Source organism: Phyllobates terribilis, unplaced genomic scaffold (genome assembly GCF_046119375.1).
Source record: "Phyllobates terribilis strain yellow unplaced genomic scaffold, ASM4611937v1 Scaffold_37__1_contigs__length_12642776, whole genome shotgun sequence".
In the NCBI taxonomy this organism is placed as follows: Eukaryota; Metazoa; Chordata; class Amphibia; order Anura; family Dendrobatidae; genus Phyllobates; species Phyllobates terribilis.
The window spans coordinates 9751834-9823922 of record NW_027362797.1 but is presented as its reverse complement, the minus strand read 5'-3'; positions in this window follow the sequence as shown (position 1 = coordinate 9823922).

Below are 72089 nucleotides of genomic sequence, written 5' to 3'. Positions count from 1 at the left end.
GAAGTTGACGCGCCCCCTGGGCTGTGGGGTACCTGGAGCCGGGCCGGTAGACGCTGGGGGTTGTAGTCACTGTGGCGGTGACCCGGTCCGTGACCCAGGGCGGTCAATCCAAGGGTAATTTGCATATATGGGTTTTATAATGTCCGACTACGCCACCTGTGGAGTGCGGCCAAAGGGGCCGCCGCTGCGGAACAGTCCTCTGAAGCTGGTGGTTTTGCAGCAATGGTATTATTACTCCCCACAGGAAGAGTGTAGCTTCAGGGCAGTGTGGGTGGATTATGGTGGTTGTAGTGCAGGGAGTCAGTAATGAACACAGAGTCCGTGTGATGCAGTCCCAAGATCTTTACTCACAGTTGTTGCAGTCCAGATTACAGGTACCAGAGCAATCTCCCCCGTCGTGCTGTGCGTACTCAGTGAGGGGCTCTGTCCACCCCCAGATAGCTCCGGAGTATTTTGCAGGACCCCCTTCTGTGTGTCCTTTCTCTGGCCTTCTCCCTGCACCTCACACCCAGTGACACTTCTATCCGGTATCCTCGGGCCTTGGCGGGCGACGTGTGTTCCGTCCCTTGGGTCCTATGTGGCTACCTTCTTAGTGAGACTGGTGTGGACTTTGGCCTGCAGTACATGAAATGCTGCAGCCTTCGGTTCTAGTTGAGCCTTGCTGTTTCTCCGTTAGTTGAGGGACCTGTTCCCCTTATCTGGCCTGACCCCTCCACCTCCTAGTAGAAGCGGGCGTATGGGTGGCCTTCTGCACGGCCCGTACCCCTAGGGTCCCTTCGGTTCCTGGAGCCTTCCTGCTCCCACTCCTCTCTTCTCTCCTTCAGTCCTGGGCCTCCCAGGCTAGGCCCTTCTCCGGAGCAGAGCTCATGCAGAACCTCTGCTCCTGTCACTTCTCCTCCTCTGACTGGTCCTCCTGGATGCGCAAGACACATGCCTTCTTGCTGCACTACCTACAACATGACCCTTGGATTGTCAGAATTCGAAGCAATCCCGGCTACTGGGTTGCCCCGGTACAAAAGTAAATTTGCCGAAATAATTCCTGCCATAGAAAGGGATTCACGCTTGCAGGAGTATCAGCAGAGGCTGTTGCAGAATCTTACATGTGCTTTTCCACAAAACACCAGTGGTGCACGTAGTGAATCTCACAGTTCTAACTTGCAAACTGTCGAGTTTTCATCACTCAAACCGTAACAGTAACACAGTATCTGCTGGTAACAGCAATTTTGTGGAATCGTTTCACCACTTTTTTAGACCATCCTTTGCAAGGCCACAGGAGACAAGAAGTCGGACACATAGTCAACGCCTAGAGAGGATGGTACAGGAGTATCTCCAAGTGAACATCGAAGCCATGACTGTGTCACTGGACCCTTGCTCATTTTGGGATTCCAATCTGGAAAAATGTCCGGAGCTCGCCACTCACGCCTTGGAGATCTTGTCATGCCCTGCAGCCAGCGTTCTCTCTGAACGTGTGTTCAGCGCTGCTGGTGGTGTGCTGACAGATAAGCGCACGCGGCTCTCCACTGAGAATGTAGACAGTCTCACGTTCATAAAGATGAACAAATCATGGATCCGTAAGGACTTTTCTACCCCTGTGTCATCCTGGGGAGACTAAAAGCTTGAGGATTTGGTAAAATCACCTCACCAACCGTTTTAAGCAACTTTGGGGCAATTGATGCCACTTAAGTGGTGTCTGTGCCACAATTTTTGGAAAAAATGGAGACTCTTTTTGGAGTCCACTTGCTGTGTTTTACGTGACGTTTCATCATCAATTCCAGGTGGGTTGGGTCGCCCCCCCCCTTTTAACTGTAAGAAACTACATACACTATGGCTTGGGGTAACACAGATGGTTGAGTCTGAAGAGCTGTTTACTCAGAGGTCTGCTCCAAAGCTTCAGTGTCTGCTAGTCAGCGTAGAATTTTTAACTGCATCTAGCCTAGGCAATACTTTTGGCGTAGTAGCCCAGCTGCGAAGCAAGCTGCACCCCCTGTGTATCTAATAAGAATTTTTAAATGCATCTAGCCTAGGCAGACTGTGGGGAACCCCAACCAAACCCAGACGCTCAGCTGCCCTACCGCCCCCCTTTCCTTGACAATACAATAATGTAACTCTTACAACTGGATGGGTGAGGATCGGTCACAGCTTTATTAACTCTTTATAGTCATTCCATTAGAAAGGCATTTTATTTCTAAAATAATTCAGCTTGTTGCAGCATGCCCTGGGTCGCCACACCGGCAAGTTGGCCAACAAGTGTAACTCTCCAACATGTCCTTTCTATTTCCAGGCCACGGAGGATCCTGCGTACTCGTATGCAGGACTCTGACCCCCATCCATCACTCTTAACGCTTGTTCCACTCCGTCCTGGAGTCCTGACAGGAATATGTCCAGTCCAATATCCATTAAGTGAACACCGTCGGACCGTATGAGGCCTGCTTTATCTCCTTCCAGTTGTCGGTGTTGTATCACTACACCGCCTCTGTCTCTTCTAAATTTTGCCATTCGAATATTTACTACCCGCCTTGTCCGTTCGATGGCCGTGATGTCTCGCGCACCTTGCCATACCGCTATCGGCACAATCTCTGACCATATTATAGTTAGTTTTGTGAAAAATTCTCTGAAGCGCTCAGTGTCTAGTTTCATTATTGCCATTAGTTATGCGCTCTTGTGATGACCTTGGTCCTTTCCCCCGGCCTGTATAACTAAGATGACCGGACCTCTTGCCTCTCTCCCTACCTTGATTACCTCCATTAGTACCTATGGCCATAGCAGGCCTCTAATACCTCTCCAGTTGAAATATGTGTTATGAAACTCTAATTTCCTCCCGCCTGGGCGGACTTTCGCCCTTTTTTCTGCCCAATATATATACGAGTGGCCTATCACCCACACTGTTGGTTTAATGTCACCTGTAAAAGAAACAAACCACGTTAGGATAACAAGTCCGGTCTTATGTATCTCGCCAAACACGTGGATCGCCATCTCCCTATCCTCTGAACTTCCGTTTCTGACAGTCCTGCTCTTGCTGCTTCCGTGGCCACACCTATGCGGAATGAGTGTGTCCCATAATCTTTGGGGTGGTTCCCTGACGATGTTATGCATTTATTAAATATAGCTTGGAACTGGTATCTTGTTAATGGCATTCCATCAATGTGCGATAGGAAGAAATTACTTTGTGATCTGATGGTTATATATGTTTATACTATTGTTACCCGACTCAGTGTACCGTTTGTGGGTTGTAGAAGTACCCAAGTGCCCCTGCCCGCTGAAACCGTTTTCAATTGGCGTATGCGTAGACGTATTGCATTATTGGCTATGACTACGTCCTGGTGTAATAAGACTCCACTGGTGGTAAGTTTGGATTGAGGGACTAATTCGCTTATGCATAGCGCCCCGAAGAAGGCGATTGCAAATGCAGTAGACAGTAGTGTTGCTTCAAATTGTGAGTGTCATGTTAATGGTGTTAGGGATATGATGTGAGAAATCAGTTTTAGTGACACGGGGCGGGACGTTTACACTCCTGACTTGGCTGACCCCTTTTCCACCCTTTTATGGATTGTCTGATGATGAATCTCTTTGTCACATCTCCCCAATTCAGTAGTTGGAAGTGAAATGCTACTCCTGTCAGACACCGCTGCGCTGACGCCCCTGATATGCCCCTCATCATTAGCTGGTGGAGAAATTCTATGGTGACTTGCAATCTGGCTTGTTCACATTGGTCAACCCGCCTGCCTGCTACTAGTCGTGTCAACTCTTCCCATGCCTTACTGTATGCTTGCCACATAGACGAGGCAACTGACGCTCTGATTAATGGCATCAACTATTCGCCACTAGATCCCATAGGGAGGGTGGGAAACTGTTGCCCAATGGGTGGGTGTTGGGGAGGAGCTCTGTGAAAATCTGCCATTTGAATTGTGATAAAGCGTTAGCAGCAGCTTTAGACCCCTCAGCATCGTGGCTAGCTCGGACCCATACATTGTGTTTTAGGCACAGGATTGCTGGCTGGCGTAGTAGGCCTAGCACTGGGGGAGACGATGATGCCATCTTATTAATGCAGTGCGTTAGGCTGGTGTTTTTTGTTATGAAGCGTATATTTTTGTTAACCAGGCACGCGTCCCATATTTCTATTGCTACCACTATTGGGAAGAAAAATTATTTTCCGGGCTAGATGCAGCTAAAAATTATTAATTTCAAAGCTGGTGGAGCTTGGTATAGATGGCCTAATACAATAAGTACCACGCACTGCTACTATGCCCAAAATTATTTTCCAGGCAAGATGCAGCTAAAAATTATTAGTAATTTGAAAGCTGGTGGAGCTTAGTATAGATGGCCTAATAGAATGAGTACCACACACTGCTAATATGCCGAAAAAATTATTTTACAGGCAAGACGCAGCTAAAAATTATTATTAATTTTAAAGCTGGTGGAGCTTGGTATAGATGGCCTAATACAATGAGTGCCACACACTACTACTATGCCCAAAATTATTTTCCAGGCAAGATGCAGCTAAAAATTATTAATTTCAAAACTGGTGAAGCTTGGTATAGATGGCCTAATACAATGAGTACCACACACTGCTACTATGCCCAAAATTATTTTCCAGGCAAGATGCAGCTAAAAATTATTAGTAATTTGAAAGCTGGTGGAGCTTAGTATAGATTGCCTAATAGAATGAGTACCACACACTGCTAATATGCCCAAAATTATTTTCCAGGCAAGATGCAGCTAAAAATTATTATTACTTTCAAAGCTGGTGGAGCTTAGTATAGATGGCCTAATACAATGAGTACCACACACTGCTAATATGCCCAAAATTATTTTCCAGGCAAGATGCAGCTAAAAATTATTATTAATTTCAAAGCTGGTGGAGCTTGGTATAGATGGCCTAATACAATGAGTACCACACACTGCTACTATGCCCAAAATTATTTTACAGGCAAGACACAGCTAAAAATTATTATTAATTTTAAAGCTGGTGGAGCTTAGTATAGATGGCGCAATAGAATGAGTACCACACACTGCTAATATGCCCAAAATTATTTTACAGGCAAGATGCAGCTAAAAATTATTATTCATTTCAAAGCTGGTGGAGCTTGGTATAGATGGCCTAATACAATAAGTACCACGCACTGCTACTATGCCCAAAATTATTTTCCAGGCAAGATGCAGCTAAAAATTATTACTCATTTGAAAGCTGGTGGAGCTTAGTATAGATGGCCTAATAGAATGAGTACCACACACTGCTAATATGCCCAAAATTATTTTACAGGCAAGATGCAGCTAAAAATTATTATTAATTTCAAAGCTGGTGGAGCTTGGTAAAGATGGCTTAATACAATGAGTACCACACACTACTACTATGCCCAAAATTATTTTCCAGGCAAGATGCAGCTAAAAATTATTATTAATTTCAAAACTGGTGGAGCTTGGTATAGATGGCCTAATACAATGAGTACCACACACTGCTACTATGCCCAAAATTATTTTCTGAGCTAGATGCAGATAAAAAATATTTGTAATTTGCAAGCTGGTGGAGCTTAGTATAGATGGACTAATAGAATAAGTCCCACTCACTGCTACAAGCCCAAAATTATTTTCCGAGCTAGATGCAGATAAAAATTATTTGTAATTTGCAAGCTGGTGGAGCTTAGTATAGATGGACTAATAGAATAAGTCCCACACACTGCTACAAGCCCAAAATTATTTTCCGAGCTAGATGCAGCTAAAAATTATTTGTAATTTGCAAGCTGGTGGAGCTTAGTATAGATGGACTAATAGAATAAGTCCCACACACTGCTGCAAGCCCAAAACTATTTTCCGAGCTAGATGCAGATAAAAATTATTAGTAATTTGCAAGCTGGTGGAACTTAGTATAGATGGCCTAATAGAATGATGCTATGCCCAAAAGGTATTACTTGGCTAGGTGCAGTAAAAAAAATTGTATTCTATACACAGGTGGTGTAGCTTGCAACACAGATACGCTACTCCACTGACTAACACACACTGCAAGAGGCCAAAAAGGATTTGCTTAGCTAGATTTAGCCAAATGCTGTGAAAAACACTTGCACAGCACTGGCACAGACCTGCCTGGCAAAAAGTCCTAGGAAATGCTGTAACCTAGTCCTCAAAAGGACTGCAATTACAACTAGTCATTACTCCCAAGCTGTCTATTTAAGAGCACAGACCTGCCTGCTAAAAGTCGTAGGAAATGCTGTAACCTAGTCCTCAAAAGGACTGCAATCACAACTATTCCCTACTCCCAAGCTATCTGTATATTTCTGAGAAAATTGGCTTGAAATTAACACTGAAAGTATAGTGCACACAGCAACAGCGGTGCCGTCTAACACGCAGCTGCAGCAGTGAGAAAATGGTGGCGACGGGGAAAATGGCTGGGTCTTATAGGGCAAGGACATGTGACATACACAGCCAATGACACATGCCCTTGCTTGTGTGAAAAAAAGCACTTCGCTGCGTGTGTGCGCTGCTGATAGACTGACAGATTGCACCTCCCCACTGTAAATACGGGAAAGAGAAAAAAAAATGGAGATCTTCATTATTTATGCAGAAATCCATCCCCTGTCCCTCCCCCCGCCCTGCTGTACACTCAAACTGCGTATTAACATTGATTATCAGCATTACTGTGAAAAAATCCAGTTATGATTTTGGTGCACGAACAGTTATCGAACATAACCTCGAACAGCCGGATTTTTTTCAAATCGTTCGTGTTCGCCGAACGGCTCGAACACCGCTCAAAACAGCTCGGATTTGAGATTCGCGAACAGTTAGAGTCGAACACCGCTCATCTCTAATTTTAACCACACATAAAACACCAAAAAGTCGTTAAAACTAAAGAATATAACTTTGGATGCTGTACCACCCACAAAAAATGCACCAAAAATAAATTGAAATGTCGAATGAGCACTAAAATGGTCTCCATAAAAATGGAAGCTCAGGTCTACAGTTACAAGGCTCAGAAAATGGTGTCACAAACCAATTATTTTTGTTTACAAAGTTTTAAATGATTTTTTACCACTAAATTCTAAAAAAAATCTTTATAAGTTTGGTATCACCATACTCTGACCTAAAGAATAATACTGCTGGCCATTTTTACCAAATAATACATGTCATAATGAATTGTCTTTTTTTCACCATTTTACCACTTTTGGACTTTTTTTTCCGTTTTTCAGTACATTATATGGTAAAGTGATTGTTGTCCATCAAAACTAGAATTCGATCTGCTAATTCAAGTCCTGAAATGACTGTAAGCTAAAAAATAAAAGGATATGGATCTTGGAAGAAGGGGAGTAAAAACTGAAGGTTCCAAAATGGAAAATTTCCCAGTCATTAAAGCATTAAATAAGTCTGAGATAGACGTATATCAGAAGTATATAATAACCATGAGGTCTATTTATGCCTCCTGCCTTCTAGGTTTCTTCTGTCCATATACAGTGAGCGCCCTCTAGTGGTAGCTCCACATAGACAAAATTGTATAATTTGTGTGATGTGGATGGAAAATGTTGGCAAAGTATTTTGGATGGAGGTCAAGGGGCAGAATTTGTTCACTAATGCTCTTCAAATTGCTGATATTTCTATACTTACATATGAGATGATAATTATGTTCCATGTACAACAGGAAAGAAATCAAACAAGTGTTACTCGAGAGATTAGAAAAGGAAAAGAAAGAGCTGGATGAGATAGAGAAATCTCTGTAAGTGCTTTTATTCAGGAAGAAATTATATAACCCTGTCTGTACATACTATATAGTCATTTCTCAGTTTAGGAGATGTATAGGACACAAATTAGATACATTTTATTTATTTGACTGTTTAAAATGGTACCAGGAGAAATAGACCATGGCTCAGCATTTGTATATGGCTCCATTAGAAAGACATGAGTTACATTTATAAGTATGTATGCTTTCTATAGCATACCTCCTGTCTAGGATGCCGGATTTGGGAAGATGTCCCAGGAAGTCGGCACATTTCTTATCTGTATCCTCATAGATATGGTTGAATAGAATAGTGGAGCAGAAAGCTGTCAGCTCCCTGCACCACCACACGGCCTATGTTCTCCACGCCTTCTAAGGTCTGGTGCAGAAGACATAGTGATGTCACTAGATCATGTGTGGCACCCCAGGGGTCTGGTTTCCCACAGTAATGTAATGTTATGTCTGAGAGCAGGTGGGAGGTCCCTTGGTCAGGAATCCTATGCATGCCACACCTCCTGCCCAGTCCTGGGAGGGGAAGAACTTCCCCTGTATAAACCCGGGGCTGAGGCAGGGTTAGAGGTAGAGAAGAGAAGCAGCATAGGAAGAAACAGCAGAAGCTCAGTGGGAGCAATACTACTACGAGTCAGGGGCTGGCAGCTGCAGAGCTCGCCCTGACTGAGAAGCTTTCTTACCAGACCCGGCGTCCGAGGCTGTGGGGACTAACTCTTACCCAGCAGCAGAAGCCGACCGGCAGGGGATTTCAGGTCCTCAGGCCCAGAAACCCGAAGGCACGGTCACACGCGTGGGACCAGCACCGCTATCGTGGAGCGGAAGCCATAGAAGGCCCCGAGTCACCGGCCATACGGGTGAGCACCACACGGTACACTCAGGGACGTGGGCTACTTATATCCGCTTCTAGCAAGGTAGCCAGAAGAGTACAGTCAGTTTGGGAGGCCTACAACTCCGCCTGGCCAGGGGAGATCCCATCTGCTCAAGGACTGACCAGGCCCCGTTCGCTAGCAAGTACTCCGGGAGGGTCTATCGTTGTTACCAGTAAAGACCCTGAATTACACCGCACCGTCTCTGAGTGGTTCCTGCTACCCCCATCTTCCACGTCGGCTGCCCTGAGGCCATACCCCTCCCGTTGGGGGTTATACTATCACGCTGCACAATTCTACACCGGCCTCAGCGGTCTGCCCTGCAGCGGCAGCTCCATAGCTGTGACGCGCCCCTGGGCCTGTGTCGCGCTGCGTTGCGCACGCGGGAGCTTACCCGGAGCCGGATCTGTTTAGGGTTGTAGTCTCGTGGCGGTGACCCGGTCCGTGCCCAGGGAGTCAAACTGGACGGCAGTCTGTTAGCGGTAGAAAATGGTTGATGACTACGCCACCCGTTGAATGCAGCCAGGGGGCTGCTGCTGCAGGGCAGACCGCTGAGGCCGGTGGAAGGATGGTGCAGCGTGATAGTATAACCCCCAACGGGAGGGGTATGGCCTCAGGGCAGCCGACGTGGATGATGGGGGTAGCAGGAACCACTCAGAGACGGTATGGTAGCGTTCAGGGTCTTTACTGGTAACAACGATAGACCCTCCCGGAGTACTTGCTAGCGAACGGGGCCTGGTCAGTCCTTGAGCAGATGGGATCTCCCCTGGCCAGGCGTAGTTGTAGGCCTCCCAAGCTGACTGTACTCTTCTGGCTACCTTGCTAGAAGCTGATGTAAGTAGCCCACGTCCCTGAGTGTACCGTGTGGTGCTCACCCGTATGGCCGGTGACTCGGGGCCTTCTAATGGCTTCCACTCCACGATGGCGGTGCTGGTCCCACGCGTGTGACCGGGCCTTCGGGCTTCTGGGCCAGGGGACCTGAAATCCCCTGCCTGACGGATTCTGCTGCTGGGTAGGAGTTAGTCCCCACAGCCTCGGACTCCGGGTCCGGTAAAGAATCTTCTTAGTCAGGGCGAACTCTTTAGCTGCCAGCCCCTGACTCCTTGTGACTCTGCTGCTTCCTATGCTGCTCTTGTCTCTACTCTTCCTGGACTCACTAACCCTGCCTCAGCCCCGGGTTTATACAGGGGAAGTTCTTCCCCTCCCAAGGCTGGGCAGGAGGTGTGGCATGCACAGGATCCCTGACCAAAGGACCTCCCACCTGCTCTCAGACGTAATATCTCTATCACTGTGACAACCAGACCCCTGGGGTGTCACACTCCCCCCTAGTGAAATTTAGTACTCCGGGACTAAACACTTTTTAGAAAAATATAACAAGGTATATCAAAGAACAATAAAATACAATAAGGAAACACAATAAGATGGTCACGGATGTCCTCCGGTCCGGATGCCAGCTGGATCTTCCCTGGAGTGGAAACCTGTAAAGACTGCACAGTTCGGGTTAGCGCAGCAACGCTTTTAGCTAGCTCTTGGACCTGATGGTGTAGGTCTGGAGCCGGGTCATTGTCCAAAGCCTGCGCATCAGCTCCCACAGGCCCTGCTGACAAGGGCGCCGCCTCCTGGTAGTAAGTGGTAGTGGGGCGTCTGTGGGTCACAACGCCACCTGGTGCCGGTTCTCGGAGCACCCGGATGGCTCTGTCCTTGAACTGTGCAAATTCTAGATGAGGGTCCTGTAAGGCCATTGCCCGCAACTGGGTGCGGTGGGCATTGCAATATAAACCCTCTATAAATTGTTCGGTCAACAGCCTGTCCTCGTTTCCCACTCCATTAGGGTCGGTCTGCTTAATGGCCCTCAGGGCCTCTTGTAGGTTGAGTGCATAGTCCCTTATACTCTCATGCGCTCGCTGCTTGCACCCGTAGAATCTAAGTTTAATCTCGGCTGAGGTGCGGGTATCAAAGGTGTCCTTCAGCCGGGTTAGTATCCCTGCGACAGTCTTCCTCCCAGGTGGCCAGGATTTTACTTCCCTTTTGGCTGCCCCAGTTAGTTGGGCCACCAGGATGCTCACTTTTTGCTCTTCTGTGAGGGGGTACACCTGGAAGAGGCTATCCAGCTTTTCTCTAAAGTCATGCAGGGTATGTGACTCCCCTGAGTACTGGGGTAGCCAAGCTGCTCCCGGGATATAGGGCATGGTGAAGGGCATAACTGCAACAGCGGTAGCGCTGGCGGGGGTTGAGGCAGTGGAGCTCTCCTCCGTATCCGACATCTTCCTCCCCCCTAGTGGACCGTGGCCTACCTTGCGATGATCCTGTTCCGTAGGCCGCGGCTCCGCAGTGGATCGTCAGGGTTGAGGACCTTCCGTCGCGCTCCTGTGACGTCGGCGTCTGCTGGGCTCCTTCCAGGACCTTACGCAACGTCCGGACGTGAGGCGGGGCTTCAGTTCTCGCGCGCTTTCGGAGTCCACGCCCCTCTTCTTCCCGCGCGGCGTCCTCAAGATGGCGTCCAATGGCGGGAAAACTCCACGGATGGCGGGAAGAAGGCTGAAGATGGCGCCGGATGGCGGGAAACTTCACCGATGGCGGGAAGAAGGCTGAAGATGGCGCCGGATGGCGGGAATCTTCACCGATGGCGGGAATCTTCACCACTGGTAAGTTTGAACAGTCTTTGCTTTTCAGGCACGCAGTACCCGGTGGTTGCGGGCACGTGATCCTGCCGACTACGCCAAAATTTGACGCGCCCCTGGGCCTGTGTCGCGCTGCGTTGCGCACGCGGGAGCTTACCCAGAGCCGGATCTGTTTAGGGTTGTAGTCTCGTGGCGGTGACCCGGTCCGTGCCCAGGGAGTCAAACTGGACGGCAGTCTGTTAGCGGTAGAAAATGGTTGATGACTACGCCACCCGTTGAATGCAGCCAGGGGGCTGCTGCTGCAGGGCAGACCGCTGAGGCCGGTGGAAGGATGGTGCAGCGTGATAGTATAACCCCCAACGGGAGGGGTATGGCCTCAGGGCAGCCGACGTGGATGATGGGGGTAGCAGGAACCACTCAGAGACGGTATGGTAGCGTTCAGGGTCTTTACTGGTAACAACGATAGACCCTCCCGGAGTACTTGCTAGCGAACGGGGCCTGGTCAGTCCTTGAGCAGATGGGATCTCCCCTGGCCAGGCGTAGTTGTAGGCCTCCCAAGCTGACTGTACTCTTCTGGCTACCTTGCTAGAAGCTGATGTAAGTAGCCCACGTCCCTGAGTGTACCGTGTGGTGCTCACCCGTATGGCCGGTGACTCGGGGCCTTCTAATGGCTTCCGCTCCACGATGGCGGTGCTGGTCCCACGCGTGTGACCGGGCCTTCGGGCTTCTGGGCCAGGGGACCTGAAATCCCCTGCCTGACGGATTCTGCTGCTGGGTAGGAGTTAGTCCCCACAGCCTCGGACTCCGGGTCCGGTAAAGAATCTTCTTAGTCAGGGCGAACTCTTTAGCTGCCAGCCCCTGACTCCTTGTGACTCTGCTGCTTCCTATGCTGCTCTTGTCTCTACTCTTCCTGGACTCACTAACCCTGCCTCAGCCCCGGGTTTATACAGGGGAAGTTCTTCCCCTCCCAAGGCTGGGCAGGAGGTGTGGCATGCACAGGATCCCTGACCAAAGGACCTCCCACCTGCTCTCAGACGTAATATCTCTATCACTGTGACAACCAGACCCCTGGGGTGTCACAGCTGCAAATCAACGGGTGGCGTAGTCGACACTCAAATAACATCTATCAAGACTGCCACACACTGAGTTTGACTCCCTGGGCATGGACCGGGTCCCCGCCACTCGGAGACTACAACCCTCATCTGATCCGGTTCCGGGTAAGCCCCGTGCGCGAGACGCTGCGCGACACAGCAGGCCCAGGGGCGCGTCAACTTTGGCGTAGTCGGCAGGATTTCGTGCCCGCAACCACCGGGTACTGCGTGCCTGAAAAAGAGACTTTTAAAACTTACCATCCGTGAAGTTTTCCCGCCATCGGTGAGGATTCCCGCCATCCGGCGCCATTTTCAGCCTTCTTCCCGCCATCTGTGAAGATTCCCGCCATCCGGCGCCATCTTCAGCCTTCTTCCCGCCATCCGTGGAGTTTTCCCGCCGTTGGACGCCATCTTGAGGACGCCGCGCGGGAAGAAGAGGGGCGTGGACTCCGAAAAGCCCGCGAGAACTGAAGCCCCGCCTCACGTCCGGACGTTGCGTAAGGTCCTGGAAGGAGCCCAGCAGATGCCGACGTCACCGGAACGCGACGGAAGGTCCTCAACCCTGACGATCCACTGCGGAGCCGCGGCCTACGGAAGAGGATCATCGCAAGGTAGGCCACGGTCCACTAGGGGGGAGAAGGATGTCGGATACGGAGGAGAGCTTCACCGCTTCAACCCCCGCCAGCGCCACCGCTGTCGCGGTCATGCCTTTCACCATGCCCTATATCCCGGGGCAGCCTGGCTACCCCAGTACTCAGGGGAGTCACATACCCTGCAGGACTTTAGAGAAAGGCTGGATAGCCTATTCCAGGTGTACCCCCTCACAGAGGAGCAAAAAGTGAGCATCCTGGTGGCCCAATTAACCGGAGCAGCCCGAAGGGAGGTAAAGTCCTGGCCACCTGGGGGGAGGACTGTCGCAGGGATACTAACCCGGCTGAGGGACACCTTTGATACCCGCACCTCAGCAGAGATCAAGCTTAGATTCTACGGGTGCAAACAGCGGGCCCATGAGAGTATAAGGGACTATGCCCTGAACCTACAAGAGGCCCTGAGAGCCGTTAAGCAGACCGACCCTGACGGCGTGGGAGACGAGGACAGGCTGTTGACTGAACAATTTATAGAGGGTTTATATTGCAATGCCCACCGAACCCAGTTGCGGGCAATGGCCCTACAGGACCCTCATCTGGGATTTGCACAGTTCAAGGACAGAGCCATCCGGGTGCTCCGAGAACCGGCACCGGATGGCGTTGTGACCCACAGGCGCCCAGCTATCACTTACCACCAGGAGGCGGCGCCCTTGTCGGCAGGGCCTGTAGGGGCTGATGCGCAGGCTTTGAACAATGACCCGGCTCCAGACCTGCACCATCAGGTCCAAGAGCTAGCTAAAAGCGTTGCTGCGTTAACCCGAACTGTGCAGTCTTTACAGGCTTCCACTCCAGGGAAGATCCAGCTGGCATCCGGACCGGAGAACATCCCGTGGCGTCGACCAAGGAGGACCCCACCGGCCAGAGGAAGACCCAGTGACCGGTACAACGAGGACGGACGACCCATCTGCCGCCGCTGCAATCAACCCGGACATATGGCAAGGTACTGTCCTTTAAACTGGCACAACCTGGGGGTAGAGGGCCAACCCCCAGGAAAAAGATCACCAGGCCCATCGAACTGGCGCGACAAATATGTCGGAGGACGTTCAGTCTTGCCTGTGGTACTGGATGGCATCCCTATGAGTGCCCTACTGGACACCGGGTCACAGGTCACCACCATCCCGTACGTGCTCTTCAAGCAGTACTGGAATGACTCGGATATAACCCGCTACCCTGACGACGACTTGAGTATCATCGCCAGCAATGGTCAGCCCGTGCCACAGATCGGATTTAAAGAGGCGACCATTAAAATTGGTAGAGTCGAACTAGCAGCACAGGGACTGATTATTGTAGACATTGACAAACACGAGAGTCACCCAAAGATAACGCTAGGAACTAATGTAATTGAAAATTGTCTTGCAGAGGTGATTTTCCTTTTACAGCAGGTTGCCAAGAACGCCAGCTCCGGCGAGCAGCGGGTGCTCCAGAAAGAGATCCGGGCACTGATGCGACGGCAACAGGTGGAACTCTCCGGCGGTGAGATTGGTAGCGTAACAATGTGTGACCCTTTTCCTATTGCCATGCCCCCAAAAAGTGAAATGATGATTTGGTGCCGGGCAGCTATTGGTCTGAGAGGTAGAGATTACCAGGCAATGGTAGAACCAGTTTACTCAGACAGTAGGCCCACCATCTTGACAGCACAGGGGGTGGTTAATGTACGCCATGGGAGGGTGCCCGTTCGCATAATCAATATCGGGAAGAGGGAAGTGTACCTGCCCCGGTATGCCACGCTAGCCAAATTATATACCATTAACCAAAATGCTATACAATCTGTGGAACCCTTGCCTCCATCTCACCCGGAGGAAGGTAACGGCTCTAAGAAAACAATGGAGGACTGGTGTCAGCAACTACATTTGGGTACTGACTCCACTCCCTCACACCAGAAACAGGGAGTCTATCGGGTGGTTCAAGAGTACGAGAGAGTGTTTAGTAAACACCCGTTAGACTTCGGGCGAGTCAAGGGGGTAGAACACCACATCCCCACGGGAGACCATCCTCCCATAAAAGAGAGGTATCGACCCGTACCCCCTGCACACTACCAACACGCCAAGGGGATGCTTAGAGACATGAAGGAGGCTGGGGTGATCAGGGATAGCTGTAGCCCCTGGGCAGCTCCACTAGTCTTAGTCAGAAAAAAAGACAACACCATGAGGATGTGTGTAGATTACCGGAAAATCAACCGTATCACACACAAGGATGCGTACCCCTTACCAAGGATAGAGGAGTCATTGGCTGCTTTAAGATCTGCTAACTTCTTCTCTACCTTGGATCTCACTAGCGGGTACTGGCAGGTTCCTGTAGCAGAGGCGGACCGGGAGAAGACCGCATTCACCACCCCGATGGGACTTAGCGAGTTCACCTGCATGCCGTTCGGACTCTGCAACGCACCAGGAACCTTCCAATGACTAATGGAGTGTTGTCTGGGCCACAGAAACTTCGAGACGGTCCTGTTGTACCTGGACGATGTCATCGTATATTCCAAGACGTATGAGGACCACCTGAAACACCTGGCGGAAGTGTTCGAAGCTCTGGCGAGTTACGGCCTAAAGGTGAAACCCTCCAAGTGTCACCTCCTGAAACCAAAGGTGCAGTACCTGGGACACGTGGTGAGCGCTGACGGAGTGGCTCCCGACCCTGATAAGATCACCGCAATTAAGGAATGGCCAAGCCCCTCCAGCGTAAAAGAAGTGCGGCAGTTCCTCGGGTTGGTAGGCTACTACCGAAGGTTTATTCCCGGTTTCACCAAAAAGGCAGCACCTATGCAGGACCTCCTGATAGGCCAGTCCCGGAAGGCCAAGAACCAGAAGCCGCCCTTCAAATGGGAGGAGCTGGAAGAAGAGTCCTTCCGCCAGCTGAAGATGGCCCTCACGGGGGACGAAATCCTGGCGTACCCGGATTATAGCCAGCCCTTTATCCTCTACACCGACGCCAGTAACATCGGGCTAGGAGCCGTACTGTCCCAGATCCAGCAGGGGAAGGAACGAGTAATCGCCTACGCCAGCCGAAAGCTGCGACCCACCGAAAGGAACCCCGAGAATTACAGCTCATTTAAGCTAGAGTTCCTGGCCGTAGTATGGGCAGTCACCGAGCGCTTTAAGCATTACCTCGCTTCTTCCCGGTTCACCGTGTACACGGATAACAACCCGTTGACACACCTGGACACGGCAAGACTCGGTGCCCTGGAGCAGAGGTGGATGGCCCGTCTGTCCAACTACGAGTTCACAATCAAATACCGGGCCGGACGCTCCAATACCAACGCGGACGCCCTGTCCAGGATGCCCAACCTGCCGGACGAAGGAGAAGATCCGGAGGGACTGGAAGAAGTTGAACTCCCTGCGTTCCACCGTCATGGGACTATCCAGTATTCCCACCGGGTAAGGAGTAAGCAGGCTGCTACGTTGAACCCCTTACCTCACTACAACTGGGCGGAAACGCAAGACAGCGATCCTGCCGTCCGACTGGTGAAGGAGATGCTGACTCGCCCGGAGGCTTGCCTTGAACCAGACGCTCCGGAGGAAGCCAAACAACTATGGGCAGAGAGGAGTCGACTGTTCCTTTACAAGGGGAAGTTGTGCCGCAGAATGGTTAACTCCCGGACGCATGAACTACTCTGGCAAGTAGTGGTGCCACGAAGAGACGCAGCCATGGTGATGGAGGCATACCACGACGGAGCTGGACACTTCGGGTGGAAGAAGCTGGAGTTCCTGCTGCGCGAGCGATTCCACTGGGTAGGCATGAGGGGAACCATTGAGAAGTGGTGCAGAGACTGTGGCCCGTGCAACCTAAGAAGGAAGGACCGTGCCAGCCAGAAGACTCCCCTGCAGTCCATCGTCACCCGGCAGCCGTTGGAACTGGTAGCCTTGGATCATGTAAAACTGACCCCAAGCAGAAGTGGCTACGTCTACGCACTAACCATCGTGGATCACTACTCCCGGTTCTTGGTTGTCGTCCCCGTCATGGACTTAACAGCTCGAACAGCAGCGAGAGCCTTCCAGCAGCATTTCTGCCGTCCACACGGGTACCCGGACCAAGTGTTGTCAGACCAGGGACCTGCCTTTGAAGCGGAGGTCTTCCAAGAATTCTGCACTCTGTATGGCTGCCGGAAGATAAGGACGACACCCTATCATCCGCAAACTAATGGACTTTGTGAGAAAATGAACCAGGTGGTAATGGATCTTCTGAAAACGTTGCCCCTGGAAGAACGCAGTCTGTGGCCTGAGAAGCTGCCCGATCTGGTGGACCTATACAACCACATCCCGGTAGGTTCCACCAACTGTACCCCGGCTTACCTAATGAGGGCAAGACCTGGTAAGTTACCTGTTGACCTGGAAATGGGAGTCCTGACACCCGAGGACACTTCACCAGAAGCAGACTGGGACACAGAGAGGCAGCAGCAGTACCGGAGAGTACAGGAGAGCGTGGAGCGAAGTCTCTGTCAGGCTAGGGAAAGACAAGAGAAAACTTACAACCAGTATGCTCCCGCTGTTCCCCTGGTACCCGGAGAGCAGGTCTTGAAGAGGAAGAGACGGCTCCACAAGTTGGACGACCAGTGGGAGAAGGACCCGTACACCGTACTGCCCTCAAGCCACGAGAACCCGAAGGTTTGTACCATCAGTAAAGACGGAGGGGAAACCACAGCCATTGTATCCCGGGACCACCTGAAAAAGTGTCCCGAACAACTGAGGAACCCTGAAGAGGAACAAGAAGACCATCGACCCGTAGAGGAAAGGGAAGATATGGTTAGTACTGTGCTCGGGGACTTCCCTCGGTCTTGGAGTCAAGTCAATGGTGCAGTTGTGGTACCCGTACTCACCTTCCTCCAACCAGCATCCCAAGCACCTACGGAGCAACAGGTAGAGCTGGAAGAACAGCCGGTCCAGGAGGCAGAAGACCCCACACCAGCAGACCAGGAGGATCAACCCTCTGCTTGCAGTGAGCCTGCCATATCCCTAGTGAGCCAAAGAGCCGGTAGACAGCTGCCCAGTTTACCCTTGACAGATCCTACACCCTGTAGTTCAGGGCTAGACAGTCAGCTCCGTAGGTCCACTAGGGCCACTAGAGGCCAGTTACCCGCACGTTGGAGGATTTGAAGTGTATAAATTGTTTTATTTATGTTTACCTGTGTATTGTTGCTTGTGTATAATTTTGTGTTTCTAGTTATTTGTAGGAGTCCTTGGTGGATTTACCGGGAATCCCTTGTACATAGTTGGAGCGTAACCCAGGATGGACTAAAGACTGTTAAGGACTCGGGGCAGGACAAACCCCTACCTGGTTACGTCTCCCTGTTTTGGTGAAATGGACACCTTGCTTTTCTTCAAAGACTGCACCCGGTTACGGACATGCCGTGACCACCTTTATGTGTTTCTTCTTATTGTACTGTTATTGTTGTTATATCTTGTTATGTTTTTCTAAAATATGTTTAGTCCCGGAGTACTAAATTTCACTAGGGGGGAATGTGGCACCCCAGGGGTCTGGTTTCCCACAGTAATGTAATGTTATGTCTGAGAGCAGGTGGGAGGTCCCTTGGTCAGGAATCCTATGCATGCCACACCTCCTGCCCAGTCCTGGGAGGGGAAGAACTTCCCCTGTATAAACCCGGGGCTGAGGCAGGGTTAGAGGTAGAGAAGAGAAGCAGCATAGGAAGAAACAGCAGAAGCTCAGTGGGAGCAATACTACTACGAGTCAGGGGCTGGCAGCTGCAGAGCTCGCCCTGACTGAGACGCTTTCTTACCGGACCCGGCGTCCGAGGCTGTGGGGACTAACTCTTACCCAGCAGCAGAAGCCGACCGGCAGGGGATTTCAGGTCCTCAGGCCCAGAAACCCGAAGGCACGGTCACACGCGTGGGACCAGCACCGCCATCGTGGAGCGGAAGCCATAGAAGGCCCCGAGTCGCCGGCCATACGGGTGAGCACCACACGGTACACTCAGGGACGTGGGCTACTTATATCCGCTTCTAGCAAGGTAGCCAGGAGAGTACAGTCAGTTTGGGAGGCCTACAACTCCGCCTGGCCAGGGGAGATCCCATCTGCTCAAGGACTGACCAGGCCCCGTTCGCTAGCAAGTACTCCGGGAGGGTCTATCGTTGTTACCAGTAAAGACCCTGAATTACACCGCACCGTCTCTGAGTGGTTCCTGCTACCCCCATCTTCCACGTCGGCTGCCCTGAGGCCATACCCCTCCCGTTGGGGGTTATACTATCACGCTGCACAATTCTACACCGGCCTCAGCGGTCTGCCCTGCAGCGGCAGCTCCATAGCTGCAAATCAACGGGTGGCGTAGTCGACACTCAAATAACATCTATCAAGACTGCCACACACTGAGTTTGACTCCCTGGGCACGGACCGGGTCCCCGCCACTCGGAGACTACAACCCTCATCTGATCCGGTTCCGGGTAAGCCCCGTGCGCGAGACGCTGCGCGACACAGCAGGCCCAGGGGCGCGTCACATGCGTGCAGCGTCCAGCCTCATACATCATAGAATAGAGCAAGCGTGTGGATTCACACTTATCATGGGGACAAGGCATTGTGAGGTTTTTTAGCCATTGCACTATTCTGAGTGTCGTGGGGAGGACACTGGGGAGGGCATTTTGAGGCATTGTTCTGAGTGTGAAGGAGCCCCTTAGGGCATTATACTGTGCAGGCATCATAGTGCGAGGGGCAACATACTGTGTGGGGCTGCAACTTTTTGGAGCATCATGTGTAGGTGCATTGTAGTGTGTGTGTGTAGGGGGTATTATCCTATGGGTGGGAATGCATCACAGGGCTATCATACTGTATGGAGGGACATCGTGGGGGTGTCATACTGTAGAAGTTTTATACTGTGGGAGTGGGGCATATACAGGGGTATTCTACTATGATAGAAGACTAAGTACCCTCACTACACATGACCTTCTTTTCGGTCTTTCAAAGTTGGGAGGTATGATGTAGGAATGTGATCTTATAAGAGCAATGGACCTGCTAAATGATCTGGATAAGATGACTGAATGGGCAAACACTTGGCAGTTGAGGTTTAATGTAGATAAATGTAGAGTAATGCACCTAGGACGGAGTAATCCTATTGCTGCATATACATTAAATGGGAGTATTCTCGGGACTACAGAGCAGGAGAAGGACTTGGGTATTCTGGTTACAAGTAAGCTGAGCAGCAGAACTCAATGTCAAGCAGCAGCCGCAAAAGCAAGCAAGATTTTAGGGTGCATAAAAAGTATACAAAATCCTGTGATCATTACGTACTGTTACCCCTCTATAAATCACTTGTGAGGCCTGGAATAAAGGATCCAGTTTTGGGCTCCATGTTTTAAAAAGGATATTCAGAAGTAAGAGTCCGATCAAAGGCGGGCAACTAAATTATTACAAGGGATGGAAGGCCTCTCATATGAGGAGAGGTTGAAAAAGTTGGGTTTGTTTAGATTAGAAAAAAGACACATCAGAGGGGATCTCATTTATAAATATAAGTGTGCTCGATGCAAAGGACTGGAACATGACTTATTCCTTCCAAAGACCATACTAAGGACCAGGGGCACTCATTACAGGTGGAAGAAAGGCGATTCCGGCACTTAAACAGGAAAGGGTTCTTTACAGTCAGAGCAGTAAGACTGTGGAATGCCGACCACAAGAGGTAGTAATGGCTGACACTATAACAGCTTTCAAGAAAGCGGTATGATTTCCTCAGAACACATAACATTGTGGGTTGTAGATAATTTAGTGAAAAAACGTATAATTGGCGGAGAAAGGTTGAACTTGATGGACCTAGATCTCATTTCAACCTATAAATGGACCTGACATGTAAACACGAGTGCAGATGAAATAGAAAGTAATTCCCTAAAATCATTCTCATCCCTTCTTTACTTCGTAACATTAAAGTTGAAAAGAAAACCCAAAATGTCACTTTTTTAGATTTTGAACTTACGCACCAAGTACACCCAGTGGCCGCATTACTCAGCTCCGTGACTAATTCTAACTTTAAGAAACAGTTACTTTTATAAATAGAAGAAAAAACTGGATCGGAGTTATATTAAGAAAGAAAAACTGAGGCTCAGATACATAAAGACCGGTGATTTTCGTTGTGGTCTTGATGAGGGACGTGGTGGCGTCAGACGCTCCTGACCCATGATGAGGTGTCTGCCTCTTCATCAATCGGGCATCTGACGAGTGGCATGCAACATTTTGGGAGAAAATTATATCAAAACGCCAAAAGCTGCTAAATATTTGCGCAACTCCAAGTTGTACTAAAATTTTACAATTTATCCCAGAATTCTGGTTAAATTGCTTTGATAAATTCAGGTCTTAGACTGTATCAAAAACTAAAGGGTCCAGTAATAAAACACATTACTTAACCGTCCATCATCCTGAGCTGATGAAAGAAGCTGTAGGGAGAGCAAGCTGCCATTAGATAGGGTGTAGTGTGACTGCAGGGGGCGCCACTGAGTGGTGCGATCTCTCCGATATGTCACCTATGTCACATTATTGTGGCTCTGAGGTCGCTGTCATACATTCGCTGCTGGGAAATATTTATCACTACTTTTCTTTTACAACAGAAGGATCCACAAAATCACAGAAAGACTTTTCGGGCCATCTATTCCCGAAAATAGTATGGAGAGTTCATCCATTGAAACCATCCAGTATGTATGTTATTTTTGGAAATATAATACTATATGACCAGCGTGATATATAAGGTAGTGTTTCCGCTTGACCCAGTGGTGGAGTACAGTACTTGTAGTGACCCAGCTATTTATTGCTCATACTCGGGGGTCCAGGGCTTTCTATCACTCACTAGTAGTTGTTTTACACCACAGGCGATCCACCTGGCTGACTAGTGGCTCAGCTTAATAATAGCATACCTGGTTTCTCAGGAATTGCTAATAAAGGGCATGCTTTGTAAAAAACACTTCTAAAGTGAGTAATAATGACTAGAATATATCATTCACATGGAATATAAACTCTTCTATATCGATCATTTTGGTTCCATTCCCCGAGGGTCTACACGAGAGACCATTCACTGTTGTGGAGGGTTAAACCAATAGGCTGAAGTTAATTCTGCTTATTACTATTACTTAGGGTCAGCGTTATGGGGGTCAAACATCTGTAGCCACTCCATGGCGTGATTGCCAACATCGTTTATTCTCATCCCTTCTATAACCCATACCAGTCACATTTATGTGGTTTTCCAATATATAAAAAATTGGCTGAACAAGAGAAATCCCACAAGGACAGTGATTAGCTGCAGCGGTCACATGGGTAGTCGCTAACTTCAGTGCGGTAGTGCAGGATTTATCATGTGAGAAATGGCTCTATTATTATTTTATACCATTTTCTCCATTTTGGTCCAATTATACAAATTCTGAGCGGTCTTCTGTTTGCTTATGGGGCTGTCCAGTTGGGAAACGCGTTGAGTGATTTGGTTACAATATGTTTAGCGCTGATTGGGGCTTTGTCTTTTAGGCTACAATCACTATTAATGCCATATATGAGAACTTGCTCTCTACTGTTTGGATTTCTACCTGTGTCCTGATATGCCCCTTCTGTAATTTGACTTAACAACTGTGACCTGTTCCCCTATGCAAAAGATTGTTTGGGTCCATTGGGATAATTCGGGCCAGTCTTTGAGCAGTGACGCCATCTGGGTTTTCTAGGGTGCCAACCTCTACGGTTAGGTAGGATATGTATTAGGGTCAGTTTGGGACCCCACATCGTCAGATGTTATGACGCGCCCCTGGGCCTGTGTCGCACTGCGTTGCGCACGCGGGAGCTTACCCGGAGCCGGATCTCTTGAGGGTTGTAGTCTCGTGGCGGTGATCCGGTCCGTGCCCAGGGAGTCAGACTAAGTGGCGCTGTATTAGCGGTAGATGTTGGACGACTACGCCACCCGTTGAATGCAGCTATGGAGCTGCCGCTGCAGGGCAGACCGCTGAGGCCGGTGGTAGGATTGTGCAGCGTGATAGTATAACCCCCAACGGGAGGGGTATGGCCTCAGGGCAGCCGACGTGGACGATGGGGGTAGCAGGAACCACTCGGAGACGGTACGGTGTAGTTCAGGGTCTTTACTGGTGACAAAGATAGACCCTCCTGGAGTACTGGCTAGCGATTGGGGCCTGGTCAGTCCTTGAGCAGATGGGATCTCCCCTGGCCAGGCGGAGTTGTAGGCCTCCCAAACTAACTGTACTCTTCTGGCTACCTTGCTAGAGGCGGGTAAAAGTAGCCCACGTCCCTGAGTGTGCCGTGTGGTGCTCACCCGTATGGCCGGTGACTCGGGGCCTTCTAGTAGCTTCCGCTCCACGACGGCGGTGCTGGTACCATGCGTGTGACCGTGCCTTCGGGTTTCTTGGCCAGAGGACCTGGAATCCCCTGCCTGACGGATTCTGCTGCTGGGTAGGAGTTAGTCCCCACAGCCTCGGACTCCGGGTCCGGTAAGAAATCTTCTCAGTCAGGGCGAGCTCTGCAGCTGCCAGCCCCTGACTCCTTGTAACACTGCTCCCACAGAGCTCTTGATGTTCTGTTCCTATATTTGCTTCTTTTCTCTGTCTCTACTTCTTCTCTACTCACTAACCCTGCCTCAGCCCCAGGTTTATATAGGGGAAGTCCTTCCCCTCCCAGGACTGGGCAGGAGGTGTGGCATGCATAGGATTCCTGACCAAGAGACCTCCCACCTGCTCTCAGACATAACATTGCTGTTACTGTGGAAACCAGACCCCTGGGGTGCCACATTCCCCCCTAGTGAAATTTAGTACTCCGGGACTAAACATATTTTAGAAAAACATAACAAGATATAACAATAACAATACAATAAAGAAACACATAAAGGTGGTCACGGCATGTCCGTAACCGGGTGCAGTCTTTGAAGAAAGCAAGGTGTCCATTTCACCAAAACAGGGAGACGTAACCAGGTAGGGGTCTGTCCTGCCCCGAGTCCTTAACAGTCTTTAGTCCGTCCTGGGTTACGCTCCAACTATGTACACAGGATTCCCGGTAAATCCACCAAAGACTCCTATAAACAACTAGAAACACATAATTATGCACAAGCAACAAGAAAAACAGGTAACCACAAATAAAACAATTTATACACTTCAAATCCTCCAACGTGCGGGTAACTGGCCTCTAGTGGCCCTAGTGGACCTACGGAGCTGACTGTCTGGCCCTGAACTACAGGGTGTAGGAGCTGTCAAGGGTAAACTGGGCAGCTGTCTATGGGCCCTTTGGCTCACTAGGGATATGGCAGGCTCACTGCAAGCAGAGGGTTGATCCTCCTGATCTGCTGGTGTGGGGTCTTCTGCCTCCTGGACCGGCTGTTCTTCCAGCTCTACCTGTTGCTCCGTAGGTGCTTGGGATGCTGGTTGGAGGAAGGTGAGTACGGGTACCACAACTGCACCATTGACTTGAGTCCAAGACCGAGGGAAGTCTCCGAGCACAGTACTAACCATATCTTCCCTTTCCTCTACGGGTCGATGGTCTTCTTGTTCCTCTTCAGGGTTCCGTAGCTGTTCAGGACACTTCTTCAGGTGATCCCGGGATACAATGGCTGTGGTCTCCCCTCCGTCTTTACTGATGGTACAGACCTTCGGGTTCTCGTGGCTTGAGGGCAGTACGGTGTACGGGTCCTTCTCCCACTGGTCGTCCAACTTGTGGAGCCGTCTTTTCCTCTTCAAGACCTGCTCTCCGGGCACCAGGGGAACAGCGAGAGCATACTGGTTGTAAGTTTTCTCTTGTCTCTCCCTAGCCTGACAGAGACTTCGCTCCACGCTCTCCTGTACTTTCCGGTACTGCTGCTGCCTCTCTGTGTCCCAGTCTGCTTCTGGTGAAGTGTCCTCGGGTGTCAGGACTCCCATTTCCAGGTCAACAGGTAACTTACCAGGTCTCGCCCTCATTAGGTAAGCCGGGGTACAGTTGGTGGAACCTACCGGGATGTGGTTGTATAGGTCCACCAGATCGGGCAGCTTCTCAGGCCACAGACTGCGTTCTTCCAGGGGCAACGTTTTCAGAAGATCCATTACCACCTGGTTCATTTTCTCACAAAGTCCATTAGTTTGCGGATGATAGGGTGTCGTCCTTATCTTCCGGCAGCCATACAGATTGCAGAATTCCTGGAAGACCTCCGCTTCAAAGGCAGGTCCCTGGTCCGTCAGCACTTGGTCCGGGTACCCGTGTGGACGGCAGAAGTGCTGCTGGAAGGCTCTAGCTGCTGTTTGAGCCGTTAAGTCCTTGACGGGGACGACAACCAAGAACCGGGAGTAATGATCCACGATGGTTAACGCGTAGACGTAGCCACTTCTGCTTGGGGTCAGTTTTACATGATCCAAGGCTACCAGTTCCAACGGCTGCCGGGTGACGATGGACTGCAGGGGAGTCTTCTGGCTGGCACGGTCCTTCCTCCTCAGGTTGCACGGGCCACAGTCTCTGCACCACCTCTCGATGGTTCCCCTCATGCCTACCCAATGGAACCGCCCGCGCAGCAGGAACTCCAGCTTCTTCCATCCGAAATGCCCAGCTCCATCGTGGTATGCCTCCATCACCATGGCTGCGTCTCGTCGTGGCACCACTACTTGCCAGATTAGTTCATGCGTCCGGGAGTTAACCATCCTGCGGCACAACTTCCCCTTGTAAAGGAACAGTCTACTCTTTTCTGCCCACAGTTGCTTGGCTTCCTCCGGAGCGTCTGGGTCAAGGCGAGCCTCTGGCCGAGTCAGCATCTCCTTCACCAGCCGGACGGCAGGGTCACTGTCTTGCGTTTCCGCCCAGTTGTAGTGAGGTAAGGGGTTAAGCGTAGCGCCTTGCTTACTCCTTACCCGATGGGAATACTGGATAGTCCCATGACGGTGAAACGCGGGGAGTTCGACTTCTTCCAGTCCCTCTGGATCTTCTCCTACGTCCGGTAGGTTTGGCATCCTGGACAGGGCGTCCGCGTTGGTATTGGAGCGTCCTGCCCGGTATTTGATGGTGAACTCGTAGTTGGACAGGCGGGCCATCCATCTCTGCTCTAGGGCACCGAGTCTTGCCGTGTCCAGGTGTGTCAACGGGTTGTTATCAGTGTACACGACGAACCGGGAAGAAGCGAGGTAGTGCTTAAAGCGTTCGGTGATTGCCCACACCACTGCCAGGAACTCTAGCTTAAATGAGCTGTAATTCTCAGGGTTTCTTTCGGTGGGTCGCAGTTTTCGGCTGGCGTAAGCGATTACTCGCTCTTTCCCCTGCTGGATCTGGGACAGCACGGCTCCTAGCCCGATGTTACTTGCGTCGGTGTAGAGGATAAAGGGCTGGCTGTAATCCGGGTACGCCAGGATTTCATCCCCCGTGAGGGCCATCTTCAGGTGGCGGAAGGACTCTTCTTCCAACTTCTCCCATCTGAAGGGCGGCTTCTGGTTCTTGGCCTTCCGGGACTGGCCTATCAGGAGGTCCTGCATAGGAGCTGCCTTTTTGGTGAAACCGGGGATGAATCTGCGGTAATAGCCTACCAACCCGAGGAACTGCCGCACTTCCTTTACACTGGAGGGACTTGGCCATTCCTTAATTGCGGTGATCTTATCAGGGTCGGGAGCCACTCCGTCAGCGCTCACCACGTGTCCCAGGTACTGCACCTTTGGTTTCAGGAGGTGACACTTGGAGGGTTTCACCTTTAGGCCGTAGCTTGCCAGAGCTTCGAACACTTCCGCCAGGTGTTTCAGGTGGTCCTCATAAGTCTTAGAATATACGATGACATCGTCCAGGTACAACAGGACCGTCTCGAAGTTTCTGTGGCCCAGACAGCACTCCATTAATCGTTGGAAGGTTCTTGGTGCGTTGCAGAGTCCGAACGGCATACAGGTAAACTCGCTAAGTCCCATCGGGGTGGTGAATGCGGTCTTCTCCCGGTCCGCCTCTGCTACAGGAACCTGCCAGTACCCACTAGTGAGATCCAAGGTAGAGAAGAAGTTAGCAGATCTTAAAGCAGCCAAAGAGTCCTCTATCCTTGGTAAGGGGTACGCATCCTTGTGTGTGATACGGTTGATTTTCCGGTAATCTACACACATCCTCATGGTGTTGTCTTTCTTTTTGACTAAGACTAGTGGAGCTGCCCAGGGGCTACAGCTATCCCTGATCACCCCAGCCTCCTTCATGTCTCTAAGCATCCCCTTGGCGTGTTGGTAGTGTGCAGGGGGTACGGGTCGATACCTCTCTTTTATGGGAGGATGGTCTCCCGTGGGGATGTGGTGTTCTACCCCCTTGACTCGCCCGAAGTCTAACGGGTGTTTACTAAACACTCTCTCGTACTCTTGAACCACCCGATAGACTCCCTGTTTCTGGTGTGAGGGAGTGGAGTCAGTACCCAAATGTAGTTGCTGACACCAGTCCTCCATTGTTTTCTTAGAGCCGTTACCTTCCTCCGGGTGAGATGGAGGCAAGGGTTCCACAGATTGTATAGCATTTTGGTTAATGGTATATAATTTGGCTAGCGTGGCATACCGGGGCAGGTACACTTCCCTCTTCCCGATATTGATTATGCGAACGGACACCCTCCCATGGCGTACATTAACCACCCCCCGTGCTGTCAAGATGGTGGGCCTACTGTCTGAGTAAACTGGTTCTACCATTGCCTGGTAATCTCTACCTCTCAGACCAATAGCTGCCCGGCACCAAATCATCATTTCACTTTTTGGGGGCATGGCAATAGGGAAAGGGTCACACATTCTCACGCTACCAATCTCACCGCCGGAGAGTTCCACCTGTTGCCGTCGCATCAGTGCCTGGATCTCTTTTTGGAGCACTCGCTGCTCGCCGGAGCTGGCGTTCTTGGCAACCTGCTGTAAAAGGAAAATCACCTCTGCAAGACAATTTTCAATTACATTAGTTCCTAGAGTTATCTTTGGGTGACTCTCGTGTTTGTCAATGTCTACAATGATCAGTCCCTGTGCTGCCAGTTCAACTCTACCAATTTTAATGGTCACCTCTTTAAATCCGATCTGTGGCACGGGCTGACCATTGCTGGCGATGATACTCAAGTCGTCGTCAGGGTAGCGGGTAATATCCGAGTCATTCCAGTACTGCTTGAAGAGCACGTACGGGATGGTGGTGACCTGTGACCCGGTGTCCAGTAGGGCACTCATAGGAATGCCATCCAGTACCACAGGCAAGACTGGACGTCCTCCCACATATTTGTCGCGCCAGTTCGATGGGCCTGATGATCTTTTTCCTAGGGGTTGGCCCTCTACCCTAGGTTGTGCCAGTTTAAAGGACAGTACCTTGCCATATGTCCGGGTTGATTACAGCGGCGGCAGATGGGTCGTCCGTCCTCGTTGTATCGGTCGCTGGGTCTTCCTCTGGCCGGTGGGGTCCTCCTTGGTCGACGCCACGGGATGTCCTCCGGTCCGGATGCCAGCTGGATCTTCCCTGGAGTAGAAACCTGTAAAGACTGCACAGTTCGGGTTAGCGCAGCAACGCTTTTAGCTAGCTCTTGGACCTGATGGTGCAGGTCTGGAGCCGGGTCATTGCTCAAAGCCTGCGCATCAGCTCCCACAGGCCCTGCCGACAAGGGCGCCGCCTCCTGGTGGTAAGTAGTAGTAGGGCGTCTGTGGGTCACAACGCCACCTGGTGCCGGTTCTCGGAGCACCCGGATGGCTCTGTCCTTGAACTGTGCAAATCCCAGATGAGGGTCCTGTAAGGCCATTGCCCGCAACTGGGTTCGGTGGGCATTGCAATATAAACCCTCTATAAATTGTTCAGTCAACAGCCTGTCCTCGTCTCCCACGCCGTCAGGGTCGGTCTGCTTAATGGCTCTCAGGGCTTCTTGTAGGTTTAATGCATAGTCCCTTATACTCTCATGTGCCCGCTGTTTGCACCCGTAGAATCTGAGCTTGATCTCGGCTGAGGTGCGGGTATCAAAGGTGTCCCTCAGCCAGGCCAGTATCCCTGCGACAGTCCTCCCCCCAGGTGGCCAGGACTTTACCTCCCTTTTGGCTGCCCCGGTTAATTGGGCCACCAGGATGCTCACTTTTTGCTCTTCTGTAAGGGGGTACACCTGGAAGAGGCTATCCAGCTTTTCTCTAAAGTCATGCAGGGTATGCGATTCCCCTGAGTACTGGGGTAGCCAGGCTGCCCCCGGGATATAGGGCATGGTGAAAGGCATGACCGCAACAGCGGTGGCGCTGGCGGGGGTTGAAGCGGTGAAGCTCTCCTCCGTATCAGACATCCTTCTCCCCCCTAGTGGACCGTGGCCTACCTTGCGATGATCCTCTTCCGTAGGCCGCGGCTCCGCAGTGGATCGTCAGGGTTGAGGACCTTCCGTCGCGCTCCTGTGACGTCGGCGTCTGCTGGGCTCCTTCCAGGACCTTACGCAACGTCCGGACGTGAGGCGGGGCTTCAGTTCTCGCGCGCTTTCGGAGTCCACGCCCCTCTTCTTCCCGCGCGGCGTCCTCAAGATGGCGTCCAATGGCGGGAAAACTCCACGTATGGCGGGAAGAAGGCTGAAGATGGCGCCGGATGGCGGGAAAACTCCACCGATGGCGGGAAGGAAGCGGAAGATGGCGCCGGATGGCGGGAATCTTCACCACAGGTAAGTTTGAACAGTCTTTTTCAGGCACGCAGTACCCGGTGGTTGCGGGCACGAAATCCTGCCGACTACGCCAAAAGTTGACGCGCCCCTGGGCCTGTGTCGCACTGCGTTGCGCACGCGGGAGCTTACCCGGAGCCGGATCTCTTGAGGGTTGTAGTCTCGTGGCGGTGATCCGGTCCGTGCCCAGGGAGTCAGACTAAGTGGCGTTGTATTAGCGGCAGATGTTGGACGACTACGCCACCCGTTGAATGCAGCTATGGAGCTGCCGCTGCAGGGCAGTCCGCTGAGGCCGGTGGTAGGATTGTGCAGAGTGATAGTATAACCCCCAACGGGAGGGGTATGGCCTCAGGGCAGCCGACGTGGAAGATGGGGGTAGCAGGAACCACTCGGAGACGGTACGGTGTAGTTCAGGGTCTTTACTGGTGACAAAGATAGACCCTCCCGGAGTACTGGCTAGCGATTGGGGCCTGGTCAGTCCTTGAGCAGATGGGATCTAACCCTGGCCAGGCGGAGTTGTAGGCCTCCCAAACTAACTGTACTCTTCTGGCTACCTTGCTAGAGGCGGGTAAAAGTAGCCCACGTCCCTGAGTGTGCCGTGTGGTGCTCACCCGTATGGCCGGTGACTCGGGGCCTTCTAGTAGCTTCCGCTCCACGACGGCGGTGCTGGTCCCATGCGTGTGACCGTGCCTTCTGGTTTCTTGGCCAGAGGACCTGGAATCCCCTGCCTGACGGATTCTGCTGCTGGGTAGGAGTTAGTCCCCACAGCCTCGGACTCCGGGTCCGGTAAGAAATCTTCTCAGTCAGGGCGAGCTCTGCAGCTGCCAGCCCCTGACTCCTTGTAACACTGCTCCCACAGAGCTCTTGATGTTCTGTTCCTATATTTGCTTCTTTTCTCTGTCTCTACTTCTTCTCTACTCACTAACCCTGCCTCAGCCCCAGGTTTATATAGGGGAAGTCCTTCCCCTCCCAGGACTGGGCAGGAGGTGTGGCATGCATAGGATTCCTGACCAAGAGACCTCCCACCTGCTCTCAGACATAACATTGCTGTTACTGTGGAAACCAGACCCCTGGGGTGCCACAGTTACACTTGTAGTTTTCCATAAGGGATCACTACCCGGCCCTGCACTGTGTTGGTTTTAAGTATTGCTCTTTTTAATGAATATCTAATAAAGTATGATTTTATTGGTATATTTTCACTGTGAATATTGATCCTAATCCGCACTGTTACCTGCACATTTACATGAGATTATATATGTTTTATATATTGTAGAAGCAAAACCACCGAAAATGATGAAAAGGGGAAGACCACCACCCTGATCATGTAAGAGCAGAGATTACTGAGCAAACCTTCTAGATGACATAAGGATAGAGATGATTCCTTTCTACTGTATATATCTGCACAGATAGCGGCCATTTATTGATCACGCATCTTATATGCCGGATTTTTAAGAGGTTTTGGATGAGTTTTTTCCCTGATGCGTTCTTTGCTGCCTTCTGATTGGACACTGCCATGTTTGGAGAAGTTTCCTTTTGGATCCTCTTCAAAGAAATGACATGCAATTTGTTTTTCTAAACCTCTTCAGAGAAAAAAAAACTAAAAAAATCCTCCTGATATAAAAAGAGTGGATTTCCCATAGAAATGAACTGGAATTGCTTTCCAAGAGTTTCTGAAATAATTTTTGAGGTGAATTTTGGAGAGGATTTTCTTAAAAAGAAACCTTCAAAAAAATGTTATGTGCACATAGTCTTCGTGATGCAACCAATTTTTAGTTTAGGCTATGTGCACACGTTGCGTTTTTGTTGCTTTTTTTCCACAGGCAATACCTGCTCTCTTGGCAGTAAAGAAGATACTTACAAAAAGCAGGTTTTCCTGATTTTTTTTCTGCATTTTTATTGCTGCGTTTTTCTTGTCTCTTCTGCATGTTGATAGAGTTTAGTGGCCCAAAAAAACCATGATGTAACTTCCTTAGGTGTTTGCACAATAAATGCAGCACTTACCCATTGTTTCCTATGGGTGAAAAAACGCTGAAAGAAGTGACATGCTGCAGTTTGCAAAAGCGCAGCGGTTTCCAAATCAGTCAGTAGTTTTTATAAAAACCATAAATACATAAAAAGTTTTGAAAAACTTGTAAGTTTTTTAGGGAATGAAATTAAATCAACAGTAATTTCACCATTGCTTATTGGGATTTATAGTCACAGCATTCACTGTTCAGTATATATTACATGATAACATTATTCTACAAGTCAAGTACAATTATACTGACAAGACTTATTGTTTTGTTTTACAAACTAATATGCACTTCTGAAGTCACATTCTATGTGATTTGTTTTATAATTCATATAGCATATATACTGTATTTTCTGGACTAGATGTATTTTTTTTAGCAAGAACAAAATTGTGCTTAACCCTTTCACGGCATGCGCCGTATATGTACAGTGCATGGCATGTCTCCCGCTTTGGTACGGGCTATGGCGATGAGCCCGCACCTTTCCAGACACATTACAGCTGATCTGATCATCACTTAAATATCCTACCCTTGTGCATTAAAGTTAGTGATATTGACCCCTCCACTTCTTTACACCAAAAAGGAAGTGTTAATTATTAGTAAATATTTTCTGTTCTCTAAACCTGGGGTGTGTTTTATAATACAGTAATTTGCGTTCTATAGTTTAAAAAATATGTTATACCTCCTGCCCGAGCACAGGTCAGGGATGTAATTACTAGAGTTAAAAGGCTTCTCGCGGACTATAGCGTTTTTGTCCTATCCCTACAATATATAGTATTGTTTAACCCCTTGCAGACATGGACAATTTCCATTTTTCTATTTCCCTCCCTCTTCTTTAAAGAGTCATAACTTTCTTTTTTCCTGTCCACATATTCTTGTGAGGACTTGTTTTTTGCGGGATGAGTTGTAATTTTGAATGAGACCATTTATTTTACCACAAAGTGTACTGGAAAATGGGAAAAAAAAACAAGTACAGAGAAATTGCAAAAAAACTAATTCTAACATTGTTTTTTGGAATTGTTTTTACGTCAAACATTGTGTGGTAAAAAAATGACCTGCCAATATGATTCTCCTCATCAGTATGATTATGGCGATTCCAAACTTGTAGTTTTTTCATTATTTTAGTGGTGAAAACAAAATCAGATATTTGAAAAATAATTGGGGGGGATTGTGTCGCCATTTCCCAAAACAAATAATGTTTTCATTTTTCGGACTATAGAGCTGTGTGAGGACTTATTGTTTTGGGGGGTGAGACAACGTTTTTATTGATACCATTTTTTGATAGATATGACATTTTCATCACTTCTTACAACTTTCTTACAGTGTTGCGGCAAACAAAAACCACAATTTTGTCATTTTGAGTATTTTTCTGTTTAAGGTGTTTACCAAACAGGTTAATTATTTTTATGCTTTGATAGATTGGACACTTATGGATATAGCGATACCATAGATGTTTATTTTTTATTATCTTTATTTTTAAATGGGGGATAAAGGCATGGATTCAAACTTTTATGCTTTTTTATTTTTATTTCATATTTTTAAAAACTTTTTACTGTATTTGTTAGTCCACTTACGGGACTTGAACATGCGATAGTCTGATCACTTGCACTATACACAGTAATACCACAGTATTACTGCATATAGTAAAAACCACACTCTCTTTTGAAGCCACACCTCAGAGCATGGAGGTCTTCATTGGCGTCCTGCGATCACGTTACAGAGGCGCTGATTGGCGCATATAATGACGCACCACCATGCCAACACGCTATTAATGCCGTTGTCAGAGAGTAACAGTGGAATTTAATAGGGTGACAGTCTCGGCTGTTAGAGGTAGATTTTGGCTGTGTGTCACAGCCATTATCTGTCGGGTATGGGGCGGCCTCACCCCTACACCCGCTACCGACTTGCACGTTACATTTATAGTGGATGTTGGTAAAGAGTTAATTGATGGCAGTTTTATTCACTTGAATGGTGCTACTGTCCCAGAACATCAGGAGATCCCCTCATATTTCATGAGTCTTCAGGACATATTTGTTGAGTAAGCGAGTGAACTCAATATCATGGGATCTGGAAATGGAGGATATTTTTCTTAACACTCGTGTTTCTGTAATATGCTGCCTCTAGCTTTAAGATTTAAATTTCCAGTATTCTAAATTTTTACTAACTTATTACAAGCTGGTATAATTCATGGTAGTCAATATGGACTCGGAATCCGATTTCTATGTCTTCTGTTCTTTGTTTGTGTTTGGGAATTTAAAACCTTATTCCCCAATGACAGTGCTTTACACAAAGCTCCAAATCTGTATAATTACAGTAAATATACAGACTAACCTTACAATTTCCTTATTTTTTTCTGCAAAATCGTGCAACATTAAGCCATTGCGTATAGGAATGGTCTCGGCATTAAATTACATCCTGTAGTTAAAGCAAATTATGCAGTAACTTTATTCATTATTAACCAGGATGGTAAGATGTTAAGAATTGCTAATCTGTTACGTAAAGGGGTTGTTTTGTCATGTCACAAGATATTGATTACCTATGCTTAGTATAGATCATCAATATCAGATTAGTGGGTGGTCCAACATCCAGCACCCCCACTGATCAGCTATTATAAGCTCCGGCTTAAGATAAACATACTGAATAGAGTTCCAACGTGATAGTCCCAGTCAAAGTATAGCGATTATCACCAGACAATGCAGATCAGGTCCTAGAAGAGCTGATCTTTGGGGATAGGTCCTGCGAATAGCTCATCAATATCTTGTGAATGAAATGTGCTTTAACATTATTTGTTATATTTTCACTATATATAGCAAAGAAACATCCATCTAGCAACAACAACTACCAGCCAATAACATCTGGCAACCACCACCATCACTAGCCAATACCATCCGGCGGCAAGCAACACCACCAGCCAATACCATCCGGCAACAAGCACCACCACCAGCCAATAACATGCGACAACAAGTACCACCACCATCCAATACCATCCGGCAGCAAGCACCACCACCAGCCAATACCATCCGGCAACAAACACCACCACCAGCCAATACCATCCGGCAGCAAGCACCATCACCAGCCAATACCATCCGGCAACAAGTACCACCACCAGCTAATAACATCCTCCAACAAGCACCACCACCAGCCAATACCATCTGGCAACAACAACAATCAGCTAATTCCAACTGGCAACAACAACCAACTAATACCATCTGGCAACAAGAACAACATCCAGCTAATACCATCTGGCAACAACAACCAGCTAATACCATCTGGCAACAACTAGCTAATACCATCTGGCAACAAAAACAACATCCAGCTAATACCATCTGGCAACAACAACAACCAGCTAATACCATCTGGCAACAACAACAACCAGCTAATACCATCTGGCAACAACAACAACCAGCTAATACCATCTGGCAACAACAACAAAAAGCTAATACCATCTGGCAACAGCAACAACCAGCTAATACCATCTGGCAACAACAACCAGCTAATACCATCTGGCAACAACAACAAAAAGCTAATACCATCTGGCAACAACAACAACCAGCTAATACCATCTGGCAACAACAACAACCAGCTAATACCATCTGGCAACAGCAACAACCAGCTAATACCATCTGGCAACAACAACCAGCTAATACCATCTGGCAACAACAACTAGCTAATACCATCTGGCAACAAAAACAACATCCAGCTAATACCATCTGGCAACAACAACAACCAGCTAATACCATCTGGCAACAACAACAACCAGCTAATACCATCTGGCAACAACAACAAAAAGCTAATACCATCTGGCAACAACAACAACCAGCTAATACCATCTGGCAACAACAACAACCAGCTAATACCATCTGGCAACAGCAACAACCAGCTAATACCATCTGGCAACAAAAAACAGCAAAATTCCATCTGGCACCAATTTAAAGAGGTTGCCCGACCCTAAAATCCAATTTTTAAGATTATCTGTGCTCTATTGTAATTTATAATATCCCTATAAAAAAATTTTGGTTTCTAACTTTTGTTTGTCCTGAATTTCACTTCATTGCCTGCACCCAGTTTGTTTACATGCTCCTCTCCAGACTAGGCAACTCCCTTTGCTTTTCTAAACTCACAGGCAGAGCTAGAACTGCCTGGCCCAAGTATCCAGCACTACCCTCTGCTTATATGATGCTGGATGATACTAGTGAGTAGGATCACATTGTCAAGGCCGGTTCCAGGTTTTTGTGGGCCCTGGGCGAAAGAGTCTCAGTGGGCCCCTTTAATACATACCACGATTCATGATTCACAGAAAACGCAGAGAAATATATATATATAGTACAATGCCAAAGATTTCACTTCTTACATAACATGAGCGATGTCTATTGTAAATTCTAAAATAGCACAGAAATCGGCGAATCCTTGCAGCGCACAGTGCAGACTGGATAGTGTAGTCCTCCATACAGTATTATGGGCACCACATAGTCCTCTATACAGTATTATGGACCCCATATATTGCTCCATACAGAATAATAGACCCCATATAATGCTCCATAGAGAATAATGGACCCCATAAAATGCTCCATGCAGAATAATGGACCTCATAAAATGCTCCATGCGAAATATTGGTCCCCATATAACGCTCCAAGCAGAATACTGGCCCCCATAAAATGCTCCATACAGGATACTGGCCCCCATATAGCGCACCATACAGGATACTGGCCCCCATATAACGCTCCATACAGGATACTGGCCCTCATATAACGCTCCATACAGGATACTGGCCCCCATATAACGCTCCATACAGGATACTGGCTCCCATATAACGCTCCATACAGGATACTGGCCCCCATATAACGCTCAATGCAGGCTATGCCCCCACATAATACCCCAAGCAGGCTGTACCCCCACATAATGCCCCATGCAGGCTGTGTCCTCCACATAATGCCCCATGCAGGCTGTGTCCCCCACATAATGCCCCATGCAAGTTGTTCCCCCCATATAATGCCCCATGCAGGATGTCACCCCCCCCCATATAATGCCCCATGCAGGATGTCACCCCCCAAAATAATGCCTCATGCAGGATGACACCCCCTCATATAGTGACCCATGCAGGATGACACCCCCCCCATATAGAGCCCCATGCAGGATGTCACATCCCCCCCATATAATGCCCCATGCCTCCATACATTAAAAAAAAATCAAATACTTACCTCACTTCTCCTCACCTGCTGCCGCTGCTCTGGACTCTTCAGCCACGTTGCCGTCTTCCCGCTCTGTGTTGTAACTGCTCAAGAGAGGGCGCAGTGGAAAGACATCATCGAGCCCTCTGACCTGAGACGTCACAGTGCAGCAGCCGTGAAAGATGCAGGACCTGCTGCTGAGGCACGGGGAGAGGTAATTATTGTGCCGGGGCCCTGAGCAAGCAGGGGAGTGGGTCCCATAGCGAGCCGGCATGCCCGACAGCGAGTGGTCCCCCCCACCTGCTCAGGGCCCCGGTACTTGCCCGGGTGCTGAGTGCTGACACCAGGCATGAACATTGTGACCCCTGCGGTAATGTGCCAAGTTACGTTTTTTTTCAATTGCTTGTCACAGTACCTAGGGGACGTAATGTATTGGACCCTATTCACTTTTTTCTACTCCTATGTAATGTAGCAGCAGTTACAATGATTTTGTGCTACACAACCTGTGCCATGGCCAAAGTCACTGTGTATCCAGCATCAGTATATAATACAGTGTAATGTAGAGCCGAATAAAAAGATCCATACGACTCCATGGTTATCAGATCAGGGTCATTCAAAGTTATTGGGTCTGTCAAGAAATAGTGTGTCCTTGTAAATGCCACATACATCCAGGATGCTTGTGTCCCAATACCAGCTGAAGAAGTTTGCAGGACCTTGGTCCGACTACAATAGATCCTGTGATCGGTTGGCTCGAGTCTGTAGATATACATTTCATATATGAGGACAGGTGTGCAGTTATTGCTTTACATATAAAAAAATAGTAACCATATGATTAGAGATTGATTTAGATACATATTTATAGTGATATACAGCAAAAAATGTCAGCACCCCAGACATGATGGTAAAAAAAATGTTTTTTTCTCAAGCATGTATGTGCGACGTTTAATCTCTTTTAGCTGTGAGCAATGAGCATTCACAGTGCAGAAACAAGGTATATATAGGTTACACGCCATAATCAGTGATTAACCCTTTCGCAACCTTGGGTTTTGTCGTTTTTGCTTTTTCGTTTTTTGCTCCCCTTGTTCCCAGAGCCATAGTGTTTTTATTGTTTGTTCAATATGGCCATGTGAGGGCTTATTTTTTGCGGGACGAGTTGTACTTTTCAACGCCATTACTAGTTTTACCATATCATGTACAAGAAAACTGGAAAAAAATTCCAAGTGCGGTAAAATTGCAAAAAAAGTGCAATACCACAGTTGTTTTTTATTTATTTGTTTTACCACGTTCACTGAATGCTAAAACTGACCTGCCACTCTTATTCTACAGGTCATTACGAGTTCATAGACACCAAACATGTATACGTTCTTTTATATTTTAGTGGTGAAAAAAAATTCCAAAATTTGGTAAAAAAAAAAATAAAAAAATAGCGCCATTTTTTGAGACCTGTAGTGTCTCCATTTTTCGGGATCTGGGGCTGGGTGAGGGCTTATTTTTTGCGTGCCAGGCTGACGTTTTTATTGATAACATTTTGGTGTAGATCCGATGTTTTGATCGCCCGTTATTGCATTTTATTGCAATTTTGCGGCGACCAAAAAACATAATTCTGGCGTTTAGAATTTTTTTCTTGTTACGCCGTTTACCGATCGGATTAATTCTTTTTTTATATTGATAGATCGGGCGATTCTGAACGCGGCGATACCAAATATGTGTATGTGGGGTTTATTTTTTATTATTTTATTTTGAATGGGGCAAAAGGGGGGTGATTTAAACTTTTATATTTTTTTAAAACTTTTTTTTTTCACTTACTGCATGCTTCTATAGTCTCCATAGGAGACTAGAAGCAGCAGTTGTCTGATCGGCTCTGCTACATACAGGGGACGAGCAGATCCCCTGCATATAGCAGAATTGGTCCTGTGCTATGAGCGCCGACCACTAGGTGGCGCTCATAGCGACCAGATCATGACAACCACAGGCGTCTGCTGCAGACCCTGGGTTGTCATGCACGCCCATCGGCGACCCGCGATCACGTGACGGGGTCGCCGGTGGGCGGGGCTTAGGACGTGCTTCCAGGAAGCGCGCGTTAAATGCCGCTGTCGGAGATTGACAGCGGCATTTAACAGGTTAACAGCCGCGGGTGGATCGCGATTCCACCCGCGGCTGTTGCGGGCACATATCAGCTGACATGTGCTCCGTTCAGTGAGGGCTCAGCGCAGCAGCCCTCACTGAACGGGCAGTACGCAAATGTGCGTACTAATACGGCCTGGGCTCTAAACGGGTTAATATACATCAGGAAAGCATAGTGCACATGTGTGCAATCTCCTCATATGTCATAATGATATAACAAAAATGTATTTTTATTCTGTGCCAGATCACAAGTAGTGTGCATATAATACAAAAAAATACCTTAATTGCACCAACGATAATGTGAGAACACTTGTGTTGTAAGTAAACATTGCTCACCCAGTTGCTGATGTACGGTAAGTAATATACATAGTATGGCGTACCAGGGACGGCATTGCATGTGCTCTAGGCTCAGCTGTGATGTTAGGGATCCCAGATACTCACTGCACCAGGGGTGGAAATATCGCCGGTGCAGCTGCACCGGGGCCCAGAGGTGGAGGGGCCTGGATGCACATGCAGCTGAAATGTAATGTAATGTGCCGCAGGGGACCCACCAGATCTCTTCACTGCAATACACGCGGGCAGCCAATCAGGAGTCGGCAGCTGACATCTGCGTGCCGGTAACTGGGGGCACATGGCAATGACGTCATGCACCATGGTGGGGACGTAGTATGTCTTGTTACATACCGCCCCTTACATAGCGTATTCTCGTTATTTTTGTTAATCACAGTGATTTCTCTTTTACATAGAGTCCTCTCTTGTTAGATATACAGTTGTGCTCAAAAGTTTACATATCCCTGCAGAATTTTTCCTTTCTTGGCCTTGTTTCAGAGAATACGAATGATAACAAAAAACCTTTTTCTCCACTCATGGTTATTGGTTGGGTGAAGCCATTTATTGTCAAACTACTGTGTTTTCTCTTTTTAAATCTTAATGACAACCAAAAACATCCAAATGACCCCGATCAAAAGTTCACATACCCTGGTGATTTTGGCCTGATAACATGCACAGAATTTGACACAAATAGGTTTCAATAGCTACTAAAGGTAACATCCTCACCTGTGACCTGTTTGCTTGTAGTTTTTGTGCATAAAAGCTAAGTGAGTTTCTGGGATCCAGACAGACTCTTGCATCTTTCATCCAGCTACTGACATTTCTGAATTGTGAGTCATGGGGAAAGCAAAAGAATTGTCAACGGATCTATGGGAAAAGGTAGTTGAACTGTATAACACAGGAAAAGTATACAAAAAAATATCCATGGAATTGATAATGTCAGTCTGATAATGTCAGTCAGCAGCGTTCAGACTGTGATTAACAAATGGAAAATAAGGGGCTCTGTGAAAACCAAACCACGGTCAGGTAGACCAACAAAAATTTCGGCCAGGAAAATTGTTCGGGATGCAAAGAAAAACCCACAAATAACATCAGCTGAAATTCAGGACTGTCTAAAAACTAGCGGTGTTCCAACATGACAATGATCCAAAACACAAGGCCAAGTCGATCTGTCATTGGCTACAGCAGAACAAAGTGAAGGTTCTGGTGTGGCCATCCCAGTCTCCTGACGTAAATATCATTGAGCCACTCTGGGGAGATCTCAAGCGTGCAGTTCATGCTAGACAGCCCAGGAATTTACAGGAACTGGAGGCTTTTTACCATCTGAGAAAATAAAGAACCTCATCAACAACTACCACAAAAGACTTCAAGCTGTCATTGATGTTAGAGGGGCAATACACGTTATTAAGAAGTGGGGTATGTGAACTATTGATCAGGGTCATTTGGATGTTTTTGGTTGTCATTAAGATTTAAAAAGAAAAATCACAGTAGTTTGACAATAAATGGCTTCCCCCAACCAATAGCCATGAGTAGAGAAAAAGATTTTTTGTTATCATTCATATTCTCTGAAACAAGGCCAAGAAAGTAAAAATTCTGAAGGGCTATGTAAACTTTTAAACACAACTGTATAATGACTGCGGATGGAGCAGCATCTGACTAGAAGATCGGTCCATCATCCGACTCCAGGGCCGCCATCAGGGCATTACTGCCCTTACTAGTGTATGGAGCCCCAGTGAGGAGGGGGGCCCAGGGGAGGGGATTTGGTCATTCGCTCAGTAACTGAACGTGCGTCCTCGGAAATGCTCAAATCTTCCCGTTAACGGCTGCTCTGGTCTACTCTTTTCAGAGTCTTCTGACGCTGACGTGTCAGGGCAGAGGGTGCAATGACATCACTACAGCGCACCCTCTGTGCTGAGCAGTACAGAGAGCCAGAAGACGCTGAGGAGACTGGAGCAGCGACCAGCGGGCAATGAGGAGTGGTAAATATTTTATTTTTTTTTATGTATGGAGCACGACATGGGGCCCATTATACTGTATGGGCAATTGTATACTGTATGGAGCAATATATGGGGTCATTGTATACTGTATGGAGCAATATATGGAGTCATTGTATACTGTATGGAGCAATAAATGGGGTCATTGTATACTGTATAGAGCAACATATAGGGCATTATACTGTATGGAGCATTATATGGGGACATTATACTGTATGGAACAATATACAGTACAGACCAAAAGTTTGGACACACCTTCTCATTTAATGATTTTTCTGTATTTTCATGACTTTGAAAATTGTACATTCACAGTGAAAGCATCAAAATTATGAATTAACACATGTGGAATTATATACTTAACAAACAAGTGTGAAACAACTGAAAATATGTCTTATATTCTAGGTTCTTCAAAGTAGCCACCTTTTGCTTTGATGATTGCTTTGCACACTATTGGCATTCTCTTGATGAGCTTCAAGAGGTAGTCACCGGAAATGGTTTTCACTTCACAGGTGTGCCCTATCAGGTTTAATAAGTGGGATTTCTTGCCTTATAAATGGGGTTGGGACGATCAGTTGTGTTGTACAGACGTCAGGTGGATACACAGCTGATAGTCCTACTGAATAGACTGTTAGAATTTGTATTATGGCAAGAAAAAAGCAGCTAAGTAAAGAAAAAGGAGTGGCCATCATTACTTTAAGAAATGAAGGTCAGTCAGTGCGAAAAATTGGGAAAACTTTGAAAGTGTCCCCAAGTGCAGTTGCAAAAACCATCAAGCGCCATAAAGAAACTGGCTCACATGAGGACCGCCCCAGGAAAGGAAGACCAAGAGTCACCTCTGCTTCTGAGGATAAGTTTATCCGAGTCACCAGCCTCAGAAATCGCAGGTTAACAGCAGCTCAGATTAGAGACCAGGTCAATGCCACACAGAGTTCTAGCAGCAGACACATCTCTACAACAATTGTTAAGAGGAGACTTTGTGCAGCAGGCCTTCATGGTAAATTAGCTGCTAGGAAACCACTGCTAAGGAAAGGCAACAAGCAGAAGAGACTTGTTTGGGCTAAAGAACAGAAGGAATGGACATTAGACCAGTGGAAATCTGTGCCTTGGTCTGATGAGTCCAAATTTGAGATCTTTGGTTCCAACCACCGTGTCTTTGTGCGACGCAGAAAAGGTGAACAGATGGACTCTACATGCCTGGTTCCCACCGTGAAGCATGGAGGAGGAGGTGTGATGGTGTGGGGGTGCTTTGCTGGTGACACTGTTGGGGATTTATTCAAAATTGAAGGCATACTCAACAAGCATGGCTACCATGGCATCTTGCAGCGGCATGCTATTCCATCTGGTTTGCCTTTAGTTGGACCATCATTTATTTCTCAACAGGACAATGACCGCAAACACACCTCCAGGCTGTGTAAGGGCTATTTGACCAAGAAGGAGAGTGATGGGGTGCTACGCCAGATGACCTGGCCTCCACAGTCACCAGACCTGAACCCAATCAAGATGGTTTGGGGTGAGCTGGACCGCAGAGTGAAGACAAAAGGGCCAACAAGTGCTAAGCATCTCTGGGAACTCCTTCAAGATTGTTGGAAGACCATTTCCGGTGACTACCTCTTGAAGCTCATCAAGAGAATGCAAAGAGTGTGGAAAGCAGTCATCAAAGCAAAAGGTGGCTACTTTGAAGAACCTAGAATATAAGACATATTTTCAGTTGTTTCAATCTTTTTTGTTAAGTATATAATTCCACATGTGTTAATTCATAGTTTTGATGCCTTCAGTGTGAATGTACAATTTTCATAGTCATGAAAATACAGAAAAATCTTTAAATGAGAAGGTGTGTCCAAACTTTTGGTCTGTACTGTATGTGGCCATTATATACTGTATGGCACAATATATGGGGCCCGTAATATTGTACGGAGGACTATGTGGTGCCCACAATTCTGTCCAGAGGACTATGTGGAGCCCACAATTCTGTCCAGAGGACTATGTGGTGCCCACAATTCTGTCCGGTGGACTATGTGGTGCCCACAATTCTGTCCGGAGGACAATGTGTTGCCCACAATTCTGTACGGAGGACTATGTGGTGCCCACAATTCTGAACGGAGGACTATGTTGTGCCCACAATTCTGTCCGGAGGACTATGTGGTGCCCACAATTCTGTCCGGAGGACTATGTGGTGCCCACAATTCTGTACGGAGGACTATGTGGTGCGCACAATTCTGTACGGGAGACTATGTGGTGCGCACAATTCTGTTCGGGAGACTATGTGGTGCGCACAATTCAGTACAGGGGACTATGTGGTGCACACAATTCTGTATGGGGGACTATGTGGTGCCCGCAATTCTGTACGGGGGACTATGTGGTGCCCGCAATTCTGTACGGGGGACTATGTGATGCCCACAATTCTGTACGGAGGTTCTATATGGAGGACTATGTGGTGGCCACAATTCAATGCAGGGGACTATGTGGTGGCCACAATTCGGTGAGGGGGACTATGAGGTGGCCACAATTCGGTGAGGGGGACTATGTGGTGGCCACAATTGGGTGCGGGGGACTATGTGGTGGCCACAATTGGGTGCGGGGGACTATGTGGTGGCCACAATTCGGTGCGGGGGACTATGTGGTGGCCACAATTCTGTGCAAAAGACTATGTGGTGCCCACAATTCTGTACAGAAGACTATGTGGTGCCCACAATTCTGTACAGAAGACTATGTAGTGCCCACAATTCTGTACAGAAGACTATACTGTTCGGTCTAAAATGTAGTGCACATAGTGTGCGCTGCAAGGATTCGCCAGTTTCTGAGTCATTGTAGAATTTACAATAGATATCACTCCTGATGTAAGTAGTAAGTTAAATCTTTGACATTGTACTATACCTTTATTTCTTATCTGTGCATCATTAATCGTGGTATGTGTTAAAGGGGCCCATTGAGACTTTCACCTGGGGCCCACGAAAACCTGTAGCTGACCCTGACAGCAACAGTTACCAGCTGCCAACCACCTGGAGGCTGGCAGCTGACATCGGTGCGCACATTGCCGGCGAATTAAGTCACAGCCATGCGGCAGCGTGGCAACGCCTCAAATGGATAAGGAAGAGGACGCAACGGGACCGTGGCCAGGTATGGAAAAGCATTTTTTTATTTTTTGATGGGACCAGGATGGTACATCATATGGGGCATATTGGCCAGGATGGGACATCATATGGGGCATATTGGCCAGGATGGGACATCATATGGGGCCTGGGGGCCAGGATGGGACATCACATGGGGCCAGGATGGGACTTCATATGGGAACTGGGGACCAGGATGGGACATCATATAGGGCCTGGGGGCCAGGATGGGACATCATATGGGGCCCGAGGGCCAGGATGGGACATCATATGGGGCCCGAGGGCCAGGATGGGACATCATATGGGCCCTGGGAACCAGGATGGGATATCATATGGGGCCTGGGGACCAGGATGAGACATCATATCGGGCCTGGGGACCAGGATGGATACACAATGGGTGGAAGAATGAGACACAATGGGGGCCAAGAATGAGACACAATGGGGGCCAGGAATCTGTGGGAGGAAAAAACATAACAAATAAACGACCCCTATTTTACTGCATTTCTATAAAGTACTGTATTTTGGAAGTATGTCCACAGTTGCAATCAAAATTATTTAATCACCACTGCATATTAGGTTTATTAGTAAAAATGTACAAACTTTCTGCTGTTTGTGGGAAACAAACAAATGAAACAAAAACTATTTATATAGCTCAACACAACTAATATAACAAGTGGTCTCTCCAAATTCATCAAAAAAGATGATTTTTAATGACTATTACAGTCTCAGAATTATTCATCTCCTTTTTGACAAACATCCTTATTACTTATTTATTTTACTTTCTTTTATAGCTCCATCATATTCCACAGCACTTTACAGATATTATCATGACTGTCCCCATTGGAGCTCACAATCTAGATTCCCTATCAGTATGTCTTTAGAGTGTGGGAAGAAACCGGACCCGAAGGAAATCCACACAAACATGGGGAGAAGATACAAACTCCTTGGACAGGCTGTCCGCGTTTCCTCTCTGAAGAAACAAATTCATTTTGTATTAAGTCATGTGAATTGTGTCCTGGATCTTAAAAATATTGTGTAATGTGATAAGTGTTAATAGTATTGTGATGTAATATGAATAGTGTAAAGCGATAAATATGTTAATGATGTTGGTAGTGTATATAATTGATGTAACATACCTGGCGGCGTCCTTGCATAGTGGTCCATCTCCCACTGTGCAAGAGGGCGCACTTGATCTCCAGTCCAGTTTGCTAGCCTGGCTTCCCTCCATGCTGTCTGTTTGCCTCTGTGTCTGCTGCTTAAGGGCGGCGCCCGATCACTTCCTGCTTTTTGTACCTGCTGCAGACACACCCCTTGTGCGTCCCCAGCCTATTGCTGTCTGCCATCTGGTATTTAACCCAGCTGCTCCAATGAATCCCTGCCTGAGCATTGTGTTCTGTCAGTTGGCCTTTGGTCACTGATATGCCAAGTCCCGTTTATGTTTCCTGCCTTCGGTATCAGTTCCCGTGTCTGAACTGTGTCCTGTCTGTATTATCTTCTAGCCTGTTGTCTTCTGCCTATCCTGGAGGCTGTATTTCCCGGCCTGTGTGAACCCGCTCCTGTATCTTGCTGCTGTGTCTGTTCTTGTCTGAATACTCTCCTAGCCTGTTTTGTTTTTCTCTATGTCTGTACTTTCCCTTTTTCTGCAGAGTCTGAACTCGTACCTAACTCCTGCTCGTTGTCACTGTACTTCCGTTTGTGAGATTGTGGTCCACTCGCTACTTCTCTGCAAGTACCCTGTGGGTATCTGGTTCTGCCTTTCCCTTCTAGTCTGTTCCGTGTGAACAGAGCCCTGTCCCCACCGCGTCTGCGGTTTTGCTTTGCTCAGCCCTGTCCACCGCGTCTGCGGTTTTCGCTTTGCTCAGCTCTGTCCACCGCGTCTGCGGTTTTCCATTTGCTCAGCTCTGTCCACCGCGTCTGCGGTTTTCGCTTTGCTCAGCTCTGTCCACCGCGTCTGCGGTTTTCGCTTTGCTCAGCTCTGTCCACCGCGTCTGCGGTTTTCGCTTTGCTCAGCTCTGTCCACCGCGTCTGCGGTTTTCGCTTTGCTCAGCTCTGTCCACCGCGTCTGCGGTTTTCGCTTTGCTCAGCTGTGTCCACCGCGTCTGCGGTTTTCGCTTTGCTCAGCTCTGTCCACCGCGTCTGCGGTTTTCGCTTTGCTCAGCTCTGTCCACCGCGTCTGCGGTTTTCGCTTTGCTCAGCTCTGTCCACCGCGTCTGCGGTTTTCGCTTTGCTCAGCTCTGTCCATCGCGTCTGCGGTTTTCGCTTTGCTCAGCTTTGTCCACCGCGTCTGCGGTTTTCGCTTTGCTCAGCTCTGTCCACCGCGTCTGCGGTTTTCGCTTTGCTCAGCTCTGTCCACCGCGTCTGCGGTTTTCGCTTTGCTCAGCTCTGTCCACCGCGTCTGCGGTTTTCGCTTTGCTCAGCTCTGTCCACAGCGTCTGCGGTTTTCGCTTTGCTCAGCTCTGTCCACCGCGTCTGCGGTTTTCGCTTTGCTCAGCTCTGTCCACCGCGTCTGCGGTTTTCGCTTTGCTCAGCTCTGTCCACCGCGTCTGCGGTTTTCGCTTTGCTCAGCTCTGTCCACCGCATCTGCGGTTTTCGCTTTGCTCAGCTCTGTCCACCGCGTCTGCGGTTTTCGCTTTGCTCAGCTCTGTCCACCGCGTCTGCGGTTTTCGCTTTGCTCAGCTCTGTCCACCGCGTCTGCGGTTTTCGCTTTGCTCAGCTCTGTCCACCGCGTCTGCGGTTTTCGCTTTGCTCAGCTCTGTCCACCGCGTCTGCGGTTTTCGCTTTGCTCAGCTCTGTCCACCGCGTCTGCGGTTTTCGCTTTGCTCAGCTCTGTCCACCGCGTCTGCGGTTTTCGCTTTGCTCAGCTCTGTCCACCGCGTCTGCGGTTTTCGCTTTGCTCAGCTCTGTCCACCGCGTCTGCGGTTTTCGCTTTGCTCAGCTCTGTCCACCGCGTCTGCGGTTTTCGCTTTGCTCAGCTCTGTCCACCGCGTCTGCGGTTTTCGCTTTGCTCAGCTCTGTCCACCGCGTCTGCGGTTTTCGCTTTGCTCAGCTCTGTCCACCGCGTCTGCGGTTTTCGCTTTGCTCAGCTCTGTCCACCGCGTCTGCGGTTTTCGCTTTGCTCAGCTCTGTCCACCGCGTCCGCGGTTTTCGCTTTGCTCAGCTCTGTCCACCGCGTCCGCGGTTTTCGCTTTGCTCAGCTCTGTCCACCGCGTCCGCGGTTTTCGCTTTGCTCAGCTCTGTCCACCGCGTCCGCGGTTTTCGCTTTGCTCAGCTCTGTCCACCGCGTCCGCGGTTTTCGCTTTGCTCAGCTCTGTCCACCGCGTCTGCGGTTTTCGCTTTGCTCAGCTCTGTCCACCGCGTCTGCGGTTTTCGCTTTGCTCAGCTCTGTCCACCGCGTCTGCGGTTTTCGAACTTGTCTCCCAGTCTGTACTGGACCCTACCCAGCCTGCGCTCTAGTCTGCCTGTTCCTGTATTCCCCGGTGTGGGTCAACAGCCGTGTCCGGAGTCTGACCTGGAGTAGACCCTGGTTCCTCTGCTCGGTTCCTCCCTGGTGCACTGGCGTCGTATGCTGTCGTGCGACCTTGGTCGGATCGGGCAGATACTTAGTTACGCCCCTCCAGGCACTCTCCGGTTCATGGCACAGTGGAATCACTACATAAACACGCACACGCCAGTCAGTCCGGGCGTGTGCATTACAATTGACCATAGCGTAAGTTAGAGTTAAAGGTTGGGACTAGGCCACAGTTGGAGGGGCTAGTATAAGGGAAAGTGACTACTGCTAGGAAGTCAGATAGGATCGAGATTACAAAGTTAGCGGACTAAAAGGTCCATAGTGAGCAGTGCTGCATTGGAGGGCGACCCTGAATGAGAGGAGACTGAAGGGAAGGGAGAGTGAGATCCTGAGGAAAAGTGACTGACGAGACAGAGTGGCCTCCCGGAGACGGGTCCTTGGAGTGGACGCCTAGCCATGAGACCTTGGGCTTGTAACGCAGAAAGAAATGTCCTTAACAGGACTTTGAGACTGAGACTAGTGAAGGGTCCCGAGCAGGAGCTCCAGGGCCACAGTAGTGGAAGAAATAGGATGCGGAACTGCTGAACAAGTAGTGGAGGCTTGTTGATCAGGACCGCTGCGTTAAAGCTGGGTTGTGGCGAAGTAGGGAGGAACAGCAGATATAGAAAGCCCTGGAGTATACTACAGAGGAATGATACTGTGTGGAAATTGCTTCATACAGTAAAGGAAACGTCTTTAAGACTTTGTACCCGCTATCCCTTGTTTATAACCCTGATCAAGTTGCCGTTCAGTAGAGTTTACTTTCTAATGATGGCCTCTCTCATTGAACTGTGAAACATCTAGTCCTGGAAAACCAGCAACATTAGCTACATTTGGCCTGCATGGGTGTAAGGATCTCACAGCATAAATCCACACACCCAGCCAGGACCTTCACTTTCATGTAATGTGCCGGGGCGCTGGAGACGAGTGCCTCGCCCACGGCTACTGCTCCACGCTGTGTTACACCACCACGCTGCTAACTCTACTTAGTAGAATTGCAATGGTGATACCCAGCCAGACATAGCTTCTGGTAGTATTCTTGGGGAATCTTAACCCATTTATCATGGTCTACAGGTCACTAATTTTCTTGGCTTTCCATGTTGCAACCGCCTTCTTCAAATCCCAACAAAAATTTCTATGGGTTTCAAGTCAGGCGACTGTGACAGCCACCTCAGAATCTTCCAAGACTTCTTCTGAAACCATGCCTTGGTGGACTTTTGGGAACATTGTCTTGTTGGATAGAATAGTGTAATAATAGAATTGGTGCGAATTGATTTGCAGGACCCAATCAATTGGCCAGGTCAGTAATCTGTGTCTGCTCTAAGGGCGCCCTGAGAACCGCCTCTTGCCTAACGGCATCTTCGGCTCCTCCGGCCTGGCACCACATCATTGTTGGAGTGTGATGTACATGTGATGTCGCACCAGGCCGACTAATCAAAAAAAGATCCACCGATGCCAGGAGGTAAGAAGTGATATTCAGGCCTCCCATCCAGCAAGCACAGATTACGGACGTGGCCGATGAATTAGATCCTGTGACTTGGTTCGCACCAATTCTAAGACCACGTTCACACGTTCAGTATATGGTCAGTATTTTACCTCAGTATTTATATGCCAAAGCCAGGAGTGGAACAATCAGAGGAAAAGTATAATACAAACACGTCACCAGTTCTGCATTTTTCACCCACTCCTGGTTTTGGCTTACAAATACTGATGTAAAATACTGACCAAATACTGAACGTATAAATGTGGCCTAAGGTCGTAGACAGACAGCCGTATAACTCAGGTGAGGATCGCATCGCAATATTCGGACTGGCTGTCGGCTCCTGACCTGAGCGTGGCAGCATGTATTTCTCTGCAGCTGTCACGCTCAGGTCAGGAGCCGACAGCCAGTCCGAGGATTGCGATGCGATCTTCACCCGAGTTATATGGCTGTCTGTCTGCGCCCTAACGCTCAAGCTTCATCTTCCTCAGGAAGACCCTCCACACGCTGCAGGTTTCCAGTGGCAGAGGAATTGTAACAAGCGTGTGGTCATTAAGTGATTTACTACAAATTGAATTCTGTTGTGTTTTTTACCAGTTTTATTTCTGTTGATTTGCATATGTATTACTAGGCTGTTAGTTCTTTTGTTAAAATAATATAGTCAGTGATCGCCAAATGTGAAATTTCACTTCAGATATGTGCACACAGGAGTTTTTGAGGCTGTATTGGAGCAGAGACTGAGCGGAAACTCTCCAAATCCTCCTCAAAAACTTAGAGGATCTGCTCTGAAAACAGCAAAAAAGACTCGGTGTGCACATAGAAGAGGTGTTTCAGGATCAATATCCGGCACCCCCACCGATTAGCTGTTTTCAGCTCTGGTGGCTGCCAGATGTAACCAGTGAATGGAGTGAACAGCATGGTCCGGTTCGTGGCCTATTGGCTGTTCATGAATATTTCAGCTCAGTTTTTATCCACTATGCTATAAGAGCTGCACACAGAACAGCCAATACACCGTGAACAGAGCTGTGGGGGTCTGCATGGGTCACTTTCACATCCCCCCGCTGCCAGAGCTGAAAACAGTTGATTGGTGGGGTACTGCGTTCTGGGACACCATGCATCTGATATTGATGACCTATCCTAAGAATAACTTACCAGTATCTTAAGCCTGGAAAACCCCTTCAGATTACTATATATATGTTGTAGGTAGGCAGAGCAAAAACATTGTCTGCTGAGAGCACAGAATTAAAGGTGTTGTCCAGGCATACTGTAGTTACAGTGTTTATGACGCGCCCCCTGGGCCATGTTGTTAGGGATACCCGGAGCCGGATCAGATGGGGGTTGTAGTCTCCGAGTGGCTGTGACCCGGTCCGTGCCCAGGGTGTCAAACTCAGTGTGCGGCAGTCCTTGCAGATGTTCTTAGTGTCGACTACGCCACCCGTTGATTTGCGGTCAAAAGGCCGCCGCTGCAGGATGGTCCGCTGAGGCTGGTGGTGTGTGTGCAGCTGTGGTAGTATAACCCCCAACGGGAGGGGTATAGCCTCAGGGGGTCAGACGTGGAGGATGGTGGTTGTGAAGGTGCAGCAAGGAGACTCAGAGGCATGAAATGCAGTTTCAGGGTTTTTACTCACTGGTGTTGCTCGGGTCACTCTGTACAGCAGTGACCACCCAAGCCGTGCTGCGTCCACCAGGTGCGGGACTCGGTCAACTCCCGGGCAATTCCTGAGTATGGTCCTGAGCTCCCTTCTTCTCTCTCTCTCTCTCTGGCCGTTCTCACCAGGGATCCACCTATGTCCGGCTCCCTCGGGTCTCTTGGTGGTTGAACCTTCTCTGGCTTCCCTGACCCTATGCTCGGTGTGCCATTCTGGTGGATTTGGTGAGGGTCGTGGCAAATCTTGCCCACGACCTCCGGTTCCTGGCTAAGGTTTGCTTTGGCCTCCGCCAGCTTGGGATCCGGTACCCTTTTGCCGACCCTTCACCCTTTTGTCCTTATTCTGGGATCTTGGGGTCCCCTCTCGTCCTGCGCCTCTGGGTCCCTCTTCCTTCTCCTCTCCTGGAGTTACTGCTGACTCACTGACTGACTGACTCTGTCCTAAGATGGTGCCCACCTTATATACTCCCTCTATGTGTGAGCTCAGGTGACCAGCACCCAATGAGCTCCTATCTTTACCCAGACTACTCCCCCTATCTGCCCCTACACTACTGGGATGTTCCACCCCCCTCCCACTCCAGCCAGGGACAGACGCTGTCGTACCTGCACATATACTGGTGGGAGTACCGTAGTTCTGTCCCCCGGAAATGGGATGTATGTAGTGCATGCAGCCTTCTGAGCTCAGTTCCACACTCCATCCTTACCCGGGAGTGGAATACCACACCTCTGGCTTGAGGTGCAATACCCCTGTAGCAGCCGAGTCCTCAGGGTGCTACATTTACAGTCCGCTAGAGCAAAAAAACAGCTGATCGGTGGGGGGCGCTGAGTGTCGGAATCCCACCAATCAGCTGTTCATGACCTATCCTGTAGATAAGTCATCAACACCATAAGCCCAGACTCCTTTACACCTGAGATGAGTGAATGTGCAGTGCCTTAATACTTGTGCCAACTTCATGTCAGCTCACTAGGGACATCTAGTGGTCACTATCTGAAAGTACATTTACAACTGAAAAATAATCTGTTCGCTATTTTGACTCTCCAAGACCACTATCACTATTAAATGGGTACAAACTCAGGTGTAGTAGTAATAGTAAATGTACCTTAGAAACAGAAGTTTTAATATCTCCTGCTTTGTTGCAAATTACTCTAATATCGTAGACTGGATGTTTCTTTAGCAGACGTGTATCGAGCACTGGTGGACACAGGCAGAAAAGGGCCCCTGTGCAAGAACAATATATGGGCCCTTTGCAGCCCAAGAGCTGCTAAAAATGCAAAATTGTACCTGCTTTGGAGGTAGAAATGGGCCCTTTTACCTCTTGGGCCTCTGTGGGGCCGCACAGGTTGCACCAATGATATGTCCGCCCCTGGTATCCAGTGATCTCCTCATAACCCCTCTCCTTTAGGTTAGATTGATGCCTCTGACCTCTCCTGCATCATCCACTGTTATATGCATAAACATCAATCAAATCTAAACAAAAAGGGGTCGCTGCTGAGACCACAGGACATTTGGCTACTAGAGAAACTGTGAAGGCTTTTAAAGGGAATCTGTCATCCCCGGGGACTTATCAGACCTCTAATATAGGCATACAGGTGATAGAAATGTAAGTCTATACATACCTGTATGCCTAATATTAGAGGTCTGCTTGCTTTGAAATGTCTTTTTATTCAGTTAGTTTTCTCATTCTTGAGAGCCGGGGGACGGGAAGAAATCCCAAACTACTTTGCTAATTACAATGTTCCCCCCCTCCCCTGCCCTGTGACGTACAGTCTCGTCTTCCAGATCCCGCGCATGCACAAATCACCTATAACGCAAGGTGCACTTTTTTTTATCCCGGCTATATTTTTCCGGCAGTGATCCTTCCAGACATTTAGGCCTCATTCAGAAGTCTGTTTTCCACATACTTGTTTTTAATGGATTACAAAAAATAATAAGAGGAATAATAAAAAGAATCAAAGTGCTGGATCACGATGCAGAGTAGACAGAGTACATAATTTCTCCATCTTGTCCCTTGTCTGAGTCCGTGGTAATTGGACTGCACTCAGATGACATCCGAGTGCAGTTCAATGTTTCACACTGATGTCATACAAGTCCATAGACTTGTATGAAAAATCGGCATGAGAAAAAAAACACTAGTTGGCACTGCCCCACAGTATAACATTGGGCAGAGTGCCATCTGATAAAACATCGGACAGCACTCGGCCATGTTAAGCGGTCGTGTGGACGAGCCCTCAGTCTGAGCCTGCCATTGATAATTATGACTTGACACTATAGGTCCCATTATTTTCTTTGTGTTGTCAACCAGACATTTAACAGAACGAGTATTTTTTAAACACATTTATACACAGATAGTTTATTCTTGTAATGATTTAATCCTATTTGTATCTCTATTTATACCCAGCTTTACGCATACAAGGACTCTATCTGTCCCACCCTCTTTTACTGCATAGATTCATTTATCATCAGGTTTTTAATCTTATGTATTTTTATTTTTATTGATTTTAATGATCTTTTAATCTTATGTATTTTTAATAATGTTTGTGCTTTTTCACAATATCCCTCCACCCCTCACGACATTTATCAAGGGATGCGGTGATCTTTTTTTTTTAACTAAAAAGTAAGTTCAAGAGATAAATACGCGGCACATGGCAAATGGTGAAAATATACATTTTTCCCCAGTTAAAGTTTATTTTTTACAGCATCGACCATTTCATATAAATCACATATTAACTTTATTCTGTGAGTCAGTACAATTAACATAAAATCACCATTTACTTATGTTTTATGATGTCTGCATGAAAATAACACATTTTCAAAAACAAAACAATTTTACATTGCCATATATGGAGAGCCATAACTCTTATTTTTTCTTAACTGATTTGTATGAGAACCTATTTTTTTGCGGGACGAGTTGTATTTTTTATTATTGTTGTTATTTTGGAGTATAGGTGCTGTGAGGACCCGGGGTCTTCCGTGGGGGTAACGCTACTCAGACAACGCAGGGTAAGGGTAAAACAGCGTGGCAATATTTTATTGAACCACACAGCGGACAACACATAGAACAGTCCCAGCAAATGCCCAAGATGGTGCAACATTACACAGTCTCACCCTTTCATCTCCGCCCGCCTGGGATAGAAAAGCTGCAACTTTGGAGACTTCCAGGGCCGACTACCTCAACCAGTGGCCCCCCGCTTATGGTGGGCCCCCACAGAGAGAAGGTAGCGGCAAGCTTAGGAAGCTAGCAGTCCATCGAGGTACAAGGCCACGAGACCCGAGGGTTCCAACCTGGCCTCTCCGAGAGTTTCCATGGGGCCAGATGACCAGTGAGTCCCTCCTGGCAACTCCCAATGTCTCCATGGCTTCTAAGCAACCGGTGAGCCCCTCCTAGCAACCCTAAAACAACATATCCATGGCGCCAGGTGACTTCTCAGTCCTCTCCTGGTCTCCCTAAAAGTATCCATGGTCTCTCTGATGGTTAATTGAGGAGATCCAAATCTTTCCAGTCAGGGCCATATCTTTAGACTAGAATCATGTAGAATACAAATCTGTGTCTCTTTGGATGCCATGCAATCCATCTACTTTCCTGAATGATGTCTCTCATTTTCCTTCTAAGGTCTATCAGAAAGACCTTAGAAGGAAAATGAGAGACATCATTCAGGAAAGTAGATTCTTAAATACACATCCACAGGTTAAGAATTAATGAGTTCACTAGGAGGAATATTTCTGTGTAGGCACATATAAGCGACTGACCAAGGTTAGGGAAGTGGCTTAGTGTAAAAAAAACTGTGGATTGCTACATAGTTTGTGTCACTCTTTCCTAACTTTCAAAGTTGGGAAGTATGCCTCTGTGCCTCCATACCTAATAATGCCCCTTTTGTGCCTCTTTATTATAAGAATGCCCCATTTAATTTGGCAGTACCACAGAGCTCAGTGATTGGCTGCAGCGCAGTTGACATGAAGATGCAGCTGATTAAAAATGTCTGGAGCAGCAAAAAGCAGTGCTGGACCCCGGGTGAGTAAAAGCTCAGTTTGATTGTTTGTTTCCTCATGACCATCGTTAGAGTTCGGCCGTTTAACCCACTGGATGTAATAGAGTCAATAGTGACTGTGTCATTTAGAGGAAATCAAATTATATTTCCTTAAAAAAATGTTCATAGTGTGCAAAAGTAGCAAAGCATAAAAAAACTAAACACATCTGGTATCACTGTGAGGTCGGGGCTACACGAGTGTGAAAAAAAATAGTGGAAAAAATTTGGATGATTTTTATCGATTTTGCCATCCGTATGGCATCATTCCTTATTTATAAAAAGATCAGAAATTTGATATAAATTTACAAAAAATTGCAATTTTCAAACTTTTAATGATTATCCCTTTAATCCAGATAGTCATGCCACACAAAGCAATAATAAATTACATTTCAATAATGTCTGCTTTCTATCAGCACCATTTGTAAAATGTAAAAATGTTTTATTTTGTTAGCATTTTAGAAGGTTTAAAAATGGAGGAGTAATTTTTCATATTTTCAAGGAAATTTACAAAACTTATTTTTATAGGGACCTGTTCAGTTTTGAAATTACTTTGAGGGTCCTATATATTGGAAATCCCCCCAAAAGTGATACCATTTTAAAAGCCGCATCCCCGTATTAAAAATTGCTTTCAGGTGGTTCATTAACCCTTCAGGTGCTTTTCAGGAATTAATGCAAAGTGGCATAACAGGAATGTAAAAGTTTATTTTCACCACCTACATTTTAATAACTTCTGAACAGGCCACTATACGCGGCAGGCTCTAAGGCCGTTATTTGACTGCCATGGCGAACATCAGGACCGCACGATCAAGATCTCAGGGTGCCAATGTAGTTAAAGAGGGAGCCCCCACACTCTGTTAACCATCTAGATGCCGTAGTCACTATTGGCAGCAGCATTTAAGGGGTTAAATGGCCATAATCAGTGCCGACCCTGATCGTGGCTGATGCAGCAAGTTGTTAGCTATAGTGTACAGCTGATAGCTGCAGGATTGTCACCTCTCGGGGGATGCTAATCTCTTATATCGCAGGTCCGTAAAAAGACGTATTGGTGGTCACTATGGGGTTAAAACAACAGAATTGTTTCTTAATCTTATGTTTTTTTGTCACAATATACACATACACATTATACAGACACATGACTTACTCATTATATATACACATATATACATGACCTTTAGATATACACATGACCTGTACATATATACACTGTATATATACAGGAAAAAATAGAAAAATGCTCCAAAGAACCAAAGGATGAATTAAAACAAGCAAAGTTTACTGTTACATATTAAGAATATGCGGGATACGGGATGAGGTGCCACACACCCCAAAGTAGATAGTCTTAAGTCAAGATACAGGAGGATTAGATGGTATTATGCCGTTTCTCCACTTAGTGGTAAGTTGTGCTCCATTCTGGAGCCACAAATGGGAAACTCGTAAAAATCCTCTGTTCTTCAGCCGGAATTGTCTCGTTCAGGTCTTCACTGCGCGGTGCTGGGATCTGCTGTCTCATGCTGACATTCATGTTCCTTCTTATAATAACTGGAGAAGGCGCTTTCCCTGTTTCTATGTCTGTCCAGTTTAGATTTGAAAATAAGGGGTGTTTTCTGATTTTTCCATTAACCCCTAGCCGGACATAATGGTCTTTGCAGAGTAGTTTGGACATAATGTCCACAGCATCGTGGTCAGTGAGGTTTTCATATGATGGTTCAGAGTAGATGACATTTCTCTCAATCTCTTCAGTGGTGTCTCCTGGAAATGGTGAGTCTTGGAAAATCATGTTGTACAATATGACTCCAAAGGCGAACCAATCTACACCTTCATCATAAGCGTCTCCCATGATCATTTCTGGGGCGCCATACCCAGGTGTTCCACTGAAATCTCTGGCATTAAATCTCTTATCAAACTCATAAAGAGATAGTCCAAAATCAGTAATTTTTATGTGGCCGTCACCAGTCAGCAGGATGTTATCCGGTTTTAAGTCCCGGTGAATGATGTCATTGCTGTGCAGGAATTGTAGGCCACAGACGATTTCTGCTGCTATAAAGGTTACAGGTTCCTTCAGGGGAATGGTACTATATATATAGTCATGCAGATCCCCTCCACTGGCTAGCTCGGTGACAAAATAGGCATGGTTTTCAGTATGAAACGCGGCATGGCAATGAGTTAAGAAGCTGCTGTTGTGGCTAAGCTTCAGGACATGGTGCTCAACAAGGCATTCAGGGAAGGAGATTAGGCTTTCCTTCTTTATGATTTTAAGGGCCACACTTTGTTTCCGTATCTTATCCGTGGCCAGTACAACCTTCCCATAACTCCCTTCTCCAAGTATGCCATGGCAGATAAACTTATCCCTGGTGAGAGGGACAGTGGTCTTTATTTTTTTGCTACTGGGGCCACTAAATTCCCCTGAGATGTCATCTTGACTGGTGGCTGGATCTTCATGATGTTTCCTTTTTCTCCCAGTTCTCTTCTCTTCTGCTGCACTTTCATTACCTCTCGTGTTAATGATCCTGGTTGGACCCACAGTCTCTCTTTTCCTCTCTCTTGTACTCAGCTTTTGTAGATTGGTATCAGCTTGATTTGTGATGTATCCCACAAACTTGTCACATCTGTTTTGTACAGTGTCTAGGAAGGAAATATTCTGGGTTCCCTCATTGTCAGGTAATATTTGACCATCCTGCCCAGATTTCTTGGAGTCCATCTTCCTTATCTTTGGTGGAGGTTCCTGGTTATTTCCAGTGTCTTCTCCATCTGGTGTTTCTTTCCTTTTTCTCTTTCTTTTCCCTGTAAAGTCCATGTTGCATCAGGCAACAACAGGGCAATTATCCAAAAAACGTATGTAAAATTACTAAATGCAATCCACACGTATATTGTAGTCAAAGCCAACTACAACTAAAGCTCAATGGCTGCAGTCAGTTGTATATGGAACTTTGTGGAATGTGATGTCACTGTGCCGGTGATGTCACACTGACTGTGATGTCAGCAGATGTATGTGAGTGTTCCATCACTGCTGAACGTGAAAGTCTAGGAAGGGGCGGGGCTTAGTCACCAATAGCAACCTGACTAGTCACACTATTATAAAAGAAGAGTTAATGACTTATAAATGACTACCTGGGCAGATCTGGCATTATGCAGACTGGAAAAGCTGGGTAATAACCTCTGTCTAAAATGTGACACATTGTTTCTGTAGGCTAAATATATACAAAAGGAAAATATTAGGAGTGTTATAGAACAACTCTTCATTTTTACATAACACTGATTCAATTAAATTGATATTAAATAGGTTGCTGTTACAGTAATAAAAATATAAGGCACGAATGTGCTTAAAATAAAAAATGGTGGCATACTCTCCCTACACTGCCCTCGCAAATCAAGCGCAGTCCACTTCAGAGATCGGTGACGACTCCTGAAGTGATGGCTACTTTTTTACAAAGTCAGAGAACCAGCGCAGCTAGTGATTGGCTGCAGCTGTCAGTTACCTAGAAAAGTGAGTCCTGCGTTTTTTTCTCTAATGATGTGCTCTTCTAGTGATGATGGGAAGCAGTACGGTATACCACTATTTGTGAATTACTGGTGGACTTGTTACCACTACTGGAATCTAGGAAAATCCTTCCAGCAAAGAGCCAGCTCACGGTGTAGACAAAACGCATGAAGCTTATACCCAGACCCTCCATATGGCCTCCTTGGCTCTTGTGCACTGGCCTTAAAGGTTTTCTTCACCTCAGGAGCTCACCGTTTCCCTGCTGCCCAGCTTCCTTTTGTGCGGAGGTTGTGGCGTTGTTGTCGGACTGTCTGCTCTTCGTTTCTGCAAGCAAAGTCATCCTTGTCTTACAGCATTGGAGGAGCTGGGTGGTCCTGAACCGGTCCTGATCCAGCAATCCAGAGAGCTTCAGAATTGCTCCTTGCCTAGTAGATTAGTTACTCCTCAGCTGTAAGCAATAATACCTAAAAATGACTCCATTCTTGGAGAGGATTTTTAATAACAAGCAAATTGCAAAATTGCTTTTGCTTTTTTCAAGTGCTTTAAAATTGCACCCATTTATGATGAGACACCCCCTTCATAACATAGCTGCTCCTGTGGTAAGAATACGCTGCTCTTCTGTTTTATGTTTTTAAATAGAAAAATCAAACAAAATGAGAACAAGAAATATATCAGAGCAGGGAAATCTAAATACAGTGAAGGGAAGAATTATTCCATCCTTTGCTGTTTTTGTAAGTTTGTCCACTGACAAAGACATGAACAGTCTATAATTTTAAGGGTAGGTTAATTTTAACATTGAGAGATAGAATATCCCCCCCAAAAAATCAAGAAAATCCCATTGTATAAATTAGATAAATTTATTTGCATTTTGCAGTGAGAAATAAGTATTTAATCCCCTACAAACCATTATGAGTTCTGGCTCCTACAGACCAGTTACATGCTCCTAATCAACTGGTTACCTGCATTAAAGACAGCTGTCTTACATAGTCGCCTGTAGAAAAGACTCCTGTCCACAGACTCCATTAATCAGTCAGACTCTAACCTCTACAACATGGGCAAGACCAAAGAGCTTTCTAATGATGTCAGGGACAAGATCATAGACCTGCACGAAGCTGGAATGGGCTACAAAACCATAAGTAAGACGCTGGGAGAGAAGGAGACAACTGTTGGTGCAATGAGTAAAGAAAATGGAAGAAATAGAAAATGACTGTCAATCGACATTGATCTGGAGCATCATGCAAAATCTCACCTCGTGAGGTATCCTTGATGATGAGGAAGGTGAGAGTTAAATTATGCAGATTTAGATCAAAACTGTTCATTTTTACAAGAGGAAAATTAATGAAATACACTGTATTTTATTATGCAATTTCTCCCAAGAACGGCAACATCTTATACAGTTATATGAAAAAGTTTGGGCACCCCTATTAATCTTAAGCTTAATGTTTTATAAAAATTGGTGTTTTTACAACAGCTATTTCAGTTTGATCTATGTAATAACTGTTGGACACAGTAATGTTTCTGCCTTGAAATGAGGTTTATTGTACTAACAGAAAATGTGCAATCTGCATTCAAACAAAATTTGACAGGTGCATAAGTATGGGCACCTCACCAGAAAAGTGACATTAATATTTAGTAGATCCTCCTTTTGCAAAAATAACAGCCTCTAGTCGCTTCCTGTAGCTTTTAATGAGTTCCTGGATCCTGGATGAAGGTATTTTTGACCATTCCTCTTTACAAAACAATTCCAGTTCAGTTAAGTTTGATGGTCACCGAGCATGGACAGCCCTCTTCAAATGATCCCACAGATGTTCAATGATATTCAGGTCTGGGGACTGGGATGGCCATTCCAGAACATTGTAATTGTTCCTCTACATGAATGCCTGAGTAGATTTGGAGCGGTGTTTTGGATCATTGTCTTGCTGAAAGATCCATCCCCTGCGTAACTTCAACTTTATCACTGATTCTTGAACATTATTGTCAAGAATCTGCTGATACTGAGTGGAATCCATGCGTTCCTCAACTTTAACAAGATTCCCGGTGTCGGCATTGGCCACACAGCCCCAAAGCATGATGGAACCTCCACCAAATTTTACTGTGGGTAGCAAGTGTTTTTCTTGGAATGCTGGGTTTTTTTGCCGCCATGCATAACGCCTTTTTGTATGACCAAACAACTCAATCTTGGTTTCATCAGTCCACAGGACTTTCTTCCAAAAAGAAATTGGCTTCTCCAAATGTGCTTTTGCATACCTCAGCCGACTCTGTTTGTGGCGTGCTTGCAGAAACAGGTTCTTTCGCATCACTCTCCCATACAGCTTCTCCTTGTGCAAAGTGCGTTGTATAGTTGACCGATGCACAGTGACACCATCTGCAGCAAGTTGATGCTGCAGCTCTCTGGAGGTGGTCTGAGGATTGTCCTTGACTGATCTCACCATTCTTCTTCTCTGCCTTTCTGATGTTTTTCTTGGCCTGCCACTTCTGGCCTTAACAAGAACTGTCCCTGTGTTCTTCCATTTCCTTACTATGTTCCTCACAGTGGAAACTGACAGGTTAAATCTCTGAGACAGCTTTTTGTATCCTTCCCCTGAACAACTATGTTGAATAATCTTTGTTTTCAGATCATTTGACAGTTGTTTTGAGGAGCCCATGATGCCACTCTTCAGAGGAGATTCAAACAGGAGAACAACTTGCAAGTGGCCACTTTAAGTAGCTTTTCTCATGATTGCATACACCTGGCTATGAAGTTCAAAGCTCAATGAGGTTACAAAACCAAAAAAAGTGCTTTAGTAAGTCAGTAAAAAGTAGGTAGGAGGATTTAAAACAAGAAAATGATAAGGGTGCCCATACTTATGCACCTGTCAAATTTTGTTTGAATGTAGATTGCACATTTTCTGTTAGTACAATAAACCTCATTTCAAGGCAGAAACATTACTGTGTTCAACAGTTATTACATATATCAAACTGAAATAGCTGTTGCAAAAACACCAATTTTTATAAAACATTAAGCTTAAGATTAATAGAGGTGCCCAAACTTTTTCATATAACTGTATGTGGTCATATACCACTTTTTGGACGCAGAAAGATAGGAGCGCCAATCTTGCTGGAATGGTTTTAAAAAGTGGCCAAGAGATATGAGTATAATGTAAAAATTGAAAACTTCGTTAAAAATATATTAGATTTAAAAAATCATAAATCCAGATTTAGAATGAATCCATAAACTTAGCTCCTGATGCAGCTTCTTGTGCGAAACACAGTAAGTGAGTTGGGCATCCTGTGTCCATGTTGTTGGTGGTTTTATGCTAATTATGAAATAATTTTCCAGGCTATCACTATTTTTACTTTAAGCTACTGCCTGTCAGTGTTGGACTTAAGTGGCAAGAGCCCACCAGTAATATTGACAGCTACATTTTGTCTGGACATAGTGAATCAAATGTATTGGGCCAACTACTGCTCATGTTAGGGGGTACGTTACTTACTCCTGCATAGGGGACCCCCGGGGGATTTACATGTTACCCTGTGGGTCAGGGCTCGCTTACATGGCCATCGATTCTCTCATGCAAGAGAATCTGGACGATTATGCTAATGTCACTTGGATCAAACTCTGTCAGAGATTGACCTGAGTGTCAACTTAGTGCGATCCGATTCTCTCTCATGCGAGATTTGTATCACAGGTGCAGAGTAGACAGAGTACATAATTTCTCCATCTTCTCCCTTGTCTGAGTCCGTGGTAATTGGACTGCACTCAGATGACATCCGAGTGCAGTTCAATGTTTCACACTGATGTCATACAAGTCCATAGACTTAAAACCAAGCAATGTGAACTGAGGTCTAAGATGGTACACATGCAAGATATAGGAGCATGTTCACACTAGCAAAAAGATGCAAAACCTACAAAAGACAAAAAATATATCTCATAACCTACCATCATTATATATAAATGTAAAGCAAAGTTGCATATGAAATATAGGGTACTTAGTGAACTATTTTTGATCAAAAAAAGTATACAAGCCGTCCCACCAGCAACAAGGTGACCCTAAATTGGGACGGTCCTACACTGTCTATATTAAAAACCTTACTGTATATCAAAGTTGAAGTAATGCATATAAAAGGGTAGACAAATAGAACTGGGTCCCAATATCAGACCACCCAAGCCAGTGGTAAGCTACATATATACTAACCAGCTCAACAAGGGGTATGCCACACCCCTAATTTGCACAGAATGCAAACAAGACAAAAAACCAAGCAATGTGAACTGAGGTCTAAGATGGTACACATGCGAGAAATAAGAGCATGTTCACACTAGCAAAAAGATGCAAAACCTACAAAAGACAAAAAATATATCTCATACCCTACCATCATTATATATAAATGTAAAGCAAAGTTGCATATGAAATATAGGGTACTTAGTGAACTTGTATGCAAAATCGGCATGAGAAAAAAAACACTAGTTAGCACTCTGACCAATGTTATACTGTGGGGCAGTGCCAACTGATAAAACATCGGACAGCACTCGGCCATGTTAAGCGGTCGTGTGGACGAGCCCTCAGTCTGAGCCTGCCATTGATAATTATGACTTGACACTATAGGTCCCATTATTTTCTTTGTGTTGTCAACCAGACATTTAACAGAACGAGTATTTTTTAAACACATTTATACACAGATCGTTTATTCTTGTAATGATTTAATCCTATTTGTATCTCTATTTATACCCAGCTTTACGCATACAAGGACTCTATCTGTCCCACCCTTTTTTACTGCATAGATTCATTTATCATCAGGTTTTTATTTTTAATGATTTATTAATCTTATGTATTTTTAATAATGATTGTGCTTTTTCACAATATCCCTCCACCCCTCACGACATTTATCAAGGGATGTGGTGATCTTTTTTTTTTACTTAAAAGTAAGTTCAAGAGATAAATACGCGGCACATGGCAAATGGTGAAAATATACATTTTTCCCCAGTTAAGGTTTATTTTTTACAGCATTGACCATTTCATATAAATTACATATAAACTTTATTCTGTGAGTCAGTACAATTAACATAAAATCACCATTTACTTATGTTTTATGATGTCTGCATGAAAATAATACATTTTCAAAAACAAAACAATTTTACATTGCCATATATGGAGAGCCATAACTCTTATTTTTTCTGTTAACAGATTTGTATGAGAACCTATTTTTTTGCGGGACGAGTTGTATTTTTTATTATTGTTGTTATTTTGGAGTATAGGTGCTTGTGAGGACCCGGGGTCTTCCGTGGGGGTAACGCTACTCAGACAACGCAGGGTTAGGGTAAAACAGCGTGGCAATATTTTATTGAACCACACAGCGGACAACACATAGAACAGTCCCAGCAAATGCCCAAGATGGTGCAACATTACACAGTCTCACCCTTCCTTCTCTGCCCGCCTGGGATAGAACAGCTGCAACTTTGGAGACTTCCAGGGCTGACTACCTCAACCAGTGGCCCCCCGCTTCTGGTGGGCCCCCACAGAGAGAAGGTAGTGGCAAGCTTAGGAAGCTAGCAGTCCATCGAGGTACAAGGCAAGGAGACCCGAGGGTCCCAACCTGGCCTCTCCGAGAGTTTCCATGGGGCCAGATGACCAGTGGGTCCCTCCTGGCAACTCCCAATGTCTCCATGGGTTCTAAGCAACCAGTGAGTCACTCCTAGCAACCCCAAAACAACATATCCATGGCGCCAGGTGACTTCTCAGTCCTCTCCTGGTCTCCCTAAAAGTATCCATGGTCTCTCTGATGGTTAATGGAGCAGATCCAAATCTTTCCAGTCAGGGCCATATCTTTAGACTAGAATCATGTAGAATACAAATCTGTGTCTCTTTGGATGCCATGCAATCCATCTACTTTCCTGAATGATGTCTCTCATTTTCCTTCTAAGGTCTTTCTGATGTTCCTTGAATCTCTGTCCCAAGTCTTATTCTGTCTCAAAAACACATCTCCCTTCTTAAATACACATCCACAGGTTAAGAATTAGGGATGATATTATTTCACAAGGCTTGAATATCCACAGCTCATCCCCCAAGATTGACTGGCAAACACCTTACAATGGTATTTAACATATCTAGAAAACATTCCTTGTTCTAGCTAATCTATGGCTCTTGTAAATACATATCATTGTTTCAGAATCAAAGAACATATAACATTCAGGGTTATACAAATAATAGTCTGTGTTAATCAACTAAAGAAGAGCACAGATTAAAGAGTCAACATAAAAATAAAGGTATGCTTCTCTTGCCATCAGAAAGTACAGTACAGAACAAAAGTTTGGACACACAGAAAAATCTTTAAATGAGAAGGTATTTTCATGACTTTGAAAATTGTACATTCACACTGAAGGCATCAAAACTATGAATTAACACATGTGGAATTATATACTTAACAAAAAAGTGTGAAACAACTGAAAATATGTCTTATATTCTAGGTTCTTCAAAGTAGCCACCTTTTGCTTTGATGACTGAATTGCACACTCTTGGCATTCTCTTGATGAGCTTCAAGAGGTAATCACCGGAAATGGTTTTCACTTCACAGGTGTGCCCTGTCAGGTTTAATAAGTGGGATTTCTTGCCTTATAAATGAGGTTGGGACCATCAGTTGTGTTGTGCAGAAGTCAGGTGGATACACAGCTGATAGTCCTACTGAATAGACTGTTAGAATTTGTATTATGGCAAGAAAAAATCAGCTAAGTAAAGAAAAACGAGTGGCCATCATTACCTTAAGAAATGAAGGTCAGTCAGTCCGAAAAATTGGGCAAACTTTGAATGTGTCCCCAAGTGAAGTTGCAAAAACCATCAAGCGCTACAAAGAAACTGGCTCACATGAGGACCGCCCCAAGAAAGGAAGACCAAGAGTCACCTCTGCTTCTGAGGATAAGTTTATTCGAGTCACCAGTCTCAGAAATCGCAGGTTAACAGCAGCTCAGATTAGAGACCAGGTCAATGCCACACAGAGTTCTAGCAGCAGACAAATCTCTACAACAACTGTTAAGAGGAGACTTTGTGCAGCATGCCTTCATGGTAAAATAGCTGCTAGGAAACCACTGCTAAGGACAGGCAACAAGCAGAAGAGACTTGTTTGGGCTAAAGAACACAAGGAATGGACATTAGACCAGTGAAAATCTGTGCTTTGGTCTGATGAGTCCAAATTTGAGATCTTTGGTTCCAACCACCGTGTGCGACGCAGAAAAGGTGAAGGGATGGACTCTACATGCCTGGTTCCCACCGTGAAGCATGGAGGAGGAGGTGTGATGGTGTGGGGGTGCTTTGCTGGTGACACTGTTGGGGATTTATTCAAAATTGAAGGCATACTGAACCAGCATGGCTACCACAGCATCTTGCAGCGGCATGCTATTCCATCCGGTTTGCGTTTAGTTGGACCATCATTTATTTTTCAACAGGACAATGACCCCAAACACACCTCCAGGCTGTGTAAGGGCTATTTGACCAAGAAGGAGAGTGATGGGTTGCTACGCCAGATGACCTGGCCCCCACAGTCACCAGACCTGAACCCAATCGAGATGGTTTGGGGTGAGCTGGACCGCAGAGTGAAGGCAAAAGGGCCAACAAGTGCTAAGCATCTCTGGGAACTCCTTCAAGATTGTTGGAAGACCATTTCCAGTGACTACCTCTTGAAGCTCATCAAGAGAATGCCAAGAGCGTGCAAAGCAGTCATCAAAGCAAAAGGTGGCTACTTTGAAGAGCCTAGAATATAAGTCATATTTTCAGTTGTTTCACACTTTTTTGTTAAGTATATAATTCCACATGTGTTAATTCATAGTTTTGATGCCTTCAGTGTGAATGTACAATTTTCATAGTCATGAAAATACAGAAAAATCTTTAAATGAGAAGGTGTGTCCAAACTTTTGGTCTGTACTGTATGTCTGGCATAATTAAGAATTAACGCTTCATCGTCACAGGTGCCTTTTTGATCGCATTTTTATTCCACTTTTATGTGAGAGAAGGTACCAAAAAAACAGCAATTCTGGCTTTGTTTTTTTCATGTTCTCATTGTACAGAATAAACAACCTATTTATTTTATATTTTGGGTTCTTATGGACACAGCGAGACAAAACATGTATAGTTAATTTATATTTTAGTACATTTTTGCAATAAAATCACTTATAAAAATTTATGTCCTGTGTATTTGCCAGAAATGTACAAGATAGGAATACAACTTTAAAGTGTCAATATAGGTGCTAGTGACGAGCCCCCTGGGCCATGGGGTACTCGGTAGCCGGGCCGGTCATTGCTAGGGGAGATGTCACAGTGGCGGTGACCCGGTCCGTGACCCAGGGCGGTCAATAAAAGGGGATATTTGCAGGGGATTTATAGTTTCCACAGGTAGAGCTTAGCTCCAGGGCAGTATAGTGCAGGGGATGATGGCGCAGTAATAATTCGCATAGACAGTGGGATGCAGTCTTCAGAGTTTTTACTCATGGTTTTAGACTCCAAGTTACCAGGCCAGGGTAACTTCCCACGCCGTCCTGTGCTTACTCAGGGAGGGGTTCAGCAAACCCTCAGGTACCTCCGGAGTACATAACAGGACCCCCTTCTGTGTGTTCCTTCTGACCATCTCCCTGCACCTCACACCCAGTGTCCCAAGCCAGTGACCACAGACCTTGTCGGGCGACATCTTCTCTGTCCCCTGGGTCCTCTATGGCCACCTTTTTGGTGAGCTAGATGTGGCTGTTGGCTGCTGCATCTGAAATGCTGCACCCTCCGGTTAGCTAGTTGAGGCTTAAAGAACTCTGCTAGTTTAGGGGCCGGTCCCCTCTCTGCGACCTGATCCTTCCGCTCCTCTGCAGACTCGGGCGCACGGGTGGCATCTGCACTGCCCGTGCCCCTAGGATCCTTTCTACTTTCCTGGAGCCTTTCTCCTGCTCCTCTCTCTCTTCCGTCTGTCCTGGGCCTTTCTCACTGGGCCCTCCTCCTGCCTGGCATGGGGCAGAGATTCCGATGCTACAATTACCACCACAGAATCTGAGGATTCTGAAGAAAGTAGTGTGGAAAACCCTGGAATATCCAGAAACAAACAATCTTTCAAAAAACGGGGGAGGCGGGGAGGAAGAAGGCATCCCAATAAGAAAAAGCAACAGAAAGAAAAGATTTTAAATGAAGCGGTTCCAGTATGGAACCTTTCAGCGCAAATTTTGAAAGAGGAACACATATCCGTACTATCGAAAGGTCTAGGATACTCACCTTCAAGGAATTTTGACCTGTTTTCCACTTTTCGTGATATTAATAAATTGGCAAGGAATATAACGTTAAAATGCCATTTTTATCAGATGAAAGTGAGGAAACGAGAGATACTATAACATCCATTTCTACATCCCTGCAAAGTGATGTTCCTGATGCTACTATACCATTTTTTTCTGAATAGCAAAAAACTATTCTATTGAGATAAATGGGTGCTGATTCCCTGCCCGCGAGTCAGCCAGATAAAGTGTTTTTTAAAACCAAAAATTCTAATTATTATCCCCTACAGTCCAGACCACAGGTACTGAATCATTTTCAAGATGTGGTGGAAGAGGAACTTCCCAAGATGGATAATCAAAGAGAAACATCAGCCTATAGTAATCTTACAAGAAAAGAAAAACTAGCATTGAAGGATATAAAAAACAACACTAATATCGTAGTCCGTAAGGCTGATAAGGGGGGTGCCATCGTTATCCTGATCTGTACCATCAATGTAATTTGTGGATTCTGCAAAACAGAGATATTTATGAGACTTTAGGAAGTGATCCTACAATTACATTTCAAAAGGAATTATTACATTTATTAAAGGGGGGTCTGGAAGATGGTGTGTTGTCACAGAAAATATTTGATTATTTATATGTTGACACCCCGGTGACACCCATCTTCCATTCTCTCCCAAAAATCCATAAACCGAGATTCCCCCCGAAATTCCGACCGATTGTTTCTGGGATAGAGTCGATCAATGAGAAATTAGGGGCATGGGTGGACAGCATGCTCCAACCACTAGTGAGAGAGTTACCTGGTTATATTAAGGACACAAAGACGATACTAGGAGTACTTGACAAATTTGTATGGGAAAGGAATTACAGCTGGTTGACAGCTGATGTTGTAGCCCTGTACCCCTCAATAGAGTTTGAAGTAGCTGTCCCAGCACTGAAATATTTTCTTGATAGGTTCAGCAATAATGATTGTCCAACTAAATTATTTTTGGTAAATTCAATGACGTTCCTATTAAAACGTAACTTTTTCAGTTTTTGTGAAGTTTATTATCTCCAAAAACGAGGAGTGAGCATGAGTGGAAAATTTTCCCCTTCTTTAGCAAACATCACGATGGGATATTGGGAGGAAACAGTTCTCTTTGCAGATACCAATTCATTTTTGGAGAGGATTATATGGAGAGGTAGATATATTGATGACCTCATGTTGGTGTGGAATGGCGATGACAATGATGCAAAAGAATTTATTATCTCTTTGAATAATAATAATTTCAATCTTAAATTTACTTATAATTATCAGGAAATCTAAATTCATTTTTTGGATGTCATGCTCCGCACCAACAGGGGGTCATCGCAAGTTGTGGTTCTTCCCTACAATAAAGAAACTGATGTTAACAGCATTTTAAAACCCAATTCATGCCACCCTCGACACGTGGTGAATAATATCCCATACGGAGAAGTATTAAGAGTAAAAAGGAACTGCTCTGACCCTAAGTTAGTCAGTGGTGAAATAAAAAAGAAGTGTGAAAAACTTGAACTTAGAGGCTACTCTCATAAAACATTAAAACAAGCTGAAAAAAAATTGAGTAAAATCAACAGGGATTTTCTCATAAAAGATAACATGAAAAAATTACCTACAGATAATGTCATTTATTTCACCACTCAATACAGCAGGGACTATAATAAAATTATTAATGTTATTAAATGCTTTTTACCAATACTGTACCAAGATAGGAAAGTAAAAAAAGTGCTACAAAACAACCAAATCCGTTTCTCAGCCAAAAAAGGCCCTACAATCGGATCTTTGGTGTCACCCAGCTTATTTATTGAAAATAAATCAAATACTGACGGGAACTGGCTAAAAACCACAGGTTTTTATGGTTGCGGCAAAAATATATGCATCAGCTGCAAACATATCATTAAATGCAAGGATTTTTCCTCCACTAGTACAGGTATCACATACCCTATACAGGATTTGATAAATTGTGATACCACAGGGGTGGTTTACTTGGTGGAGTGCATCGAGTGTAAACTCCAATATGTAGGGTGTACAATTGGCCCTTTAAAAAGACGCATTCGAAGACATATGTCTGATGCAGTTGGAGACTGAGGCTATGTGCCCATGTTGCGGAAATGAAGCATATTTTTTACGCTTCTCCCTGGCAGGAAAAATGCATGCGGATTTTACATGCTTTTTCCCGCCAGATAGAAGCATTTGTAAAGCGTCTTTGCATCCATTTTTGCATGCGGGTTATCAAGCGCTTTTCCAAGCGATTTTAGCATCACTTGGAAAAGTGCTTAACAACTTGTTCACACTATATAAATCCATGCAATCGGCATGGATTTATAGTAGTGTGACCAAGTTAGTTAAAAAAAAGAATAAGAATGGTGAAAAAAAAAAGTTTATACTCACCTTCCGATGTCTTCCCGGTGTTTTGTCTGCTCCGTCCGGTGTCTTGCACTGCTTGCGGTAGTGTGAAGGACCTGCGGTGACGTCATTGAGCCATGTGATGGGTCACATGACTCAGTGACGTCGTGGCAGGTCCTTCACATCAACGCGAACATTGCAAGACACCGTCCCGGAGCAGACTGAACACCGGGAAGACACCGGAAGGTGAGTATAAACTTTATTTTTTATTTTAAATTCTTTTTTTACAGTTTCTATGGTACCCAGGTCTGGATGAGAGTCTTCTCTCCTCCAGACTTGGGTACCATCCGCACATAGAAACGCATATAATCCGTGAGTACAAATGTACTGACACGGATATTATGCGTTTCAATGCAAGTCAATGGCGGCGATTACGCTGCGTGTCTGCAAAATTAATGGATGTGCTGCGGATTTTTGAGCGCAGCATAAACGCTGCGGAAAAATCCGCAACATGGGCATTGAAAGTGCGGCTTGTCATTGGGGACCATGGGGGGCGGATTACCAAGCGTTTCCCAAGCGTTTATGCTGCAGAAATTCCGCAGCATATACGCTTGTAAAACGCCATGTGGGCACACAGCCTTAAAGGTGGGAATTTCAGCAGTATCCAGGCATTTTTTCTGCTTGTCATGGGGGTGATACAACCAGGCTGAAGTTCTGTGGTATAGAAAGAGTGAGACGATCTGCACGGGGCGGTGATTTCAGGAGGAAAATTTTGAACAGGGAAAGATACTGGATGTTCAAGCTGGATACAAGAACACCGGTCGGCTTGAATGTTAGAAGGGATCTTGTGTTACAATATAATTAAGATCATGTTATCATCCAGTGCTATCTCTGTTAAATAAATAAAGGATACATGGGAGAGGAAAGAAACCCAAAAATTATATGAGTCTCCGAAGTGCATTTCTCTCTCTCTTTCTTACACATTAACGTGCAATAAATATTTAGATTGTGGAACACAGGGTCAATTTAACCATTTCTAGAAGTTAAAGTAGAAAGTGGATGTGAAACCAAACGAGTGTGAACAAGCGTTTGTAGCGACGAATAATTAAGCAAAAAAATAAAAAAATTCACAATGACATATATTTTTCTTTCTCAGTAATAGTAATAAGTGGAGGAGAGATTAATAATACATTAATAACAGGTCATTGTGAACAAAAAGTTATCAATTTCTTTCTTTTTTGACAGCAAACTGTACGTAATTTTTCGTTCTATATATACTAATAAATAATGCCAACATATCTTTTGTATACAGCAATGGATAATTGAAAATAACAGTTTTATTATATACGGTAGTACGATATATATAGGGATATCTAGATGAAAGCTGGAATAACTGGACAAACTAAACTGGTCACCTCCCGCTGTGGGAGATTTTTTATTCAGCTACACATACATATATTTCGTTGGTATATATTGTGTTTCGTATACTTATTACTGTTTCCAACATGCAGAATCTACACTGTTCAGCTAATTTGTTTCAATTCTCTTGCCAGAAACCTCAATGTCAGGACTTTTATTATAACATCTGTAGCATTAAATAGCCACATAAAGAAAAAAGCCTGTCTCCAACTTGGAAACGAAGATGTAACACCTGAACGTCACAAGAATTAATTAGTTAACTGATTGGAATTCCTTTGTCAGTTTGCTGTTCTTTTGTATTTATACCCTGCCTGTATTCCAATGTATGTACCATCATAAAGGCTTTTCTAAGCCGAATCGCGTAGCGTTTTTTTTACTCTGTTTGCCCATATGGTGTGAATTGGATCTTTTTGTAAGTGCATTTTTTGTGGAAATATCATCCTTCAAATAAATGGAAATTTTAATTACACCACATCGTTGGAGTCTCCTCACTCGCTGGATTTTGGTCTGAAGTTGCGTTCAATGCAACAGCCTGCTGCTATCCGAGCAGAAAGGAGGAAACACCGCAAAGGAGTTTATAGGTGAGCGGACTTCATCATTTTCTTTGTATACATACCATGATGAGGGGTGCCAAGCATACCAGGAAGAGGGATTAGGAGGGCCATACATGCCAGGAAGAGGGATGAAGGGTGCTATACAAACCAGGAAGAGGGATGGGGGTGAAAAACATACCA